The sequence below is a fragment of the Chlamydotis macqueenii genome, chromosome 18, assembly GCF_036417535.1.
Source record: "Chlamydotis macqueenii isolate bChlMac1 chromosome 18, bChlMac1.mat, whole genome shotgun sequence".
Classification (NCBI taxonomy): Eukaryota; Metazoa; Chordata; class Aves; order Otidiformes; family Otididae; genus Chlamydotis; species Chlamydotis macqueenii.
The window spans coordinates 2,859,274-2,928,995 of record NC_141573.1 but is presented as its reverse complement, the minus strand read 5'-3'; the positions used below and the strand labels follow the sequence as shown (position 1 = coordinate 2,928,995).

Here is a 69,722-nt window from a genome sequence, read left to right as displayed (position 1 = left end):
GGGCTCTGAGCAACCTGATCTGGTTGGAGATGTCCCTGCTCCTTGCAGGGTTGGACTTGGATGGGCTTTAGGGGTCCCTTCCAACTCAAACCCTTCTGGGATTCTATGACTGTGCCTCTCAAGCGTGCAAGTGGGGAAGAAGGAGGCTGCGGATGGACGTGCGCTGCTGGGGAGAAAACTACCTTGCCTTTGGGTCAGGGTCCTCTGGGTGGGAAGGAGAAGACTTTTGACCGTTGCATGGAGCCAGCAAGCTCCAAGCAAGGTCATGGTCTATGCCTGGTGCCTATCCCTCGGTGGAGAGCTGTTGTTTTGTTCTTTTGATAATGTGCTTAGCGCTTTGGGTCATGTAGATAGCAGTGACCGATGCAAGAGAGGCGGTGCCCCAGAACCCTTTGGCACTGGGCAGAGCTCTCCCGCTGCCTGAGAAACCTGTTGGCTCAGCGACTTGCTTTCCTATCCGCCTGAAATTAAATATTTATATAATGAGTGGTTTTGTTACCTGAGCAATAAGGAAAAATGAGGGAGGCTAGGCTGAACTAATTTTATTTGATTCTGTGGGAAACTGGTAGTTGTATATCTTGTTTTGTTTTGTTTTGTTTTTAATATTTTCTAATCAGGTAGCGCTTTTAGAGATTGCATCGCTGCAGGTTGGGCCTGCTTGGGCTGTTGAGCAACTGTGGCAGGAGCACTCATGAGTGGAGTGTGACGAACCAGAAATAATGAGGAGTTTCCCAGGAAAGCATCCGGGACCACAGAGGGGAAGGCTGGCCCGGCAGCTGGCGAGATCGCCCGGTGACGCGTGTCCAACTTTACATGGGTGAGCCACGGCGTCGTGTTCTGCTTCAGTACCCCACCCTCAGAGTGGAAGGAAGCTCCGTGCCAGATGTATTAGCAGTCCCCAGCCCAAGGGCTCCTCAGTGTCTGCAGGACCCTCTGCATCCTATGGGGGTTAGAAGACCGGACAGGCTGCTCAGCACAACAGCGGGGCCGCGGAGGCGACGGAGGGGACGTTACTGTGAGGCTGTTCTGCAGATCTCAGGGGTTTCATAGGGAAATCTGTGAGGGCAAAGGGGTGCCTGGGACAAAGGTGCTGTACCCCCATATCAGAAGATCCTGAAAGACAGCATCCAAAATAACAGCAGGCTTGCTGTGCTCTTCCCAGGTGCCCAAGGGCCAGGGACATCTCTGTGCCGGGGCTTGGGAACGTACAGGCGTGGGACTGCCCTGCAGTGGGAAGCGTTTTTCTGAAAGCTTGTGGTGAACTTTTAAAGGATATTTCAGCTTTGAAACCTGTATATTATATAGTAAAATTGTCACGTTGTTAGCATCACTTTCAACTAGTAGCAGTCATTAGATCCCGAGTCTGTTGCCAGCGGCAGTGCGGGTGATGTACCTCGTTTGCTGCAACGGTAAAGGAGGATCCAGGTGTCCCCCCGCCCCGTGCTGAGCTTCCCAAATCGCCCCTTTGCTTACGAGGAGGCAAAATCCCTGCAAAAACTGGGCTGCCACCGCATCAGGAGACCGCCAACCACCGCATCCAGGTGCGGCTGCCTTGGAACGCGTTGAAAAGCCCACCCTCAACCCATTTCTCCTCCTCTGCTTTTTTCCCAGTGCATTCCCCCCACCCCAGCCTGAGCTACTGGTGCCGGTTTGCAGGGGATGGCCGCCCTCTGCTACTGGCTGGGTGGCCGGTGCCACGTCCCGTCCTCCTCCCACCAACGTGCTTTGTTCGCTGTGCTGGGTTTTGCTCCCCTGCTTACTCCTGTTTCTTGTACCAAGGGATAAACCCTCCTCTGCGCTGCGTCCCGCACGCGTCGCCAGCGGTGTGGGGTATTGCGTTGAGCCCGTCTGTGCTCAGCACCTGCCAGCGGGTCCTGGCGAGGAACGCATCAGCTCATCCGTGTCGCCAGCCCCGAATTACAGCGATTCCTCTTCCCCCACGGGAGATGCCTTCCTCAGCTGAAATGACTGCCAGATTTTCCCTGCGTGACAGAAGGTGGACTTTTTTTTTTTTTTTGGCACTGAAAAGCAGCTCCTGAAGTGGATTTAATTCATCCTAGTGCCAGAAAAGGGGAGGAGGAGATACGAACACAGCTGCTTTTTTTCCTGGGCTCAGCTTAAAGTTTCTGCTTTGATTTTTGTTTTTTGGTCGTTTTTTTTTTTAATTTTTGTAGGGCTTTTATTGCTGTGGCAGGGATACCAGGGTGGAACATCTGATCACTGGGATAAACACATCCCAAAATAAAGGGCTTGCACATCCTGTTTTTAAAGCTGGTCTTGCAAAATGGGTGAAAGCTTTTTTATTTAGCTAGCTTTTCAGTGTCTGTAAATGGCTTAAACTTTTTACAGCTACAGTTAGTGACAGTATCTATAACTGATATTGCACATATGAAATGAGGAAGAATAAATAAATACGTTACGTAAAACGCAATGGCTCAGCTATGTTCCCCGGTGTTATGCTGGGAAAAACTTCTGACTACCACACCCGAGAGCTCCTACAGTTATTCCAGGGAGAACAGTTCACAAATAACTCAGGAAAACTTGTACACTAGGACTTCATCTTCCTGGGATGCATCCTGAAATGGACAGGGGACTGGCCTGGGATGTGAGACTGGGTGAGTTTTGTGTCTTCCCAGCTTCAGTGAGGTGCTCCGGACGCCTGGGTCAGGGCCTGGGTCACCACTGGTACCCGTTGAGGTCACTGGGAAGAATACAACTACTGCGGTGGAGCCAGCATTCCTGAGGGTCACCAGGTCAGGATGTTCACGGTATCTTGCAGGACCAGAGCAGCCTTCCCAGACTCACGGGGCTCCCCAAGGGCACTCCTGCACCGCAGCATCCCTGCTCACAAAAATCACTTTGTCTTTTGAGGTGCTCCACCTGCAGCCGTGCTGGAGAAGAGCAATTTATCCATGCTTTCTCCTGAGGTTTCTTAAACAAACAAATCCCACACACGCGTTTTTAAAATGGTTTTATTAGCCTCTTTGAGCTAATTTCTAGAGACCCAACCTCAGACCAAATCCATGCACATTCACTGCCTGGGGCCAAGGCTCAGTTTGCCCCGGGAGGGACACATCCCTGTGGCAACCAGCCTTGAGCTGGTGTGGGTTTAGCTCGTAACTCTGGGTGAGTGCACAGACCTCGATGGTCTCACTCCTGCAGCGATCAGCCTGTGCTGGGAGCTGTCAAGGACCATGCATGTTACCCCTCCCGTGTGCATGGCCGAGGGAGAAGATGTTGTCACCCAACTCAACGTCCCACCCAGCGACAGCGGAGCCATCAGAGCTCATCCCTACATACCAGGAAAGGAGAACTCGCTGTGAAACGTTCTGCTTTGCAGCCCTTTGCCTTGGGTTAATGAAGAGCGGCCGGAGAAGGGAACAGGCACCATGCCATGGTGTACCGGAGAATTACATCTTCTTTGGCTGCATGGTGAGTTCCTTCTGCTTTTGAGAGGGAGAAACTGTGGGGGGCCACATCAGCCACTGTTCGTGGGCTTCTTTGGGGGCAGAGTGCCACTTGCTGTAAGGTTGTGGAGGCAAGAGAGTCCCTGGCCACATATTGAGCCATGGTTAGCCCGGTACCCATCCTGCTGCAACCAGGAGGAAGCCCCAGAAGGTAAACGCTAATTCGTGCTGCGTATGGTCCCTATTAGACCCTGCGCTGAGCAGTCAGTAACTCAGGGGTCACGTGTGGGTTTTACTGCCTGTGAAAGTGGGGAACAGTCCAAATCTACCCATAAAATATCAAGGCCGGGTGCTTCATTACTGCGGGGAGTTAGGAGCGCTTCCGAGGGCAGGCGTGTGTGGGGCTGGTAACGAGCTCTCCCTCGGCGCAGGCAGAGCGGTGAACGCGTGTGAGAACTGGAGGCTGAAGGCAGCAGCTGTGCGAGGTGAAGAGGAGGGTGTTTGCAGCTGGGGGTACCGGGGTGCAAGGGACCTGCGGCAGAAGGATGCAAGCTGGAGGCTACGGATGGCTGCAGGGAGAGGAGAGGATGGCAAATCCCTCCTGACTGCATCGAAGAGGTTGAAGTGGACCCTGAAGAATCCCACCAGCAGGTTCCCGGTAATGCCGTGCACAAGATTGACTTAAAGCCAGCTGGAGGGGGTGGGTTCTGTGGCTTGTTTTTCAGTCTCACCCAAACACTTCTCCTTCCCAGATCCCAAATGATGATGCTGTGCTGAAGCCAAACACGACACGACAGGAGCCAAACCATGACATTAAACTCAGGGACCTGCAAAGGTGGAGAGTTAAATTGCACTTGGGACTTGTTTTCCAGGCAAGTTTGCTGGACGTTGCTTTAGCCTCACCCTCTCTGTTTACTGCAGGGCACAAGTGGCCTCAAAATCGGCCCATTTGCTTCTTGTGGCTTCTGACGTCAGCCTGGCAGAAAGGCTGGAGCGTTGGACCTGTGGCTGTGTTTTTTTTCCAATGGATTTGGGAGATGAGTGACTAATGCCATGGTAAACAGGCAGGGCTGAGTGTGCCGCGCTGCTCAGCATCCCACTGCTGGCAGCATCCGTGGTGGGACAGACTGGTGGCAGCTGGTGGCCTGTTCTTGGTTTGGGAACAGATTAAAATAATGACCTGAGGAGCAAGCGAGGCACTGTTGGTGGGCCTTACTGCATTCCTGTCTCCTTGTGCTGCAAAGATGATGGAGCAGGGATGTGTCCCCAGCTCCTTGCTCAGCACCCCTTGCTCAGCTGTCCCCTTCTCAGGTCCCAGATGATGCTGCGACCCCTGTGCTGCAAGGACTTGTTCCTTGCAAGGTGCAGCACAGAGAAGCTAAACCCCCCTTCTCCAATGCCTGTCCTGGCTGCAAACATGGGGACGCCAGCACAAGCACGCGGGAAATCTGCAGGAAAGCATCCCAGATGTGTAGGTGTTGCAGAGGACGGAAAAAGACAGAAACTGTGATTGTTCCTGCTGCTTGTAGCTGGAGGTGGCTGAAGGGACAAATCCTGTCACTGTGGGAAAACTCAAGTCTGAGCTTCGTGGCTTCACCACATCGGGATGTTGAACTTCAGTCTAATGTCTACGTAATGAGAAGGGAACGGCAAGAAGCTGTTGTGAGAGCTTTGTGAAGGCTAAACACAACCCTACCTTCCCCCTGCAGCAGACAACCTGAGCTGCTCGTGGCTCTTGTCCTACCCCAGGACATGACCCTAGGGAGGCAGAAAGCCCCAGCCAGCCAAGCCGCTGCCTGGAACTTATTGCTTTGGATGATTACTTATTTATTTGTTTTTACACCCATCTTCCCGCAGAATTAAGGGCAGTGATGGGAAGAGCCCTGTAACACTGCTTGCAGGGTCTTAAAATGCTTTATGCTCATTGCAGTTCTCATCCTTACAGCAGCTTTGGGAGGAGAGACAACATTCAAACGTCGGTGTTACAGCACCCTGCACTCAACGCTGCAGAAAAAGCAATCCTTGGTGGTGCTGCCTCTGGATGGAAAATGCGGATATATGTGAGTTGCACAGATCCAATGTCATTGCAGTGAGCTCAGGAAGGTGCAATTATTCTTATTTTTATGCTTATATGTGATTTAGAGTGACTAATTGCTGAGAATTCCTCTCTCCTCCTGATTGTGCTTTGAAATCATTCCTTTTGCAGACAATAGTGGTGGCTGCTGCCAAAGGCAGTAGGAGATAAAAGCAACTCTGATTACCTCCGAACGGCCCCACACGTGTTCCTTGCCCAGAGCAACAGCCACGGTTTGCACCGGAATGATGCAGCCACTAGTCATTTAATCTTCCATCCAAGGATCTGAAATTGCTTCCCAATGAGCCGTTGGCTGAAGGATCCCCGCATACCCCTGCTCAGATGGGCAGGAAGACGTGGGAGTTGTGAAACAGCCCAGCTTTGTAGCACTGAGAGGGAAACTGCAGCTGGAAGGGAGAAGCAGGTCAAGCTCTCTGTTTTGAGGATGTTTTGGACATATCATGGTGATGCCATGGCCTCCTGCTCTGAGCTGGGTGCTGTCAGGAGGTAGTTTAAAGGCTGCTGGGTGGCTTTCTATGTGGCTTTGCAGAGAAGTTAAATACCCTCAGAGAAATGGCACCATCTGGGGCTTTTGCAGACCTAATTCCCAAATATCAGCTTCCCTTCTGCAGTCATAGCCGCTGCCACGGAGCCGAGAGACCCACAGGGACAACCAGTGCCGTGGGGCAGCACCCACCACCAGAGCCCTGGCAGCAGCTGGAGTACGGCGCCGTGGGCTTCACCACCTCTGCAGCAAACACGCGTGGGCTGGGGGAGCAGCGCCTGGCCAGGCTGTCACGGGGCGGCTCCGGGGGTTCGTGACATGGTGCCCCTCCAGTGACTGGGAGACTCAGGGGTCTCCAGTCATCAAAGCCCTTCACACCCAAAAAAACACAGGCAAAGCCTCTTCAGCCACGTTGTCCACCAGTGTCCCCAGCCTGGCCGGAGCCCGTGCCGCTGCCGTGCTGCTGACCTGACCAGGTGGAGATGTCAAGGGAAGTAATATTTTGGTTTTGACTTTGTCACGCAGCTCTCAACCATAGTTACCTTCTCATCTCTGGCGGACAAAGAGGGGACCACCACATTAGCTCTGTGTCACCAAGGAGAACTTAAATATTGTGATTAAAAAATTCCAGTCTCGCATCGTCTACTCAGGCATGCAGGAAGAAATCTTTGCAATTAAATTCCCTGGACGCTGGCAGGAGGGCAGAAGTTCCTCCTTTTTTTTTTTTTTTTTTTTCCATGACTACGTTCTTCTGTGATTTTAGAGCAGAAGGGAAAAAAAAAAGTCTATTTTTTTTTTCAATTATGCTAAGCCTGGTTTTACTTTCTGATTGCCAAAGCATGATAAATAGAATGGAGATCACTAGAGACTTTCAAAGATTTGCTTTCAGATTTTATTTTTCCTGAGCCTCATTAAGCTTGGAGGTTTTATCCACACTGCGTTCTTACAGGAGAGCAGCATTGCCGTGTATTAATAGCCATATTTTTTCATTTGAAATTAAAATCAGATAGATGCTTCTCATGCTTTGCTTTCAAGTCCTATTTTAAAAAATATTGATCATGTGTGTGATGTTTTTCTTTTCCACTGACCCTGCTGGCTCTGCAAAGGACGGTCACTAATGAAATGCTTTCAGTCCTGCGTCTCTGTGCATTACTGAATGCAGCTTTGTGGATTTAGGGACAGATTTTAGGAGGAATAATGTAGAGATAAAAGAAAAAGGTGGTTTCCAATGGAAAGACAGGCAACAAAAATAAGGTTTAAAAGCGGGATCTTTACAATCAGAGGGTACAGAGCAGTGTAGACGTGATAAGATAGCCCGTGATGTGCCGAGGCACATCTTTCAGGAGGTAAATGGTGCTGAAAGATCTTGTCCTCCGTGACTTCAGGAGAAATGGCCCCAAACCATCTCATGGCTGAGAGCCCCCAGGCCCAGCCTGCTCTCTGGGAGAGGTTTGGAGGAGGGATGGCAGGGGCTGGGCCCGAGGACATCGTGGGGGACACAGCCAAAAGCCGCCCTAACATACCTGATGGTGTTTCTTTTGCCGGAGCCAAGAGAACTGACCCACCTTCTGGGTTTGCCAGGGGCACGTCTTCCTCTTTCCATGCCCCTCCACGCCCCCAGAGGTCTTGGGGTGGCTTGAAGATGTGACAAGAAGGTCTCTTTGTGCCACCTGCCCGGTGCAGGGAACAGCTTCCTCGTGCACATCTGGACAGTGTGACAGTGCAGGAGCTGGCAGTGTCCTTCAACTTCCTGGGAAAGGTGCTGGAGATGGAAGGCCCAAGGCAAGTTTCTCTGCTGATGCTCTGCCTTGTTATCATAGGAGTGGGAAGCACGGGTGTACAGAGTGGGGTGAGGACAGACCATGCTGTTGGGACCACTGCACCAACCCCAGCCATGCTGGGACCACCATGACCCAGAGCGAAGGTGAAAGCTCGTTGTGCTCGGAGCCGCCCAGACCCATCTCCAAGGGTGGTCCTGGTACTGTCCTTCTCCAGATGTGACCCCAGGAGCTTTGCTTGAACTGCAAAGCAGCTCCTTTGGAAGGGTTTCCTGTAGTTCCTCCAGACCCACTCACCAAGCGCTAATAATAGCTAACTGCCTTTCTATTTATAAATGAGAACAGCAGCGAGGAGCTCGGCTCGCACGGCCGGGGCTGCCACGGCCCTGGTGCTCCCAAACCATGGCTCTCGCCCTCTTCGCCCCCTGCCACTCGGCTCCGCTGTCCTGCCAGCGCCCTGGCAGCCCTACCATCGGGCGTGGGAAAGCGCATTTCCCAGGGCTTTTTTTTCTGTTTGCTGACAAGAGAATATTTGTTTTTTAAAAAGAAGGATTGTTTTTGTAGCAGCTCCTGCCCCACTTTGTAAAACAAACATTTCCCAAGCCTTGCTGTTTCAGACGATGTTATTGTTACTGGACTGTCAGGGGGAATATCAGAAACAGTAGTTCTCACTGGAGCCTGGGGATTTTGCGCTGCCCATCTCCCGGCAGTCCGACGGGAGGCAGAGGACCGATGGACGCCTTCGCCCTCTCACTGTCTCTGTTACACGCTGGATGCCGGATTTTATGAAAACGCTCTGATCTGTTCTGACAAATCCTCTGTTTCTAAGTCGATAATAACCAGAAAATCTTCCCAAACAAATCCGGGTTTCGGATCTGTGCCCGCACTTGTCATTCCTTTCATACCAGTTAACTGCTCCTTCTTGCCCCGAGTCGGGGGCATCCCCAGCCCCTCGAAGGAGAAAGGGGGCACAGATTTACGGCTTCTGAGGTCAGCATGGGACTGGGTGGGGTTTTACAACTCAGAAATGAGAGCCTGATTTGGCAGCGTTAACGCCCAAGTGAGCAGGAGCCCTCTCCTCGCCTGAGCAGGGATTACAGGTTGCAGACAGCCGGAACCCCCAGCTGCGGTGGGAGCCGCTGCGACGCCTGGTCATCGTAGCAGTAGTGCAGCGAAGCTGGCACGTGGATGTCATCTGGAGAAAAGAAGAGGAATATATCAAAGGTCCCTGCTGCTGGGGGCTGCTGCCTTCCTGCGGACACCAGCCATGTCCGCGGCATCTGTGGTCCAGCTTGCTGACCTCCTTCTTCCATCCGCAAACCCTCGGCATGCGTCCAAAGGCGTTGGATGGCCAGAGAGCACAGCAAGGCTCTCGCTCACAAGCGAGGCACCGGAGCCACTTTCAGCACAGGGCAGCTGGGTCTGGGGGGGCTGAGCCCCTCTCCCAGTGGCTGGGGCCTTCGCCTGGGAACCGGGGCTTTCCCTTGGATGGATGCCTTGTGCAGAAAATTGGAAATGTTCTGACAAAATATTAAGAAGAAACTCTGAGCTGTTGGGTTTTTGGTTGTGGTTGTTTTGTTTTGTTTTTGAGTGATACAGCGTTTATGAATTGTCCTCGGATTCAGCCCGATCCATCACCATCCTCTTCACCTCCTGTGTTTCTGTCTCTGGAGTCTCCGGTCCCACGCAGTGAGCGCTCCTCCCTTGCTAATGCTCGCAACCCACGGCCCTGGGATGAGAGCATCACCAGCTGCTGGCTGGGAAATTAAGGTGTAAGTTGGTCTTACATGAGCCTAAATCTCTCCCAGGCTGTGTGTGATTTGGGCCTTCATCGCCCTCATTTCTCATGAACGCTGTCTCGCTAATCCAGCAATACACGGCGGGAGCCACGCTCCTTTGGGGTTGGGGAAGTGTTTGAGTGACAAAGCCATCCCGAAGCAGGCAGCCTGGGGTGTTCTGTCTGCCCGGAGCGTCGTGCTGGGCTGGGAGCGTGCCCTGGCAGTCACTGGGACACCCTCGAAGGTTATTTGCCATTACGTAGCCCTTTCTCAGGCTGAGGTTCCTGTGATCCCAGCAGGTATTTTGGTCATGTAAGGACTTTGCCTTTTGCTGCAGGAATGGGGCTCACCTCGACCCCACACCCCTGTCCTTGCCTCCCTTCGTGCGCTGCGGCACGGGGGGCTTAGTCCCAACGACCCCGTCCTGTCCTACCTCAGCCTGCAAAGCGTCAATGGAGAGTGATGGCCTTGACGGCAGAGCTGGACCACACACGGAAAGCGAGGGATGCACCGTGCACCCCGATGCAGAGGGACCTGGGGCTGGTCCAGCACTTTAAGAGATGGGAGCAGGAGAACTGGGCTGAAAAAAAAAAAAAAAAAAAGAAAAATTAAAAAAAAAGCAGATGCAAACCTGGCGCTGCCGGGTTGCTGGGATGGCAGGGATGTCCCGGCCGTGTTCGTAGGGGTGCGAGTCCCGGCCGTGCACCGCTGCGGTGTCACCAGGAGGTGGCACAGCACGAACGGGGATGCTGCGGGGGCGGGCGCGCATCCGGGCCCGGCGGGCTGGGTCCTGCGGAACCCTCACACCCCCCCCCCGCAAAAGGGGAGAGAGGGGATTCACTAGGACAGTTCCAGGAAAGAGAAGAAAAGTCTCGCATCTCCTTTCTCGGAAGCCCATTGTGCAAAATCCTTCCAAATGGGAGGGGTGAAAAAAAAAAAAAAAGGCACAAGCCCCACATTTTATTCTGAGAGAACAGGAAAAAATGAGCACGCTTCCCCCTTCCTTTGAAAATATGCAGCTGTCAGGACATCCACTGCCTTCTGTCCCCAAGGTCTTTCTTACAAACAGAGCCTCCGCTGACTCCTGTTCCTCTGCCTGGTGCCCTCGTTCACTGCGCTAACATCCCATCTGTCAGTGCGCTCCGTAAGGAAACTTCATTTATGGCTTATTAATACACTCTGTTTTGCACAGGTTTTTCCTGCGAAAGCAGACTCACCAGTAGTGCAACAGCTGCAGGTCTCTCAGCCCTTGGCCCCTGAGCATCCCACCTGAGCATCCCAGGTCTCGATTGGCTGCTTCCCAATGGGGTCAAATGCGTTTCCCCGCAGTTTACTCCATCTTCACTTTCGGGAGCACTCTTTAGGCACCTGTGTCTGAGGTGATACAGCTGGAAATGGCAAACCAGTGTGTTTTTTCTAAACATTGGCAATTTTCCCTTTCTTGCAAAGGCAGAGCAGAGGATGCAGAATCAAGAGATCAGCCGTTTCAGACCAGATGGAAGATTTGCTTTCAGTGAAACACTGACCTACAGCTCTTCTGCTAGAAACATTGCGCTTCAAGTGAAATAGAGACAATAATTTTCTTGAACGGGTGATTTTGACATACGTGTCCCTGGCTGCTCCCTGGCTTGGGGGTCCCCAAGCCTGAGGGGTTTTAGCAGCTCCCCTTGGGTGGCTTTTTCTTGCATGAATTTGTCTGGGTGCTTTTTAAAGCCAGCTCAACTTTTAGCTTTCACTCATGGGTGTAGCTGACTCTGCGGCACACCCTCTGATCCCACCCTGGAAGGTTCAGCATGGGACACCCCCACGGAGGGCAGATGTGGGGGGACATGGGGATGCTGCTCTCTGTCTCTCCCACTCAGAGAATCCCCATCTGTTTGCCCCTGTAACTGCCACAGCCACTCTTCCAGAAAAGCCCCAGGATGGTAGACAGCTGTTCTGTAAAACCCAATAAATCAGATGTAGAAGATGTTGTGCAATTGTTTGCTCACCGGAGCCCGTTTCTCGCTTTTCAGTCCCTTGCGAGAGGCAATTACAAACCCTCACGTGAAATGCGGCATAGCCCTGCTACACGATGTTAGCAGCAGTCTTCTGTCCTATCCTGAGAGCGGAAAAAAACCAGTGGTTTCAAGGCCAGTTATTTTTCAACTTAAAGCAAAAAAAAAAAAATCTTGCTTCTTTTTGTTGTTCTTTCTGAATTCCTACTTAGCATCCTGAAAACTCTTTAGAGGATTTGCATTTAGAACATGAAATGAATTTCTCACAGCGAGGCCAAAGAAAACCAAGGTGCGTGGGTGGAGGAAGCTGTGGCCCATGCCAGCAGCCAGCGCCAGCAAGTAGATGTCCTCAGCTGCATAAGGTGAGCCGAGCACTGCCTCAAATCCTCCTCGTGTCCTATGGCACTTGCTTTAAAGTCATAGAATCACGGAACAGTTTGGGTGGGAAGTGACCATTAAAGGCCCTCTAGTCCAACCCCCCTGCAAGGAGCAGGGACATCTCCAACTGGATCATGGTGCTCAGAGCCCTGGCCAATCTGGCCTTGACTGTTTCCAGGGATAAAGTCAGATAATAAAGGTTTGCTGGGACTGGGAACATAGGGAACATTTCCAGTGCAGTCATTGCCTCTTAGTCCGTCTGTGGACACAGTACTTAAATAGCTGAGGGAACCTAAAAAAAGGCTGTTTACAACTCAATCCTGACAGTACTACCTCCCTTCACGGCAGGGAATTGCCACTACTAGTTACCTCCTTGGAGACCTGCTGGGCCTGATGTGTGGTTGTTGGAGACTGGGATCCCACCAGGGTCTGGGGCAGGTGGTGGTGGGCAAAAATATCTTCCTTCATGTGCCTGGATGGGAAGGAAGATGTCTTAGGTCATCTTGGTAGGTTTTGTGGTTGGAGGAGCTGATGGCTGGACTAGCTTTTGGCTTTCAAGGCTGTGGGACACGGAGCAAGAAGACTGTTGCAAAGAAGAAAGTTGCTTGAAGCGACGGTCAGGTTGTGTGGCCACCTGCAAGATAGCTGATGGTTTACAGGCATTATAGGTTCCTATAATTGCACCCATTTACCTGGGAGAGACACAGTGGTTGATGGCAGTGACAATTCTTCCAGCAAACCCATGATATTTTACTGCCACAATGACACAGAAGAAGCTATTTCAGCATGCCTCAAGGATGCCTGTGGCACTGACACCCATCAGTCATCTCTGACCCAACCCAAGACCTCTCCAGGGACATTCATCACTGGACTAGATGAATTCTGATATTTTCAAATAGCCCAAATTCATGCAGAAGAACGTAAGGACCTGCAGGAGGGATATATTCAGTCCCCACACCGCTGGCATCCACAGTGACCACAGCCACATAGATGTATTTCTAGCTCAGCTGCTGCACAGCCCATGTCCTCCCTTACCTGTCCCTGAAACACCAGCTGATGTCTGTGCCAGGACGAAGGTGCACGGGGACAAAGCGGATACCTCCATTGTGCCTAGAACACAAGTTCATGAACTTCTGTTATCATTCAGGCGTGATCTAATTGAAACATCGTGACTTACACAATCATCTCTTTCTCCATCCCCCTCTTCCACTCTTTTGAAAAACGTTTCCTGCGTTTTCCAGCTGGACAAGCTATCCTTCTGCCTGCTTTGAAGTAAACATTTTGTTGGGTTTGGCTGCTATCACAGCCACACATTGTGTTCTGCCTGATATTTTATCCATCTGCTGCTAAAGGGCTAGAGAGTATTTCGAGCTGAGAGTCTCAGAAGGGTTTTGAGGTGCTGAGTAGAAACAAGGAGTACCAACGCAGGAGAAAAATCTTCTTCTCAGTTTTCATGTGTGTAGCAGTTCAAGCTGAAACGCCTTAAAAATTAAATGCCGATAGATGCTCGTTACGACATCGCGGTACTCACGTGCTGCAAAGCGGAGCGCATACGCTGGTTCGCATTAGCGGAGGACGCAATCCGCCCCGCTCACCCCCTCCGCGGTTCACATGCCGAGCTGTAATCCAACGCTGATTTCCTCTTCTGTCTCAAGCGAATGGAAAAAGAGAATTGGACTGCACTCCCACGCCGTCGAGGTTGCCAACATCTGCCTTGCCTCATTTCTTCTGCTTGCAGAACATCTGGCTCTGCTCTGGGACAGTGGTGTTGCAGGGGAACGGGCTGTGCTCGCTGCGATGAAGCCTCTCGCGGGTCTGTGGGTCGGAGATGCTCGCTGCCCTCGCGGCACGGAGACCGCATGTTCGCGGTGCCTTTCTTTCCAGAGCACACACAAAGAACTTTGTTTGATGCTGGTTCCATCTCTTGTTCTTTTTTTTTTCCCCTGGGTTGCTCTGAAGAAAGGATGTTTTTAGTTCAGTTGAGCTGTGAGACCTGGAGGTACCCACCCAGGAGAGAACACGTGTGGCTACAGCAGTACAGCTGTGAATGGGGGATGCAGGAGGGGCCACACAGGGCTGGGGTAAACGCTGCCTTCACCCCACGGGGTTTATGCAGGCAGGACATCATCATGTAGGCCACCACAGGCACCAGCCCTTTGCTTAACATCGCTTGGCTTTCCCGTCCGACTCCGCAGAAGTTTGTCTCATAGCTGTTTCGAAGCTTGCATCACTGCTTTTTGTGAAGTTCCTCGAAATTCTCAGAAATATCCATTTTGTTGTTGTTGCTTACTTGCACTTAAGAGGAGTTGCTTAACGAGCGTTTGAACTAGAAAACATTCGTACCTCTATCGCAGATGCAAGAGGATGAGGAGATCCGAAAAGCCCTGTCATTCCTGTCCATTTTTCAAACACATTTTTGCTCCCCAAAAACCTCACAGAGTGAAACACCATCCCTGAGCTCCCAAAAACTTGAGCACGCATGTGCCTTGCTTCCCTGGTCCCCAGCACTCCAAAACCGCCGGCTGGCACCGTTTCTCTCACCCAACCTGGAAGGCGAGGGCTGCTATTTGCTGCGGCTCCGGGGTGCCCGTTTGGGGCAGGGTGCTCGGGGGTTGGCGCTGGGGGCGGCGGGTGGTGAATGGCCCTTTGTGCGCTGTGCTACATAAAGAGGGCATTGTTAGAGCTAATAAATAAAAATCTCCCTGTTAATAAGACCAAGTTATCGGGGTCGTTACTGCGGGGAACGCGCAGCATCCGCAACAGGGAGCTGCCTCAGCCGCTCTGCGCTGGGAGGATGGACGCAGCCTGCGGCACGGCCAACGCAGTGGTCCAGGCTCGTCAGCAAAGACACGGCGTGCGTGAAGGGCTCATGCTGTGCTGGAAAAAGAAGGAGAATAACCGAAGTGTTAGGCCAGTTTTGGAGCCGGGTTGCGTGCTCCGGGCTGCCGTCGGCCCCCTCGCACAAGGAGCAGGTAGAGCGACTGCAGCTGCTGCCGGGGGGTGGGTTTCCCTTTGGCTCAGGGCAGGGGAGAGGAGAGAGGCGGAGGTGACCTCCGAGGGGAATATTTGAGAGGCTGGTTCATTTCCAGGAGATCTCTCTTTTGTTCTTTTTCTTTTTTTTTTTTCTTTTAAACAGAAAAGCTAAGTCCTTGTGAACTTTTTGAGAACTTTTGTTCATTCCCTCTTGCCAGCTAAGCTCCGCTTTGTGCTGGTGACAGAAGCTCTTTCTCCAAGCGCTGGCCAGGGGCCAGGACCTGGAGATCTCGACTGTGCTGGTGATGCCACAAGCCTCTGTCCCCCTTCCCTCTGGGCAGAGGCAAAGCCCCAGCTCCAAGCGGCTCACCTTCTAGGGACTCTCTGTGGGGCTTTTTCCCTCTCCTCCTTGTGATGGAGATGATGGAGCCAGCTCTGCTTGCTTTGTCTTCTCCTGCAATGGAAAGTCTCAAATATCGTGGAGAATAACCTGTCAAACCTGTGGCAGAGGAGGGTGAAGCAGGCTGGTGGTGGTTACTTAGAAGAAACAACTGTGCCAGTGCTGTTGGAAGGAACAGCCAAGGCAGGAGATGCTCCTTGCCCCAGAGAAGGAAATGCAATTGCCACAAAAAGATCTCACACCTCAGTCCTGCTGTTTGCTTTCTTTTTTCCCTGTAGCCCAGCGCACTCCTCTTCCCCTCTCCCGCTCCCAGAGATGCTCGCTCTGGGACAGGACTTGTTTGCTGGGGCTTTTATCACTGTTTGCATCTTTGCATCATTCAAAGGCCTCCAAAGGGACCTGGTCCCCTCGTGCTATGTGGTGGAAAAGAGATTTCCCAGTTAAAGAAGCAAGGATCTGTGTGTAAGAGCAGATACAGAGGTCAGAGGAAGGGGAAACCAGCGTACCTTACAAGTCCGCTCTCACCAGCAGCATCTCCAGAGGTGCAAACCACGAAATGCTGATCAAAAAACCCAGCAGGAACGGATTGGGTAAACTGTCATGATATCAGGAGGCTCATGCCCTGAGCTCTCCACCGCCGCTGATATCCCCAGGGCACTCAGTAAAGCTCTTCCCGTTTCCTGGGGCTGAGTGTGTGAACAGGCGACCGAAACGTTTGGTGATTTCACTTACCCACTTCCCAGGGTGGGGAGTAGAAACAGAGCTATTGTGCAACCAGGAGGGAAATAATCATGATCTGTCTAAATATGTGTCCTCCAACTGCCAAAATATGTTCTGGAGCTGAGTGGGGACCGTACACAAGCAGTGATTGCAACACAGCCAGCATTGCAGATTATATAAAGAGAATTTGATTTAATATTTTCTGAGAGAGTTTTAACCTTTACAAATGAGCTGGGCACGAGGATAACGTGCCCAAGTTGTCAGGAGGAAAATCATAGAATAGTTTGCATTAGAAGGGACCTTTACAGCCCATCCAGTCCAACCCTGCAAGGAGCAGGGACATGTCCAACCAGATCAGGTTGCTCAGAGCCCCGTCCAACCTGGCCTTGGATGTCTCCAGGGATGGGGCATCCATCACCTCTCTGGGCAACCTGGGCCTGTGCTCCACCTGGCCACCACCCTCATCATAAAACATGTTTTCCTTATATCCAGTCCGAATCTGCTTCCTTCTATTCTAAAACCATCACCTCTTGTATCCTATCACAACAGGCCCTGATGAAGAGTTTCTCCCCATCTTTCTTATCAGCCCCCTTGAGGTACTGGAAGGGCACCATAAGGTCTCCCGGGAGTCTCCAATTCTCCAGGCTGAACAGCCCAGGCTGGTTCCCAGAATGAGGAGTGATGACGACTCGCCCCAGCACGAAGGGAGGGCAGGGGTGAGTGTGCTCCTTGAGCCAGGCTGCTGGAGACAGTGAGCATGAGGGACTACAACCACCTGGCCCTGGGCTCTCTGCAGCCACCTCTGTCCTCAGGAGGAGTTTGAGCTGCTCAGCTCTTCCTGATGGTCCACAGCAATGACGACATATAAGGGCGTAACCGCGGTTTCTATAGAGACATTTATTGGATGGGTATAAAAAATAGAGTGTAAATTTTGGTCAGATATATTTAAACGCGTAGTAGGCAAATAGTCCCACACATTGGTGGGAGAAGAGCCCAGAAGGTCGGCAGCATGTCCAGATCCCCTGGTGCACCCAGATCCACACAGCAGAACAGAGCCTCGATCCCCAGAGATGGGTTATGACCCTTCTTTCTGCAAACCTTTCTGTCCCTGTGCTGCACGCAGCTCTGCTCGGCAAGAGCTCTCACCAGTGCGGGCACTATTCCATCCACCAGCCATTGGAAACGCAACTTGGGGTAGGGCTCAGCGTAGACACCTGCAGAGTCCAGGTGAAATGTCTTCTGCACTGGAGAGGAGCCCTCAGTCAAGGCTTACTGGAAAGGCAGAGCTGATAATTGTAGTAAATATGTGCAGCGTCACTTCACTTCGGTTCGTACTGAGTGACGCATAAACGAGCATCTTAGATCTTCAACAGTCCTCCTGCTGAAGTTGTTTCCATTCAAAAGTCCCATCCAACGTCAGATCAAAATTATCCTTTTCCTGCTCTCGGCAGAGTTCCAAAAACACCTGAAATAGGCAAGATAAAACTCGGATTATGTCTCTGACTTTCATTAGACACTGCGATGCTTCTTCACAGGAGGTACAGCTCTGCAAGCCCTATGAGAGGAATGTGAAGTAGCTTTATGTGAGAAGCATCTACACAGTAGTACACTCCTATGCTCTCTGGTGTAACCTCCTGAGAGGCACCAGCTGCCCATAGGTGTACTGTAGAGTAGGTTTTGCCCATCAATGGGTTGACATAAACATTCCTCATCTTTGCCATCAGCCTCGTGCAAGCAGCAATAACCTGCTGCTCCAAGAGCAACCACAGAGGCTGGGCATGACCATCTGCCAAAGGCATCCATCCCTTGGATGTGCCATGTGCCCCTCTCAGGTGAGTGGACACAGGCAGCAACACTTTGCCTAGGCTTGTTCCCCACCATGTTAAATCCCAGCAGTGAAAAAAAAACAAACCCATTTTCACCACTTTCCTAGTAGAGGACCCCTCGCCCACCACCCCCAGGTAGTTTTTTGGCAGAACAGCCTTCTGCCACAGCGCTGGCCCAGGTCTTGCTGTGGCTTTTGTTCCTGCTCACGCCTTTACAGCATGTCTAGCTTTGAAATCACCTGCCTGAGACAAAGTGTTCAAAGAGAAGCTGTACTCCTCGAGGTTGAAGTTTCGTTTGGCTGTGGAGAAAAGGAAAGAGTAGAAAATCAGCAGTCTGTGTTCCGCCTTTTCAAAAAGACATCTACTTTTGCTCTTACCTTCCTCCAGCTTGGAGAAAGACTGAGACAGGGGCAGTGCATCTTCCATGGGAACCTTGTAGACTAGCAAAGAGGGCAACCTTGAAGAAAAAGAAGAAAAGGCGATTCTTGCTCTGTATTGAGGTTCTGGAATCAAAACTTTATGTCACGCTATGAGCTGGAGGTATGGACATTTTGCTGCAGGGATCACAGCAGGGTTGGATGTGGTGACATTATCAAATCAGATCCCCATACAGGGACTCAGAGGTGTTAATCCATCTCCAGCTGAGATCCTGTGTCTGGCCGTCACACTGGGCAGATTTTTAGGGATGAGGTAGTGTTGAAACCATCGTTCGTTCCATATTTTATACTTACCGCTCCTGACGGGCTGCACCTGGGAAAATCCTCAAAATCTCAGCATGGAGAAGATCAGTGTGCTCTGGATCCTTGACCTTAATTTCCAGTAGATAGCCTTTGCCAAACTTGTTCTTCAGGTACTGAATGGAGCCAATGCACCTGTAAGAGAGGGAGAGAAAAAAAAAAAAATCAGTGTGAAACCACTGGTGTCCCACCATCTGCTCCTTCCCAAATTGCACCATTGGTGAAACCACGGAGAGCACTTCATAAAGCCCATGGTGATGGGCTCAGGTAGGTGAGGCTGGAGAAGTCCCATGGGCTGTTTCTCAGCCAAGCCGCGTGCTGGCTGTCCTGCTGCCCACCGTAGCTGCCCGGACACCATGATGGCCACGCGGTCGCACACCGCCTCAGCCTCCTCCATGTAGTGCGTCGTCAGGATGGCTCCCGTCCCCTTGGTTTTCAAGGCAGCATGAATCATCTTCCTGAGGATCAGAGGAAGAAAAAAGAAAAAAGCTAACACTCCCCGGAAATATCAGGCACTTTCTTATACCTTTGTCCCTCCAAATGCCTCTCCCCTAAAACAAGTGTAAAAACTTTACATCCAGCAACTTTAGAGTGATGTGCACATGCTAATGGAATAATGACAAAAAGAATATTTTTTGACTCAGGTCCATTTATGGGTTCTTCCAAATCCCATGCGTGGCTGTCTTAAAGGTTGCAAAAAGGATGGATTCACAGCTAAAGGCTTTTTCTCTCTCCTTCCTCATGCTTTAGCTAGAGAGAACCAGGAAAACAGAGTTTCCAGTAAAACCATTGGTACATGATCAGCAGTACTAAATGCAGATGGGGCAAAACACTCCTTACCTAGCCTTAGGTTTCTACTCTTGGCTTCCAATTCCTTTACCGCCGCGGTGGCACCGCGCCTGAGGTCCTACTCACCAGATGCAGCGCTGCCCACGGAGGTCCACGCAGGTCGATGGCTCATCCAGGAGCAGGACCGCGGGGTTGCCCAGCATGCACATAGCAAAGCACAGCTACGACAGGGAAAGGGGCTTGAGTAAATTCTTTTTCATTCCCTGGCCCTCCGTCCACAAAGAGTTGCAGACAACATCACTTCATTTCCTCCTGACTGGTAGGAAATGTGGTTTTTGGAAAAGGCTACTTTCCATCTCCCCACCACAGGAGACAACGCGATGCTCTCTGAGGATTTTTGCTTTATGCTATAAGCATTGCAGTGCTCATTACAGGTAAAATAAAACACACCTTTCTGGCTATCCCAGCAGATAATTTCCTGGTTTTCTTTTTTAAATAGTCTTGAAGCTGCAGAGCATTCACTATTCTGTGGGGAAAGGGAACAAGCAGAAAAAGAACATTTTTGTTATTCCCAACTCAATACAGTCATCAAGGATTCCTGACATGATAAGAAAAAGCAACTTTCTTCCCCTTACTCTTGACTCCTGCTTGTTTTCATCAAACATTTATTGTGATATTAAAATGTGAGTGAACATCTGAAGAAAAGTGTGCCGAATAAGCCACAAGCTCATTTCTAATCCAGTCATTAATGTCAACAGTATTATAAATCAATTCCACCTTGCTGGTGTCAGCTGAGCAGGCAGTACTTCAGCACCCTTTCTTGTAGTGCCGAACTATAACATCAGAGATTTTAGAAATGCTTCCTGAAGATAAAATACTTAAAAGGACATTAGCGGTAACTTTATCCCCACTAAGTGCACTTAGGTAAATTGGAGATTTTCTTAACCCACTCGCTTAATCAGAGCATTTAGCACAAAACCACTTTTGCAGCTCCATTTCCTGAGTTTATTTCAAGGTTGTCTCTGGCTCACAGTCAACGTTGGCTTTCTGGTCCCCTCCTCGTACCCCAGGACTACGGGATAAAACACAACCCTCCATCCGTACCGGTTGACAGCAGCAGCCGTATCCTCCTTGCACACCCCTTTCACAGCCGCGTAGACCCGCAGGTGCTCGTGCACGGTGAGGTCCGGCCAGAACGGGTCCTCCTGCGGGCAGTACCCCAGGAAGACGGGCTCGTGGTCCTGGAGGTGAGAGGTTGCTTCATCTCTCCTCTTCATCAGCACCTGCACAACCAGGCCAATCGTTTCGCTCTGAAATAGCCTCGCTCAGATACAAGGGTAGGGTTCAGAGGAAGACAATGGGCTTCACTGCAGTTTAGGCAGGGAAACCCAAAGAGCAAGCGAGTGATTTTGCAACCCTCACTTACATGGTTTCTAAATGTAAACATGGCCAATTAGAGTAGATGCAACTGCTTTTTGCAGTTAGATGTAGCTCACAGTATTTTTTATTAACACAATATTTAATTTAACAGCACAGTGAATTCAGTTAAAACCTTGATCACTAATAATGCTTCGAAAAAAAAAGTTACAGCTTAGTTTAGATGCAAGTTTTGCACTTGCACTTTTATCACGGATCTATCCCTTTTCTCCAGACACCTCCTACCTGCCCAGCAGTTAGTGTCGTCTCTCCAGTTATCATTTTGATTGTTGTGCTTTTACCAGCTCCGTTGGGCCCCAGAAGTCCTAATACTTCACCTGGAATAAATACATATAATTCATTAGTAATTCTCCCCATTCAACAAATATATCAGGAACAGTCCCACAAGAGAAAAAAAATATAAAAGAGAGCATGCTAACATCAATGGTCATGTAAAAGCATAGAACCACAGAGTGGTTTGGGTTGGAAGGAACCTTGAAGATCGTTTCGTTCCAACTCCCCTGCCCTGGGCAGTGATGCCTTCCACTGGACCAGGGAGCTCAAAGTAAAAATAAACAGCATAAATACATGCTCTGACAGCCCATAACGTTTCAACTTTAACTGATGCTGTGAGTCTGAGCATTGCTCCCAGGTCTCTCAGAAGCCACAGCTGAAGTGGATCGTGGAGAGAGGGGGCTACGTTATTTTAGATAACAGAAAGTCAAAGGTAATTAATAGGATGCATCCACATCACATCGTTCACTAACACATCAGCCAGAGACAGAACATGCCTTAACTGCAGAGGAAACATATGTGACCTTTATGTTCTTGGCTCAGATACTGAGAATCTGCAGAGAATTCACTCCCTGGGTATAATCGGGGGTCCAGGTCTAGGTGAACAGTTCCAGTTCTCACCTTTTTTAACACAAAAGGAAACATTTTTGGTCACCATTTTCTTCTTCTTCTTAAAAACTGAACCAGCTTGCTTTATTTTATATTCCTTGCACAGATTGCTGACAACAACAATTGATTTCTGAAAGCAAGGAGGAAGAAAGATTGGTCTATTATATCGGAAAGCATTAATCCCTCTGTAATATTTTTTCATTTAAAAAGGTAGAAAGCCTTCTAAAGATCTTTGAATTTGTTTATAGTTCACTGAGAATATGAGGTGCAGTAGGACACTTCATTGCCCACGTTCCTCTTAACAGCTTTTTTTCTCTGTCCTGGTGGGACTCACACTGTATGTTTGGGAGTTTGATTTTCCCAGTGAGAATAACACAGCCAGAGCACTGGCCTGAGCTTATTGAGACTTGGTGGTTTTTTTTTTTTTACCAGTGGGCTTCTTAATGGTGTAAAAAGAGAAGGGCAACACTTAGCTGTACCTCCTCCTGACTTGGAGCCACCATGGCATTTCTCACTGCTGCTCTTTCAGCTTTAACGTCTTCATCTTCCTCTCCGAGCTCCTCGAGGTGCTGGTGGCTGCTTTCTCTTCTTGGGGAAATCCTACAAACCCACCAGATTCGTCTTAGCATTTCCTTCTTTACCCTTGTTCTCCACTAACGCATTTTGGACAGACCAAGAGTGAATGTCCCTCTCGTTCAATGTTTCTTGTATTTTAATTTTTTTTTTTAAATAAAATATTTACAATCTTTCTATGTTGTACGAAGAACCAGGCTGGTACATCCACACAGCACAGGCAACACCACGTGGAGGTACTAACAAGCCTGAGAGCTGTTTTATATTATCATAGCATCGTAGTATTTAAGGGGATGTTTTAGTTATAAAAAATCATCAGTATTAAAAAAGAATATTTAAAAATAGGGACACAAAGGCAACGATGTCTGACCAAAATGCTGTCTTCAAGAAAAAGCAATGTGGTAGGAGCTTAGATGTTGCACGTGTCTGTGGTGCATGTGTGTTTATACAAACCTAAATATTGGGTCCATTCTCAGAACTGCTCTTCTGTGTTTTATCTCCAAATATCGAAGAAGAAAAATGAAAACCACAGAATGGATATAAGGCTGAAAAAAAAAAAAAGAGTTTCCCTCATTAATAGTCTTGCCTTTCGTCCTCCTACAGCTGAAAATGAAGAGATGGTGGCAGTGTTAAAAAATACGTGGGGGGAAAAACACAGTATGCGAAAATAAAGTTAATTAATATCTAAACTCAGGGTAATCCTGAAGGCTATGAACTCTACTGTCACTTACCAATACTGCAGAAAATACCAATTCATAAAGTAACAGAGCAGTACTGAGTGATCTGGATTTACTTCATTTTTTTTCTTCCCCTTCAAAGGAGCAAGGTTGTTTTTGCACAGGGGGGTAATCTGTCATCCGGCCCCACTGAAACCCTACTTCTGCGTGAAATGAGCTCAGAGCTCTTGCCTGCTTCCTCACAGCTCAGGACAGGGTTTAGGAGACACACATCCCTAAATAAAAGTAATGTTAAATGTTTTCTTACTGCAAAGACAGCTATTAGTACATCATGGCTTAAAGTCACACCAACTGCCTCTGTGTCTTCTAGAAAATGCTGTAAGAATAAGAAAAAACGCACAGTGAAGACCTGTAATTCTTCAGTATAATGCTGGCTAACTTCGCAAAGTTTAAGAGCAAATAACAAATACTTTAAAAATGTACAAAACCTTCTGATTTACCCAAAATATTCACCATACGGATGAAAAAATACAGATGTTTGACTTTGGGCACCCCAGTCCTGCACCAGAAAATGTCATGGCACTCAGTACGTGTACCAGACACCGCTTCAGGGGGTAATGGTCTGTCGCAGGGAACATCTGGTCTCCTCTCTTTTGGGGCCTCAGTGGAGGGGAGGTGGAGGTGAGTGGGACAGGACAGAGGAGGAGTCTCTTCTATTTGTACTTCACTCCTAGGTAATTTATGGCTCATAACTGGTCTGGCACACAGTTGGAGGGTTTTGTTAAATTCTTAGCTGATTTTCCACGATCACCCTCAGCTGACACGGAATGAAGTGCCTTGTGAGCATTCTTAATTCTCACTCGGTTTCCACACAAAGTCAGATGCATAACTTCAAATTTTCTCTTATGATTGTCCAAGCCAAGCTGCTTGACTGCATGGAAAGAATTAAGAGTGCTTACCTAATCTACAGTCACAGCTCAACTGCAGGAAAAGTAGCCCCTAGCCCTAATGAACAGCTGGGAAAATTAGATCTGATCCAAAATGGTCATCTGAAGATGCGCTCTGGCCATTTGGAAAATCCCACTCACAAGAGGAAACTAATGAGCCTTCCCAGACTGCAGGGTGCGGTTGTCACCAGGCTTTGCTCACAAGGACGCAGAGCTGTGGTTATTGTGGGGTGCCTCTTCCCGCCCAGTGCCACCACTTACTTCCTCGCAGTTGGTTATTAGAACCAGCAGTGGGTACATGGGAATCAGGAGAGACAGAACGTAGAGCGAGACACTGCTATTGATTAAGAAATCCACGACTTTGCCGATGATATGAGAAACAAAGGGTACCTAAAAATAAAACAAGAGGGTGACTTAGCTGATGGGAAGGCTTATGGTCCTCACTGGTCTTAAAAAATGTGTGGGTCTACCTTTTCAGTTCCCTGCTGAATTTCTAAAAGTGGACAAGAAATATAAAGATGAGAAACAGTGAGGGCTCAAGGAGGTTCTCAGCTGTGTCTACCTGAGGGTGGGCTACTGGTTTGGATCAGCCAGGGAAACTTCTTCCCAGGCACAGGGCTGCTTCAGGCAGAACAACGAAATGTGGGATCCCGTTTTGTTCTTTCCCATCCCGGCTCATGTCAAATAACCCATCTCCTTCCAGGTCAGGCTCAGGCTACCTGCATCTAACCTGATGGCTCATTTCTTAATACCTTACATCTCTTGGATGTGAGGTGTCAAGCAGAGCAATAAATAACTTTCTTGCCTCTGTTCCTGCACCAGCTCAATGTAGATCCAAGATTTTCCCCAAGCCACAGCAGGATTGTGGAAACAGAACATGGTGACACAAATTTAATATAGAATTAACTGCTATAAACCACATGTCTGTACTTATGTTCTACATCTATACTCGGTCTTTTGACCTCTACTTCATCCTTAAGATCTCAAAATACATTTCTGTAAAGCCTACAGCACATAATCTAGCTGTATGCTTACCACTATCAGGATAAAAGACCAAAGATCATATTTCCTTCCTTTGCAAAAGATGAAGGAGATCAAATAGATGAAGAGAATGAGAGAAATTCCATAACCAAAACCACCCATGATCTACAGAAAAAAAAAAAAAAAAAGAAGCTTTCATTGTAAAAAATTGAGTAATGTAATCTAAACAACCAGAAACCTATATATAGCAATGTGGTTCAGTTTATGTAATCCTACATTAAGATTAGGACATTCAGAAATTACCACAATTTTACTGCTAAGTGTAAAGGGGTTTATCACGGCAAGATTTATTGCTTTTTATTTCCAGCTGGGGAAACCCAGGCGATAGGAGATGAAACAGTAAGCACCCAGGGACCCAGAGGTGTGCCAGCACTGCCTGCACCCACGGTGTCTCAGCTACCCACCTGTGCTCAAAACGTGACGTCAATCCCACCCTAGCAAACCAGTGATCACCAGAACGAGACCTACCAGCAAGAAGGTGCTGTTGATGCTCCAGCAAATCTTGTTGTTCATTGTGAACTGAAGCCCCAACATCGAGAAGAGAAGGAGCCAGCACAGCGGGATGTCCACCAGTGCCTGGCCGCACCAGTATGCCGAGGGAAAGAGCCCCGAGATCCACAGCTGGGCATGAGCCCCCACCTGGGAAGGCACAATGCAAAGGGTAATTTATTGTTGGTGCCTGTTTGGCCAACTGCACCCATGGGAACAGCTCCAGGAAATTAAACGGTATCAAAAAGCTGTTACCATTGCGATACTGGGGTAAAATTTCACCTCTTTTTTTTTTTGTCTTTTAGCATTTTGTGCTGGCTGCAAAGCTGCTCATGGCAATACAGAGAAAAATGCCTCAAGCTGTCCATCATATTCCAACATCCTTGTGGCAATGCAGTTGTAGTCCCTTCTGCCCACCCCAATTCTGCTCCATTTCAAGGAATTTACCTTGTAATCCTGCACGTAGCCCATTGCAAAGTGAGGAAGAAAACCAGGGAATAAGAACACCGTATAATATAGGTAAAAAGAAAGAAAATAATTCCAGAATAGTGGATCATCTGTCTGAAAAAGAAGAGCAAAGCATTTGTAGAAAACATCCACAATGTAGTGGCTAGGTGCCACAATTCATCTTATCGCATTTCTCCTGAAGTGTATGAACACAAAGTGGGGTATGAAACCAAATATTGGCAGGAGAAAGGTTTTCCCCAAACCGTAGCCCTGCAAAGTGCTTGCCACTGGTGAGGAGAGGTGGGTGGTGCAGGTCCCACTCCTCTATCCCAGAGCTGTGGTGAGCTAGCTCTTCTGTCAATTGATGGGTCACAGCTAGAATAAAGTTCCATAGAAACTAAGGAACCACCTGAAGAAACTCTCACAGCCACCTTCTCTATTCAGCAGTCCTTGAGACCCACAAGGGAAAAATTAACTTTGGTTTTGCTGAAGTCAAACACGATGGTTCCAGAGCTACCACCGAGGAAGATGGGTTTACAGGTACGGAAAGCCCCATATGGCTTCCAATTAAAACTTGATGGCTTATTAAGACCTTAAGCAGATTTAAGAACTATTCTTGACACCTCCTGGTTGCCGGGCTCTAACACTTACAGAGGAAAATGGATTACTCCAGATCCGAATGTGCACGGTGGAATTGAGGGCTCTCAGCAGAGCGTTGCTAATGACATTCACAAGCACTGGGAAGCAGTTGATGACCTCCATGTGGCATAACACGGTAAACCTGTAGCTCTTCAAAGAGCAAGAAAACAAGATGAAAACTTGGCTTTTCTTATCTGCAGTAGAAAAGGAACATAACGGGACAACCCAGGCGTGAAATAATTTTGTTTGTGCCTTGTTTGCTAAAAAACAAACCATGACGTATTGGAAGTTTATATAGCTGTGCTACAAAAATGTTGAGTTTGAGGTTGAGGGAAATAAGATCTCTTCTAGCATGTAGTTTACTGGCTAAAACACTTTTGAGTCTTTGTACCTGTGGGCCTTATTCAATAGGACCATCCTACAGGTAGAGCTGATGGAGGCATCTTGCTTAATTATTCAATTGTTGGGAAGAAATGGGAGGAGAAGAAAAAAAATAAATCCTCACCTGACCTTTGCGAGACACTTTTATAGCCCCATTGTGTTTTAGCTCTTCTGTGATGTTTTCCTCACTTGTTATTTCCACTGTGAGATCTTGGCTCTCAAGTGAGTGGATGAAATCTTCAATGCCTGTGCCTGGTGTGAAAACCAAAAGCAGAGGAATCATAACACTGAAAAACAAGACAGTCTTGGATGGTTTGGGTTTGTTTTTTTTTTAAATCCATGTCCACCAAACAAAAACAGAGAAACAACTGTGGATGTCAGACTGCACATATGTGGTGGATTGTTGCACTTTAATTTCTGTGAAATTAATGGATTTCAGCCTCACTGACTGAATTTTTGCATTGTCTTTTTTTTTTCCCCTTGCCTTTACCAAGTTGCTTCAAAAGGTATTTTCCTTTGTAATGGTCTGATGAAGCCAGCATAGCATAAAACCAAATAACATGAAACAGCATCCACTCATAGGAATGCTGAAGGTCAGACTCTGGAAGCAGACCATGAATTTGACTCAGCATTAGTGAGCCCTTCCTGGAGTATGGTGCCTGGTTTGAGAATCCTACGCTCTGAAAATGCAGAAATTGTTTGGATAGAGGTCTGGATTTGGGACAGGCAAAGAACTGGTCCCTTCTAATCCCATCTGCTCTAATATCCCTTTTCACATCAGTGCATCAGGATCTCCCCAGCTGCTGAAGCCAAAGTAGGCTTCATTCACAACCCCTTAAAAATGGCAGTTCCCTTGCTTGTCTGTCTCCAAAACTTTCATCACTCCTTAGATGTCCTCCATCCTACAACCATCTGCTCTTCTACATTTTTTTTTTGCTTTGCAACAGCAAAAAGCCCCAGAACAGGAAGGGATGACGAAAGGCTCCTTGTCCTCACCCGTGTTGTTGTGGACCAGGAGACTGGTCATCTCCGAGTGAGCCCTCCTCCCAAGGGGCAAGAAGTACCGTGTAGATGAGAGCTCCCAAGCATTCCGGCTCTGCCAGGCAGCAATCAGGGACAGTTGCAAAACGAGAGGAAGCAGAAAAACCACACCGAGCATCAAACTAGATTAAAAAAGAAAAAAAAAAAACAACACTCTGAAAACAGATACTCAGCAGAACATATTTGCTTATTTGGAATAGTGCACTATATTCAGGCTACCCAATGCTTTTCCTGTTAAAAATATTTGGCAATTTTATTTCCAGAAATCTCAAACCTTGATCATTCACAAACGCACTCAAAACTTAGCAGGGAGAGGACCTCAGATCTGGAGTGCTCAGCTTTCCAGGGCATGAAATGCCTTTCAGACTTCCTTATGATACAAGTTTTTCACAAATCAGCACCTCCCTTTTGTTTCTTGTGCCCCACCAAGAAATGCCAGTGTGCCAGACTGAAGAACAATGGGGTCAAATGGGTTCAGATGCTGGCAACATGAGAGAAATTTTTAAAAATTAAAGAGGAAGTCTGAAAGCAGTATTTCCCCCTCCTCTCTCTGTACACACTAGTTTATTTTAAAACTTCCTTCTCCAACTGAAATAAAAGTGTTTCTAAATTATTCTTTTCTTCAGAAAGAAAATGAGTTTCCCTTGCGTAAATCGTTCAGTACAGAAATGAAAATGCACGAAAGGGAGATTTTATCTTGCTGGCACTGGAAAGGCAGACGCTTTCCTTTCCTCTGAGTGCAGATCATGAAGATCATAGCCAGAACTTAATGTCAAATTAATCCAAATGTTCATCAAAACAGGGGTGTAACAATTGTCCCCCCTGCTGTGACCGTGCCCAGATCCAGATCTGCAGGAGAGAACCACTTTGGTACTTACATCGACCACAGTCTTTTCACTGAACTCTTAAGCTTCAGGAAGTGCAGCCATGCCATGGCAGTGACCTGCTGTCTCCAGAGACCCAAGCCGCTGACTGTCGCCTTCCCAGTGTCCGAGAGCAGCAGGGAGCCTGGGTCCATCTCATCGGGGCATCGTGGTCCTGCATCTGCCCACTCCTGCCCAAGGACGTGTTCATCTGCAGAGAATTTTCCATGTGCTCATTTTTGTCTGAGACCAGCTTCCGCATTGTAATGTGTGAAAAATTAAGAGCCACCCAGTAATCAACTGTTGGAGGCATGCCCAGGGGTTATTGCAAAGCAGCCCTTCTCTTTGGCTGGGGATTGTGTATTTGCAGTCATGGTTGTACCTTCTTGATCCACTGTGGCTTCTTGCTCCAGTCTCAGGAAGACGTCCTCCAAGGTTGTCATGCTGACTCCGTAATTTATAATTCCCCGGTTGGAGCAGCTGTCGAGGCCACTGAACAGATCTGCAGGACAGAGATAGTACAAGTGCCTTCAAGGTTTAAGACATAACCATGTATCTCCAGACCAGACTTTGTTTAAGCTGAGTCAACCTGACTGGAGCATCTCCAGTCACGGGGAAAATGATAAAGCAGAAAGCTGCCGGGTGCAAAGGGCCTGGAGGAACACAAGACCACTAGATCCATAGCTCATTGAAGATGTTTTTCTGTTTGGCACCAACATTTCAGGCTGTGCATCCTCTGAGGCAGTGGGGCTGTCAGACCGAATGTGACCAACACGGTGAGTGAGTGTCTGCATGGTGCCACTGCAGGTATGGAGCAGTACCAGTTGCACGGAGTTCTCTCTTCTCACTACCTTTTCTTTTAATAGAAAGAAAAATCAACTCCCAGTAACACATGTAGCCTAGTTTAGCCTAAAAGGTTTTTCATTACAACAGTAGAAAAGCATTTGTTGTACATTTTGATCTTAAATGCTAATATTGGGGGGAAAAACAAAATGCAGCTGTTCTGAAATTCTTAAGTGACTCCTGTAGGACATCTCCCTCTTCATTCCTCTTTCTCCACATTTGTGATTATTTTTCCTCTATAGACAATTCTCAATTATTTTAATATAAGTTACCTGGGAATTTATTCACGTTTTCTAGAGGCAGTTTGTATCTCAGCTCATATTGACTGTGTCCAGAGAATATGACATTGGGGATGTACTGTTTAACCAGAGATGTCACGTTCTCTAAGTCACAAGACTCATTGACATGGATCCTGTTCAGTGGAAAAAACCAGATGGTTAGTTTAAAAAAAAACAAAACAAAACCAACAAAACCAAACCACAGAAACCCCATTGTATTTGTTATACCAGATGGCAAGAAAACTCCAGCATTCTTAATTAATTCCTTACTCTGGAGTAAAGTGATGCTTCAGTTAATTTAACTGAATATTAATTCACTTCATTTTCCTGTTTTGACAACATCTTCTCTAGGGTTGCCCTCTTACAGTCACTCTGGTGGCTTCTCGTACTGCATGTTCCCATATACCAGCTGTTGAGGCTGAAGTAGATACCTTAAATGATAGCCAATCCCCCACTTTTTCTTCAAGAACAGGGAAGAACCAACACACTTTAGCCTCCCATGCGAGATAAAAGCCTTGCGGTCTAAAGAAAGAAAAAGCCAAAGGAATTTATATTGTGGAGCAGTGGTTCAAATTTATTTTTTTTGCAACTGAACCTCACATGGACTTTCTGCTCCAGGGTGATTTTGTAGAGATGCTATGGGCTGAGCCTGCGCTTACCTGCGAGGATATCTGCCTCGTCCATGAACTGGGTACTGAAGAGGATCACCCGCCCAGCTCTGCGCTCCTTGAGAAGGCTCCACACTTGGTGCCTGGAAAGAGGATCCAGCCCAGCTGTCGGCTCATCCAGCAACAGAACCTGCAGAAAGGATGAAGTCAGACATTACTTGTCATCAGAGCGATTGCATGTGTTTTGGGTTTGGTGTTGCCCTGGAAGCCTCAGGACCTGAAGGCAAGAGACCCAGGCCACCTTTTATGCATCGGCAACTATTCTGGGAATTGTGCAGAGGTCAGGGAATTATCTTCTTGCTTTAAAACTAGAGTAGCAAGATGGGTTATGAGTTTAACAAAATTGAATTATTACATTTATTAATTTTAAAAATTATGAGCTCTTTGAGCTCTGAAATCATGCGTGAACTTGTAGCCAAGTACGTGAATAAGGTCTTAGTTATGTTGGACCTGAATATTCTCTGTATTGCAGAGCCGTGCCTGCTGCTTTACCTGGGGGTTTCCAAGCATGGCTATTCCAATGGACAACTTCCGTTTTTGCCCACTACTCAGTTTCTCAGCTTGAGTGTCTTGAACATTACTGATATCCAGCAGTTCCAAAACGTTTTGCACCTAGAACAGCACAAGGATGTCCATTCCCAGCACCAGTTGTCCTTCCATCCTTTATTAGCCGTGAAGGAGATCTGTCTGGGACTGAAGGCACAGTTTCTAAGAGCATGTACTGAGGTCTAGCTCCTGCCCACACTGACCCACTACCAGCAGAAGCAGCCACTGCAGGGTCTGGTACATCCTCTCATCTCCTTGGGTTGAGCAGAGGAATCACTGTGGTTGCACCAAGCCCACAAGCTTGCCTACTAACCTGGTCAAAGCTGGACACCAGCTTCATTTTTTCAGAGGACACAGCCAGGAGGACCCTTTGAGCTTCCCAGTGCAAGAGGAGCCTCCAGTGAAACGCGGGGTTTGCCTACAGCCTTGTGTTTCTGCGCAGCGAGGTGTTTCAGGGGGATACGCACTTACCTCTTGCTCTACCTCTTTGGACTTGATGCCTTTGATTTCTGCAAAAGTTTTCAAGTTTTCTTTCACCGTTAAGACTTCAAACTGTGTGTTGGATTGTGGGCAAATGCCGACCATCTCTCGAATCTCTTCCCTATCTCCTATTTCAGAGAGCTTGTAGTTGTATATGGTTGCAGAGCCTGTTTACAAGAATAGATGTGGTGAGGTGGAACAGACTGGTCTTTAAAGCTTTTGAATCAAGCCCACCCCATCCCATCTCACCCTTTGCCATCCTACCTTCAGAAGGCAAAGTAAATCCACCGAGTATGTTTAACAGCGTTGTCTTTCCAGCCCCACTGTGGCCCAGTAAGGCAGTGATCTGACCCTCATAAATACTTAAAGATAAACCTAGAATGAAACCAACATCAAGTTTGGGAAGAAATGAAGTTTGACTTGCATCCACTCATTGTCAAAGGCAAGACAAGTCAAGAAGTATAAGAACTAAGTACTAATAATTAGTCAAAAGTGCATTAAGCAAACTGGGGCAAAGTTCTGCCAACCTGGAACTAAAGGCATAAGAAGCTGTTCTGTATTTAGCAGGACAGACAGACATCTCTTCTCTTTACTCTTATTAAAAATATAAAATCAATAAAAATTGAGAAAAATAGTGATGAGTTGCATCAATTAATATTGTACATAATTTTTCAAGCAATGCAAGTGTTGTTTTATTTCTTTGACTGACTGAAATATTTGCATGACCATTTCCCCTCATGTCTAACAGGAATCAAGATCACAGCTTTCATACCTCTTAAAGCTTCTGTCTTCTTGTCTTTCTTTTTATACACTTTTTTAACATTGTTGAGCCTAAAAGGAAGGTAAGGAAGATGTTATTTCAGGATTCATGCTTCCCTGATGCCTTTTTTTCATTTTTATGGGCCTTAATTTAAAATGACAGAAATAGCATGAAAAGGAAGAGGTACTGGGAAGCGACCCTGAGATTCAGCACGGTTGGACTTGCTCGGCACACAGGGAAGAACATCACTACCTGGCACTGAGTAGGGGAGCACCACGCCTTGTGAAGACAAGGTCAAATCCATTGCAGCAGATGGCTGCTTTACAAGGGCTGCCCTTCGCATTCTCCTTGTTGTCCCTAATGGACATTTAACAAAATCCACAGCAAACTCCCTTGTTTTTTTAAAAACCTGTATTTATCCAAATTTCACCATTAGCAACCAGTCAGAATTATCCGTTTATCTCATCTGCATCTCGTCTCTAATTTTATCCTGTAAATTAAAGTGTTTTGCAAGAGCCTCATGAACACACAAACTGCCTGGGTAAGTCAAAACAAAGCTGATGGCGGAAGCGGTGGTCTGTGGGAGCATCAGACCCAAGCTACCCATTGTCAGCTTATCATCTTAACCTGATGGCCTTCTTCCCCATGAATTCGGGGGCCACTGGCTCTGTGTCATCACCAAGGAGCTGCTCAGGGCTCGCTGCAGTTCCGGGCACCTCCCTGGTCAAGCCTTTCCTGCTCCGCACCCAGTACGACGGCTTCAGGCAGAAAAAAGGGGGATCTGGGATGCCGTATTTGCCTGACAGGAAAGCGAAGAAAATAACCTGTCATTAACCAAAGCCACAACCAAGACATCACCCTAGACTGAACATGTAGAAGGCTCTAAAAAGTACTTGGTTGCCTCAAAATTGGTACTTTGTCCAGTTAAAAAAAGGGCTTAGTGGTGGGGTAGATGAGACAAGAAAGTTGGCTTCAGGGCTATATCTAACGTATTCAATATTTTACTTAATGAATTAAAATGTTGTCCCACACATTATTACACTATTTTCTCATAAACAGTTCAACAGCAGTATAATTAGAAAGAAAGAAAGAAACACTAAATAATTCGTTGTCTTTGATTTGGGAATTACTAGAGTGTGCCCAGGACAGAAAAGTCACTCAGTGGTATAGTACATTTTTTTAGTCCAAAAGCTGTTTTGTTTGACTCAGACAGCGGAGTAGCACATCATTTCCTTAAAGAGCTATTACACTCAGTCTGTATAAATCAAAAGCATAGAAGAAAAAAGTATGATCGTAAGCGTAAATCATACCTACCTGCCAGAACTTTGTCGAAATACACAGCTAATAGCATGTACAAGACCGAGTCAAAAGCCAGCATCATGTAAGTCAAAAATAAAAAGTACGATTCCTCCATAAGGTTAGAAAAAGAGAAACCCACTCCGTATTTTTCTAAATGGAAAATCTGAAACAAAGGACAAGAAAGAATAGTTTTCAGGCTGGAGAACTATGCATGTGCCATCAAACCATGGATGCAATTGACTATGTTAACCCAGAAACCGTCTGCAGCGCTGACCAATTCTTCTTCCTTTCTTTCTAGTGAGGAAGGGAAAGAAACTTACTCCAGGCAGAGATCTTCTGTTTTCATTCAGAATGTTCCAGAACAATCCAGAAGCAGAGTTTTATAGAAAGTCATTCAAGAAGCAGGATATTGGCACCCTCAATGTGACAGAGTCACGACAAAGACTGTATAATTTCACACAGTGAATGATTTAACCATATGGTGAACCAGCAGTAAGTTCTGTTTCTTTTTCTGCCGGTGCAGAAATCTCCTCCCCCAGACAGATTTTTTATTTATATATCAGGAACTAAAATATTAAATAACTGGAGCTGGAAAGCATTGCTCAGAGCCGTAGAGATATGACTGACAGAAAAGTGGGAAACTGCACAGAATTCTCCAAAGAGGGCATAGAGGATGGATGACCACAGAAAAAAAACCCCTCAAATTGTATTTTCATAGTTTCAGTTGCCAGGAAGAGTCGCTGCAGTGAGAGGGGAATTACCAGGAGGGCAAAGAGCTGACATCCCCGAGTCAACTCCCATCTGCCCAGGGTCCAGCCCCGGCAGATAATGGTGCCATTGTGTGCGGTGATGGGCACGCTGGGACTTCCTCGGGTTCATGTGGATGCTAAGAAGTGCACAATGGCAGATTATTTGTGAGAGGGGCTGTGGTTTTCCTTGCATTCATCGGCTCTTTAAACGGGGGAATAGGACGGGGGCATTAGTGTATAGCAGGGTCTTTTATTGCCGCTGTCTGTGACAAAATGTGCTCTGTCCCTGTCCGGACAGGGCCCAGGACAGCAAGCTGCTGGGGAGGTTCAGCTGCAGAGATGATGCCCCATACCTTTGCAATGCCAGCATTAAATGCAAAAGGACAGAAGAGACCGAGAAACCACTCCAACGGTTCTGGAAGATTTTCGATCAGCACTACGAGGCTCAGGCATCCAAAGAGAAAGCTGATGAGGAACCCCATGGAACTGGCAAGTTTGGAGGTCCTTAAGAGGGAGCAGAGCATGAAAACCAGGTGGATCTGTAAGAACAGAAGTTTCCTTCAATCACCAAAGGAAATAAACAAAAGGAAATAAATACGTTTAACAGTAGCACTTCCATTTGCCCGGCAAACAGGTCTCTGGTGAGCTGGGTCCATGTAATAAAATACACTGAAGTCCTTCATAGTGGGTTGATCTGGGTTTTAAACCAGATCTTTTGTAGCCAACCTACTAGCTGTCACACCTTCAGGCTGTAATTCAAATCACTGCTGCTGATTCAGAGGATCTACTAATTTCCACTACTATGACCATGCAAAAGACACCATCCAGAGCACTGCACAAAAAGCTCTGGAGTAATGCTTAGAATCATAGAACGGTTAGAGTTGGAAGGGACCTTCAAAGGTCATCTAGTCCAACCCTCCCCTGCAAGGAGCAGGGACATCTCCAACCAGATAAGGTTGCTCAGAGCCCCGTCCAACCTGGCCTTGAACGTTTCCAGGGATGGGGCTTCCACCACCTCTCTGGGCAACCCTGCTTGGGTTCATCAACACAGTGATACATCACTGTGCAGGCAGAAAATTTGGCTTCTAAACCTGACTTACACATGCGAGGCCGTAGAGGAAAAACAGCAGTAAGACAGCAGGAAAGCTGCTGAGGTTGAAAGCTTCCTGCACCATGAGAGCTGTCAGCAGGCAGGAGAGGACCATCACGTAAACGGCGTACAGCAGGCTCCAGGAGAGCCTGAGGACAGAAAGGTGGCATCACACTTTTGTTTGATTAAGAACTGTTGTTACAACTTCATCTGCATGGCAGAACCATTTTAAATTAAACTATTAAATATTTCCCAGGGTCAACTCATTCTTATCCTCTGCAGAACAGAGAGCAGGACCCATCTTAGGAGAAAATGCCCGAGGAAGAAGAATATATTGCTGCCACATTCAACCCTTCTGGTTTGAGCTTAGAGTACAGAAGAAAACTTATGAAAACTTAACTGACTGCACAAGTGTCCAGGAGTATACTGATTTTTTTTTGCGAACAGATGCTTTAATCAAAAAGGAACTCACCAAAATGCAATATCCTGCAGCCCCATTGTCTTCATCAATACCTTGAGCAGCTTCTTTTCTTTTACAACACTCATCGTTAAGAAATACATGAAGGGAGAGAAACACATCACGATAGTAATCATGGAATAACTGTACTCTAAAGAAATTGAGGAGATGGTGCGCCGGGACTTCATACGGACACCAGCAATGGATTTCATTTCTTCCCAAACAGAATGATTTGCCACAACCTAAAGGAATTCAAGGTCAACATCTCAGTATTTAATTATTTTCTACAGCAAGATGTTGTTGTATAAGGAACCTTCTGATTCATCAGCCCTAGATTTTCTTCATAATGCATCTTTACAGAAAACATCAACAAGTGATGCAATAAAGCCCTGTGGGAAGGGCTCACTGTGTGTGCCTGCACCTCAGCTGGACTCCTCTTGTTGTCTACGAAGAGAGAGGAACTCTTCATCTCACCCAGAGGTAAGGATCCAGGCACACAAACGTCTCTCACTCCCCAAGGTCCCGTTTCCCTCCCAGGGTGTGAAAGCTGCCTGGACAGGTGGAATGACCCCTCCCTGGTTTACTTTTGAGGAACAATTTGGGAAGAAAGGACAAGAAATAACAGACCTGCCTACTTTGAAGCCAAGTCATCCAGCGGGTGTGCATACCACCCCAGTGTCCTGCAAGAATAACCTTTTCTGTGAAACCTGAGAAATACTCTAAAGCAAATAGTGGTATCACGCTTGGCTCCCAGCCTTTACCAGGAATCACCATTTTGAAGGGAAATAAAAGTACAAATCTTCAAAATTAAATTGAAAGCAGTCATTTTCTGCAGGAACTGCCAATGGCATTCAGATTCTCACTGTTGCTGCCACTAGTACTCAGGCAGCTGAGTATTTTAAAAATGTTTGTTTTTCTGGAGAATTTTCTGACAAGCCTGTCCCTTGCTATTGCCATAGAACAATTTATCTTTCCTATACCAAGTTTAAAAATAAAAGGACGCCTGCGTCGGTTCATGGATCCGATTTACCTCTATAATAGCAGCATCGATGCTGGACTGCAGGGAGAGGAAGCCCTTGTACCAGTAACTGGGGCTGGAGCAGTAGTGCGACGAGAAGTTGTAGCAGTTGTCTGCAGGGACAGAAGATTAAGGGCATCACAGGTAAGAGCAGTGAAACACAATTGGTTTTCACTACAAAAGCTAATGGCAAGCGTGCATATGTATTATGGAAAACCCTCCAAACGGACAGTGGCCCACCGACCAAGAAAAAAAATTAACAATTTGTTAAATCACTTAACATATGTGGATTATTCAAACAAAATGGTGCCTATCTATGCCAGGCAATCACCCACCCATAAATTCTTGTTTTGCATTACCTATGTGTCCAAAGTTGTCACTTGGAATAATCACATTCTTATGAGGAAACCTGAGATGATAGGAGAAGTTGTCCTTAAATACAACCCCTATAATTTCATCATTCAAAATCCAGGCTTCCTCCAGGGCTCTCTCGTTGTCCAGTGCTTCTAGTTTTATACCTGTGGTTGGCAAGAAAAACACGGCAGTGAGTTTCTCTGTGTCTGGAAATGTGTGCTCAGCCACTGGCTGTATATTCTGCTTTTTTTTTTTTTTTTTTTAGCATTGCAACTCCTCCTTTCCACTTCTCCTCACTGTACACACTTCATACTTCACCAGTTGAGAAGTGTACCTCAAAAGAATGAACTAATGAGTTAATAGTTTTATTCTACAAAAGCAGAGCTTTACAGAAGTGCACACTGACCTCACTAACAGTTTAAATATTATAGAAGAAATATTTTTGAGAATGGAGGATTTGGGGTAACGGTCTTAAAGGTCTTTTCCAACCTGAATGATTCTATGTTTCTATTATTTTCTCTGCTGACCAAAGATACTGGAGAACAACTAAAACACAATACATGTATGACAGGTTAAATAATGACCAAGGTAAATATTTAAAGGGCAAAGCACACCTGTCATTACAGAATTTAAGGCCACTTTATTCATTATCTGCCTTGTGGTCGCGGTGACGGGTGTAAAAGCGATGGTGACCCCAGTTGCATTGTAGGCGGGATCGTCTAACTGCCCGAGGTAGCCGTAAGGCACTTCGGGGTAGCGGAAGTTCATTGTGGACATGCCCACGAAGAGCATCAGCGGAAGAAAGAGCAGAGACAGCACCCACTCCTAGGTAAGGGGGAGAGAGGAGAAGAGAATTTAATAATGTAATAGTAAAAGAGCATAATCTCTGTGGGATTAAAATATAAACAAGAGTCACACAGTCACACAGGTTTCTTAGCTATTGACTAACTAACAAGGTCTTTGCATATGTGCACATCACCTCAGTAAATTACTCTGCCAAGAGCCCATCTGGGCTCTTTTATGTCACACAAAAGACAGAAATAATATCAGTTAAAAAATAAAGCCACATAAAGTGTTCATTACCGGTCACGCTTTTCAGGTACTTTAACTTTTAATTTGACAAAAAGAAATTGGGATATAGGGGCAGGCAGGGACTGGTCATTCTCAATGGTTAGCTACTCATTTTTTTCTTGTTTCTTTTGGTTTTTTTAGCTTACCCGAAAGCTCTGCGTCTTCATCCTCCACTTGATAAGTACATTTTTCCACAAGAGGGTTTTAGTTTGCTGGAATACACTCGTATTTCTCTGAAGCGTCTTCATGTTAGGACCTACAAACACTTTTTTTTAAATTACTTTCAAATACAATGAAAGCCAGAACAGCCGTGACTGCTTTTATTCACACAGTTCTTGCACATGTGCACAGCAATAGTTTCTCTTCCTTTTTTCTACAACAGAGAGGTGAAGCTGCTCAGACCTCCTGTGTCGAGCACAAGCCAGCCCTGCAGCTTGGCTTCCATCAGTGAGGGACCAAGAGACCACACTGTCCTCAACACGCTCCCACCTAATTGGCTTGGGTGGCCTTAATATCCAAAAAAATAATGACACCAACATGGTCAATTAAAATCACCAGAATCTTTTTGCGTGTAAATTTAATGTGCTATAGGCTTCACACCAAGAAGTGTTGAGCAACTGCTGGCTGTGGTGTGAGCTGAGCTCATACAGGAAGCGGCGTTGACTGAAGGCAACTCAGAGCTACAAGAGAACAAATTATTGGAAGTGCCTTCAGAAAGCTGTCGTTGTCGGGGATATTCATGGAAAAATGAGGCAGAAACAGATAGCCATGAACAGGTGTTGGTGCACTACTCCGAAAGATGTGGCAGCATCCATAAAAAAATGTGGTCAAAACACAGCAAGGATTTGTAGCCTGGATTAACACTGGTGGGTGAAACTTAGAGAAGCAGGCACAAAGCGGGCTGTCAGAGTAACGTTTGCAGATGAGATATGTCCATATTAACATCAGTAAAATAATAATGAATAACTCCTATGAGCAAAAAAGACTAAGTACCCAAAGGCAAAAGGGTGATGCTCAGATAGCAAAACTACTCTGCTGTCATGGATGTAGCTAAAATATGTTCCAAACAAGATCTTCACCTGCTCTAAGTGAAGTCTCAGGTAGAAATACCAGAGCATTTATAGATGTAATCCTTTCAAATCTTCCTGTCATACAGGAGGAGGATTTATGTTGCCCTGTTCCCTTTGGGAAGTGATACCTCACAGTGCTGACAGGCAAGACGAAGTTTATCTTCTTCCAAATATTTACGTTCATAGTTTTTCCCTCCCTTATTATTCTCCACTTGACCCATACGAATATTCAGATTCCAGGCACATTAGGGCCAGATTTTTAGTTTCCCCTCCACGTGCCAATCAAGTCAGCCCAACCCTGTGCAGCACCCCGAGTTGCCCAGGTTTTCAGCGGGGTCTGGGTCTCGATGGCGGGGTTACCTTAGGCGGGCATCGGTACTGACCCTGAACTTTCAGCTCATGATCTCTAGACTCCCTTGAGGAAATCGTGACATTAAAATTGCAGTTGCTTCATCACTTTTTTCACCTAACAGAAGCAAGGTGAGATTCATCTCCACCCTAAACTGAGCCCCATTTTTGTGTTATTTCATATCAAAGTAAGGTTAAAAAGGCTCTGTTGCCTTTAAATAGTCACTAAGCTTAATCACAAGCTTAACTCAGCCTGTTATGAAGATGCCCAGTGTCCCACCTATTCTCACCCAGCATTATTGACGATGTTATTAATTGCTGGATGTTTTCATACCTTTTACGTAAGAATTTGTATTTATTTTAAGAAGAAAGTTTAAGCCTTACCTTAATGGGAAGGTTTGAAAGGAACCCAGAGCTTGTCCTTTGCAGTGTGCCTGTAAAAGCAGAGATGCTGAGCCTGCCTGGGATCTTTTGCCGATTGTCGCAGCGGCTCTCGGTGCTCCTTCGTCCACGCGCTTGTTTTTTCATTCGGGCGCTTCTGCCAAAAAGCATTCCTCACACCATCACTTCTCTTTTCCCTGGCTTCCTTCCCTCTTCCTCCTTGGCAGATCTTCAGATTTATTTATGTTATAAAAAGCAAACAGAGCTTATTGTTGTTGAGTTGCTAGAGTGGATTCTCCGAAAAGTTACTCAGGAAATTCTTGAGTTTTGGCCAAGAGAAGAAAAATGACCCCAACAGCAAACCACACAAAAATCCTTTCTCTGGCAAACTCTGTTGTGTTTCCCAGCGCAGCAAAAGAGGCTGAAGTCAACAGCAGTATCACGGCACGCTGCTGAAGGCGGAGGAGCAAACAGCGACTCTCGCTCATCTCCCAACGGCAAAGGTTGTGTTTGCAAAGTTTGGCGCCACCAGCCCCGGTGTAGGAAGAACAGAGAAACACTGCCTCCTGGATAGCAACAGCTCTTCTGATTGAAAAAACATATTGTAAACGTTAAAATGAATTTCTCTTGACTAACAGCTGCTTCTAAAGGGAGTGGGTTTGGTTGCATCTCCAGGCTGAGCGCGCAGCTGAGGAGCACACCTGTCCCCTCTCCCCCATCGCAGCATGGCTGAGGGTCTGGCAACCAGATGGGACAGAGGCTGGGCTTGCAAACCTGGCGGAGCTGGATCTGCTTCCCTTTGCTCTGCCTAGCAGGAAAAACTCCCCTAAGATTTAAATAATGTTCAGATGTTTCAGAGCTGGGCAGACCTCAGAGGCGTCCTAACTCAGGACATAGAATCAAGTTAAGAGCTGTCCCCAGTGCATCTTTCAGGTGTACAAACCTTCTCCTCCCCTTTCAGCCTCCCCCTGCAAAGGGAAAAAACAACCCTTAGGTGGAGAAGTGGATATGTGAGGTCCCAGAGAGCGAATCTCAAGCAAAGACACCTCCCTGCCCACCTCCTAGACAGAGGCACTGATGGTTGGAGATCCGCATGGAAAGCGGCTCTCTGGGTGCGTTGGGTGGCTTCTTTGGGGGCTTTTCCTGGCAGGAACAGCCCATCACTGAGCCGCAGCAGCCACCTGCTTCTGCCTGCCTGCCCACATCCCTGCCTGCATTGCCTAGACACACACCTCTTGTATGAGGACAGGCTGAGAGAGTTGGGGCTGTTCAGCCTGGAGAAGAGGAGGCTCCGGGGAGACCTGAGAGCGGCTCCCAGTGCCTAAAGGGGGCCTGCAAGAAAGATGGGGAGAGGCTGTTCAGTAGGGCCTGTTGCAATAGGACAAGGAGTAATGGTTTTAAAATAGAGGGGGGTAGATTTAGATTGGATATTAGCAAAAATTTTTCTACAATGTGAGTTGTAGAACACTGGAACAGGTTGCCCAGAGAGGTGGTGGAAGCCCCATCCCTGGAAACGTTCAAGGCCAGGCTGGATGAGGTTCTGAGCAACCTGATCTAGTCGGGGATGTCCCTGCTCCTTGCAGGGGGGTTGGACTAGATGACCTTGGAAGGTCCCTTCCAACCCTAACCATTCTATGATTCTATGATTCTATCTGTGCCCGCGTAATCCACCTGCATCTTCCTTGCCTGCATCACCTGTACCTGCATCGCCAGCATCACCTGCGTGAACCAGAGGAGATCATGGCGTGGACAAGGGTCTTGCTGCTGTGCCTGTCCCACAGGACGGCACTGCCGCTCCCTCTCTGTGGGTCCCCAGCCTTTCCCACAGGCTGGGGGTTCTTGGGGACAGGGCAACAGGATACCAGGGGAAACACTTCACTCCCTGAATGTGGGGAGTTTCTATTTTGTTTAACCTTTTTTATTTATTATTTAAAGCTAGCCCTGGCAGGCAGATGTCTAAGGAGAGATGTTGATCTGCTCAGACAGGGTGCTGGTGCTTGCCCACATGTCCCCACCAGTGCCCCCATCCCTCCCAAGCACCCGCAGAAGGTGAGTGCTAGTAAGGAGCCCATCGTCCCAACCACCAAAACAAGTCAGATACAGGTGCTGTGGCCAGAAAACCCCTCCAACATACTGCCCTGCTCCAGCTTTACTTTGGGTCCAGATAATAGTAATTGTTTGGGGTTGGTTTGGTTTTTTTTAAGATGGTGATCTAAGAGCTGCCAGTTTTCATTATACTTTTCCATGGACTGCTGAGTCCTTTCCTCTCTCTGTGTCCCCAGTAGTGGGGGACCAGAGATGGACCAAGGTGGCCTGAGGTGGAACACACAGCAACAGCAACTTTTTGGGTCAAAGCACAGCCCTGAGCCCCTCCACCAGAAAACGCCACCCTCCCTGGCCGCGTGACGCTAAAACAGAAGGATGCTTCTCAGAGCTGAGAAAGCCAAAGCTCTGGTGTCCTTCTGCCATGGATGAGTGGGGGTTTGAAAGCCTTCTCTGAATTCCTCTCCAGTGACCAAGCCACAGCGCCTGCCTTGGGAGCAGCAACACATTCTGGCAGGGTTATTCCTCAGCACTATAAAATTTTTGTGAGTCATTCTGAGCAGGGGTATGGATGAATGGCAGGCATCAATTTGTCAAAGGATAAAGGCTTTATTTATTAAAATAAGAATACTTTTTTTTTTTTCTTTGTGAGGCAGAAAATTTGCAGGGCTGTATGTGATGTGACACGGATAGCCAAGTCCTAGGACTGCTAACGCTGATGAAATCCACAGAACATTTTCCTTTGTGGCTCCAAGGGCTCAGGGGTGAAGTGGTCTCCGCTCCACAGACCCGTTGGACGCCACGTCTGGGTTGTGCTCCTCCAGGTCCCGGGTGAGGTCTACAAACACCTGCAACGCAACACAGCAGAAATGACCCCTTTATTGCCAAGGTCTGCTGGTATCTACACTGGTCATAGGCTATTTCTTCTTTTTATATGGGCAGTTTCTAGCTTGTAACTTCAACATACCTGTTGCAAAGTGTGCAATGACAAGCTGTATTCCTCAAGCCTGAAATTCCGTTTAGCTGTGGAAGGATGGAGAAGGCATCCTTCAAAAACAAATCCATACGAACCATTTGAAAGCAATCTTACCAAATTGATTGTTTCCTTTTACCTGCTTCTAGCTTGGAGAAAGACTGGGACAGAGGTAGCGCATCTTCCATTGGTATCTTGTAGATGAGCAAAGAAGAAGTCCTGAAAAAGTAATTAAAAACCAAATTCATCATTTTGTGACTCAACACCAAGGCTTAGGGGTGCTGGTAGGGTTACTGTCCTCCCAGGTAAATTATTGAGCGAGATCAGGAGGAGCAATAGAGCATTCCAGCACAAGTCTGCGCTGGCTGTGCAGCCCATGGGGTAGTGACCTTTCTTGGCGAGCTGCATGAGGGAAGAGGCGCAGAATTTCGGCATGGAGAACATCGCTTTGTCCCACATCTGTCATTTTAACTTCTAGGTGGTAACTCATGCCAAACTTGCTTTTCAGATCCTCAAGGGAACCAATGTACCTGCAGAGGAGGGAAACAGTGCTCAAACCATCACAAGCAGCCAATGAAGCAATTGGTGGATACAAGCAGTAGAGGTACATCCTCTTATTCATCAGCAGTTTATACTGTGCTGCTAAAACAACCTGCGTCCTCACAAAACTATCTTCATCACACACTCAGGACAAAACAAACCAACATTTTCTATTAGCTTAAGGAGGAAAAATAAACAAAACCCCAAATCCAGACTGAAAATGAGACGGCATCCCGGTGAGCGATGTGACCCTGGTGCCCACCGTAGCTGCCCCGACACCAGGATGGCCACCCGGTCGCACATCGCCGCTGCCTCCTCCAGGTACTGCGTGCTGAGGACGGCTGCCCGCTCCTTGCCTTTCATGGCGGTCTGAATCACTTTCCTGGGAACAGAGGGATTGCTGTTACTTCCCAGGAATAGCCAAAGAAAATCTGGTTTGTGTCTCCCTCCCAAAAAATCAACTGAAATAAGATTATTAAAAAGGATTACTATTTAAAAGACTTCAGTTATCTTGCTGGAAGATGATGTGTGGCTGCCAATGCTATGTTGCAATTTGTCATGTCAACATCCCTCCAAATTTTACATTTTTGTTGTAAATTGTTAATGGAAAGTTAGAGCAAGTTCTAGGGCTGAGTGATGAAAAAACCTTGTTTTTCCCTCGTGCTCTGAGGTGAGGGAAACAGGAATTTTTGTATTTTCTACCGAATGCATGGCTTCAGCTGAAGTCTCCTCAGATTTTTTTTTTTGTGCACTACCATTAAGATTACATTTGATAGCTATTAGGAGCTTACCGTCTGCTGAGTGTGGAGTTTAGTGAGTGGTACCCCATCCCCTGTCCATTAGGAAAAAGGGAAAACGCAGAACCTCTTGTCCTGCCCAACAGTTACCACAGTTGTGAGGGTAAGACCCACCCTGTTAAATCCATTATACCCTTCTTAGGTCTAAGACGGGGCTACTCACCACATACGACACTGCCCTTTCAGGTCCATGCCCACTGACGGCTCATCCCAAAGCATTACCATCGGATCTCCCAGGACACTCAGTGCAAAACACAGCTGAAACGGGAAAGACACCGCGATCAGGTCAGGTCTGCTTATACTGTACCTACAAAACTGGTGAGTTGTCCTGCTACATCTTCATCCCTGTGAATACTTTAGAAGCTGAAGATCTCCATTCCAAAATGCAGGAGGAACGAGGATTAAAAAAAAAAAAAAACATTTCAGGTTTTTAGCTAAATGTTTCTTAGTTAACATTTTAATCTCCCCAAATCACCTTTCCCCAAAACTCCCACGCCTCCTGAAGATCTGAAAGTGGTTTTCCATCCCGTTTACTGGCAGATGTAGGTGGTGGGGCGTGAAGAGGTGATTACCTTGGAAATCCCATTTGTGGTTAGCGTTTATTAAACACGCAAAGCGGGAGAGTGGGAAAAGAGGAGAGGGGGGGATCCTGCCAGGCTAGATTCAAAAGCTGTTGAAAATAAATTATGCCAGGAACTCATTCCATGTTATCTGCTGTTATCTGTTATTCCATGTTAGAAGGATGTAACTCCCTTTGAAACCATAAGGATCTTTCATGACAACACTGAAATTGCAGAAGTTTTTTTCTACTTGAATTTTAGATTTTACTCCAAGAAGAAAATTTCTACGATGTGAAACAAAAAAAAAAAAAAACACTTTTACAACATCAAGGACCATATTCTGCTGTCACTGACACTAGGGCAAGGAACTCAACACATCCTGGAGCTTGAATGAAGGTTTTCTGTGCACCACGTTCGAGGAAGAAAGCGCAGGAAATGCTCAGACACCAAACACAAGCCTGACACGTACCTTTCTGGCTTCTCCAGCAGGTAACCTCCTAGCTGGGGTTTTCAAATGCTTCTGGAGATCCAAGGCCTTCGCTATGCTGTGGGGAATGGAAAGGAAAAATACTGAGGTGACACCATCTCTGCTAACGCTGCGGTCAGGGGTACTTGGGAACCAGAGACTAAGTATACTTGTTTGGACTGATACGCATCACCTTGGCTTACCTGGGGATTTTACTCCTAGCTTGGATCGTAAGTTAAGGAATTTTTGCAGAAACTCGAGAGAGTAAGCTCAGCTAATGAGAGAAGTGAGTTACTCACGTAACTGACCACGAACTGGAGCAAGTTTATTTTTTTTTCTGAAGTTTTCAAGATAAACTAGGGCTAATACCTCCATAGACAAGGGATTGAGTAGCGTATAAAGCAGCAGACCTCATCAGAAGGAGATCCCGTTTCTCCAAGGCAAGGAAGCATTGGAGGTGCTGTCTCTTAGTCACACTAGCCAGGTGCGCTAGCAGCTGGACCTTTCCCTGTCCTACACTTCTGGAGAGAGGAAGAACCGAAAGAAAATAATTTGGCTTTGTACCGGCTGATGGTAACAGCTGCATCTTCTTTCCTCATCCCTCTCACGGCAGCATACACCTCCAGATGCTGGTGCACCGTGAGGCCTGGCCAGAGCGGGTCCTGCTGCGGGCAGTGGCCCAGGTGTTGCGGGCTGCCCTGCCCTGGCGAGGGGGGAGCCGCGTCGTGGCCCTTGAGCAGCACCTGCACAAACACACACGCCTCCATAGCGTAGCACGTTAATTAAACAGGGCAATATCTTCTCCTGCGTTGTGAGGAACCTCATTAGAACACGGGACAGGAAGTCCAGCGTCATTGGAGTGATCATGTCCATCCACCACAGCTTCTGCTCACCTGAACCCGGGACAGTGCTTTCACAAAGCCTAACGGTGTTTACTACCACAGAACTTTGGGTAATAGTTCCAACACGAGACTGTCTTTTCCTGGTAATGCTTTTCCATTTCAAACATTCAGTCCCAAATCTGTAATGGCAATGGTATTTCCCCTCCCCCAGCACATGTCATTAATCATCCTGCACATAATTAAGTGATGGATTGTTACTTGCCCAACCCTGTTCACATTCGTTTTCAATTTCCTGGTTTTGCAAGGCTGTTTATGAAAAGTGTTATTTTTTTTTTATTTTTTAAGATGTCAACATTTTTTACAGGGCTTGTGAAATTTCACGACGGGTTTCAAATGCACAACAAGGGTTTTGTGTAGCTCAAACCCTTAAATCTGTAACATTGATTTTGATGAAAACTAGAATGTGCTTGGAGTAAATCGACACTTTCTTCTTACATCTGTAAATATCCAGGGTTGTACGTGCATAAACTCCCTGACGCAAGGGCTGCACTGCCAGCTTGCCTGGTCATATCCTTAATTTATCAAGGCACCAAGGTCACCCCCCAGCTTCTCCAAAGGAATCACCTACCTCCCCGGCAGTCACCAGTATGTCTCCGGAAATCATGTTTATAGTTGTGCTTTTTCCAGCTCCGTTGGGTCCTAACAGACCTAATACTTCTCCTGGAACAAGTATGCAAGAACTGTTAATAATAATAATTATTGTTAATAAGGACTTCTTCCCTGTGTGCTAGGCAATATCTCTAAGCACAGTAAGAGAAAGGCTTGTTTATTAAGTTATCCCCATAAATTAAAACCATGAACGCAGAAGCCCAGGTGCATTGGGTCTGGTTGAACACAAGAAAGTTCTAACAAAAATATGCTCTCCAAATGTGACCTTCACATTAGATTTTAGTCATTTACAGGGCGTGTAGCAAGATACTTGAACCTTTTTTAACACTGAGAGAGAGGTTTTTGACAGCAACTTTCTTCTTTTTCTTAAAGATGGAACTGGCTTTCTTGTCTTCATATTCCTTGCGCAAACTGTTGACCACAATAACTGTCTCCTGTGAAGAGATGAAGTGGGAAATAAAAGCTTTCCTCCTGTCCCAGGAGACAGCTCATCTGTTCTTACCATTAAGTGTGACTCTTCTACAGAGAAAATTTCTAAACTAGAAAGCCAGGAAACAGAGCAACAGAGAAAAAAGAGCAGAATGGGAATAAAAATGTAGTGCCAGCTAAATTCCCTCTGCTGCCAGGGGGACCATGGGCTGGATGCAGAGATGTGCTCTTGGACACCAGGTCAGTAAAAAATAAGTGCGTGAGCTGAGAAAGCAGAGACAGACCTGAAGACACAGAATGAAAAAGAAAACGAGTTTCACCTCCTCCTGCTGCAGGGAGGCCATCGCGCTCCTCACCCGCTCCCTCTCCGCCTGGACTTCTGGGGGCTCCTCCCCAGGGGGGTCCCTGTTCTGGCGGGCGACCGCTCTCCTCTGCTGGATCCTACAAGCGAAGAAGGAGAGATGGTGTCACCAGGAATCACTTCCGAAAAGTCTCGGATTTACGAGTTTGTTCCCAGGGTAGCGCCAATGCAGTGCCCTGCAAAATTTATTTGAGTTCAGGGAGTTGTTACACAGAAAGTGTTTGCTCAAATATTTATCACAGGGGGAGAAAAAAAAAATCCCACTGGCATGCATGAGAAAATAAAGGCCAGCTTTAGCTTTTCTTTCATCGCTAAGTAGTGAGTGGTCCCCTGCTTGACACATCCCAGGGATCTCTTCAAGGCGAATTAAAATATCCAGGGCAGGTTTTCAAAGCCATTTGGGCATTTAACTCCCACCTGGGTCACGTTTGTTAATGTTTGACAATGGAAGATTTTCTACAAATCTTTTCCCACATGGTGGTCAGTCGCATGCGGCTGGCAAGAGATAAGCAGAGAGCAGGCAGCAGACAGCTCCAGTCTGATGAAGTTTCAGGGGAAGCCTCCATCCTGATCCATTTGAAAAGGAGTTAAAAGGTTGGATTTAAATTTCTAACTCTTAATTTAGCCAGCTGTAAGGAAATGTCCTGAAACCTCAACTACGAAGCTTAATAATAACAATAATAAAAAAGCTTAAATCACATTTATTATTCTCTCTAGGATATTGTAGTCCAACTCAACTTCTATTGCAACACACTGGGTGGGAATTTGCCTCCAGACACATTCAAGGAAACTCCAGTAAGTAAAGTCGGAAACTGTATTGACCCAAAGGAATAAAAAAAATCCCTCTCTTCATTCTCAATTTCCTCCTCTCCAGATAAACTGGTTAAAAATAAAAATACAAGCTTTATCCACACTTAGCAAAACGTTTTTAAGTTGACTCCTCCTCTCCTCCTGTGGTCAGGGGTGAGCCAGGAGGGTCCTGCCTGAGCACAAGCCCACCCTGCAGAGTGGGATAACTGTGGCTCGCCAGGCTCCCCGGCACCCAGCTGCCCAGGACACACCTGAAAACAGGATCAAGTCTCGTGACCACTTCTCCATATCTCATCTCCAAACAGCGCAGAAGAAGAGCAAAAATCACACAATGGATGTAAGGCTGAAAAGCAAGAATGAATTGGGTTTGTATGGAGACAAGGTAACACCACACCCAATTGACTTGAATTATAAGGGGACACAAGGACCTGTGTCATTTACTTCAGCTACTGAAAAGGTCCAAAAGAAGAAGTTAAATTGATGCTCAGCATACATTTCCATCTCATATGCCGTTCATTTGCAAAATGAACATACATAAAACTTCATACTGCAGTTTTAGCTCAGATGATCTGCACCCCAGCAGACATCCTACAGCATCAGAGAGCACATCTTCCTTTTGCAGAAGCAGCATTGGACTAATTATTTGTTTAATAATACCTCTGCCTTATACATCAGCTCCACTTAATCCTCCCACCATTTTTGCACACATGGTAGAGCATCCAAGGGTCACATAAGAGAAGTCCATGATTACTTGGACGTCCCTCCCCTGCAAACATTTAGTGTGAAACTTTGACCACATAACCCGTGCTGTATTTATATTGAGAGTTATACAAGCCCAGTGCAAGTCCATCGCATTAGAACAGTCATCCTTTCCAAAACAACCACCATCACATTGCTCCTTACTGCAAAGACAGCTACGAAGACGTGATTCCACGACTCAAGACCAATAGTGTGAAAGACTAAGAAATGCTACAAGAAAAAAAAAAAAAAAAATTAAAATCAGTCAATTAGAAAAATTCCTTAGCACGGTGTGCCCCAGTGCAGGGCCGGTGCAAGCGTGGGAGGTAGGGATGCTAAGCTTTCCTGCAGGATGGGATTAAGGAGCTTTGATCCGTACATTTTTTTTTTGGTTCATACTGCCTCAAAGAGCTGCAGCTTCCTTGGCAGCAGCTAGTTCAGAGGTGCCTCAAATCAGCTAGGTTAGCTCGACCTTTTCTATCATGGCTTCTCTCTTCCCAGTCTTTTCACCTCCTTCTGTCAGGGCACTTCATCCCTCCAGACCTTCCCACTTCACCATGCTACCTTGGCTGCCAAAATATTGTCTTTTGTAACTAAACAAACTCAAAATATCCCCATCAAACAGAGGATTAACAAGTCAAATCTTGGTCCTTTCTCTGACTCCCCAGCCTGGACCTTTTCTTCTCCTGTTGTCTTTTCTCAGTCTTGTCTTTTTGACAGTTGGCAATTTGAGGCAGGGAATTTGGAAAGCGCCTCTTGCTTTCCCAGATTGCACTATTAGGACCACTAATGGATTTAGGAGTTTACTTACGGGTGTAGAGAAGATAAGCCAGCCCACCAGTGGAAACACAGGAATCAAAGTAGAGGAGATGAAGTAAAATGCATTGTGGAAGTCGTTGAACATATAGAGAGTGAAATTTACCTGGAATAAAGCAGGAAAAAGTCTTCCTAATATTAATGTATTGTTGCTAAAAACTAGGTTATTTGTCACTGATTTGGGTTATTCTGCTGAACGCCAGTATATTTGAAGTGAAACCTCAAGTGGCAAGAGGTGTGAACCAGACACTTCAGAGCAAAGATTCACTTCACTCACCAGAACGAAGACAGAAGACCAAATGTAACGATTGCTCCGTCTTGTGCGAAATTTGAAGGCAATTAGATAGACGAGGAGGACAAGAGAGGTTCCATAACCAATGACGCAAATGATCTAGAGAGAGAGAGAGATGTCAGTGACAAGGAGATGGACATGGGTACATGAAAATCTGCCTAGAGCCATCCGTTTCAACTAAAACACTTAATGCAGAAACTCACTGCGAAATGAGGGAGGGGGATTTCTGGCTGCCTGTTTTCCCGTATGCAAAGAGCTCACCAGGGGCAGGACGGTGCCGGGCTGCAAGGGGCAGACGCGGTTGAAGAGCAGCACGACCCCGAACATGAGGCACAGAAGGGTCCAGAAGAGCGGGATGTCCACCAGCGCCTGCCCACACCAGTACGCCGAGGGGAAGAGCCCCGCGAGCCGCAGCTGGGCACGAGCCTGGAGCTGTGAAAGCAAATGGGAAAAGGGATTTGATCCAACAGAACCCAAAACATCATTCCCACTCCTCCTCCTCCTCTTCCTTCACCATTACCCTCGCTTCTCCCTTCCCTGGCTGAGCCTTCCTCTCCCTTCCAAGCACTTACAATTCTCTCTTGGTTTTGCTGTTGTTTAAAAATACATCATTTTTAAAAAGAAAAAAAAATAATAATCTTCCTGACCCCAAAATCTTTATTAGCACCCAAATTGTTCTGAGCCCAATTGTACCAAAGCCCTGAGATGCAGGGTAACGCGCTTTGGTACAACATATTCATGTGGCGGTATTTCTTCTAGCATCCTACCCAGAAACGCACTTCCAGCGCATGCTTTTTTACCTTGTAATCCTCCATGCTGCTCACTGCAAAATGAGGAGGCAAACCAGAAGCCAAAATCAGCATGTAGCTGAGGCAGATGAAAAAAATATCACTCTTTACTTCTGGGCTTCGTATCTGCGGAAGAGAAATTAAGAAGTCATCAGTAATCAAGAACTGCCCAGGGAAATTCTGGTTAGCTCGAAGCTCATGGGGTGGTTAAACAGGCAAGTGAGCTATAATACTCGTGGTAAGTTATTTGTGTTTAAGAACATAAAACAAAGTAATAAAAAAAATCATTTAGCGTCTTAAAATTTGCAAAAAGTATTGGAATTACTGTAAATTGTTGAGGACAGAGACCAACTTTTTGGTGCTGATTCTTGCCAAATGGACACCAAATAAAGGTGGGGTTTGCAAGTATTACTGTTGTATTCCTTCCATCCTGCCACACAGCACAAGCTTAAACATCTTACGGCACTGAAACCCTAAAGAGGTCTTAAACACCACAGAAGAAATTCCCATTAAATAGCTCCCGTATTGACCACTGAGCAATGTCCCCAGGAACCGGCCAGCAGCTGGACCACTGACCCCAGCCCTGGGAGGCTGCTTATCCAACGAGGCTGGTCCAGTCTTTATGGCTTCAGCAAGCCTATGTCAATAAATTTTCACCAGGAAAGGCAGGGCACTCACAGTGTAGAAGGGCTCGCTCCAGACGCGGATGCGTGCGGTGGAATTGAACAGCCTCAGGAAGGTGTTGCTGAGAATATTCACAAGCAGGGGGAAGCAGTTGATGGGTTCCGCACTGCACATGACCGTGAATCGGTAGCTCTGAAGATGTAAAATAAATAAAAGAAGGAAAATAACAACAAAAAAAAAAAAGACAGACGTTAACTTCATGCCAGTGAGAAGTGTGAGGAGCTGACTGCAGTGAGGGCTTTAGAGAAAAGCCATGAGAAATGCAATCATTATTATTATTTAATATGTCAATATGTCAAATATTCTCCTTTTTGCTGGTGTGTGCCTCATTTAAACACATTTCAGAAAATCCTGCTGATATACAAGATGAAAGAAGAAGAAATATCATTCACCTTGCCTTCCAGGGATATTTTTATAGCTCCATTATGGAATGGAATGCTTGTGATGTTTTTCTCAAGAGTTATTTCTGGGATTATATTTTGAGCCTTCAAAGCAGCAATGAAATCCTCAATTTCTGATCCTGAAATCAAGTCAAGAACAGGGATTAGAGTAATTGAAGTTTTTTTTCTTTAAATACAAACTGTTTAATATAGACAAGTTCCCACTTGCAAAGCAGAGATACGTTAAAAAACCCAAACGTTCAGAATCTAAGCAAACTTAGAGTTTCTTTATTTTTTTCTATTTTAATTAAACTGGTTAAACACAATGTGTTTCCACACTTGGTTTGTTTATTGCTTTCTTCTTTTTTCTTTTTTTTTTTTTTTAAAAAAAAAAAAGTGCCTGGTTCACTACTCTCTTAAATATCAGCTACTCAGTTATGACCAAAACTAGATTTGCTTTTGCTCATAAGAAAACACCTCCCAAAGCCACAAATATATAAAGGAACGTACAGAAAGAGTAAGGCAAGGTTGGTCTACCAACTCTAAAAGGACTCAGAGTGGTGCAGAAAGCGAATCAACATCACATGTTCTTCTTCACCTGTATCGTTGAGGATGAGAAGGTTTGATGACTTATTTTGAATTTTCTCTTCAGTGGGAAGAAAATATGAGCTAGCTGTGATTTCCCAGTTACTGGTGCTCTCCCACAGTTGAAGTCCAGTGAAAATCATAAGCATTGGAAGGATAAATATTCCAAAGAACAGCAATCTAGATGGAAAAACAGACTGTAAGTAAGTCCAGGGGAACTCCACCTTTAACTAATTGTGTGATTTATGTTGAGAAAGCCAAGGGGAAATTTAAGACACAAGCAATTCAGAGCTCTATCAGTAAATTCTGACTGCCCTTATTACTGAGGCTTTTAAACATTTCCCACCTAATTCTTAGATTCCAAACATCTCAACCAGTATTTAAGCCTCCCCTCAGTCACTCGAGGGAATGATCAAATCCTTTTGGAAGGCACCAAGTCAGCATGAGGGCTGTAGAGTAGGCAAGAGCTCCCGTACTTACATGGACCTGAGAAACTTTCCTTCGTGCTTTAGTTTTAAGAAGCGAACTCTCATCACAGCACGCACTTGCTGCCTCCAGAGCGCCATCCCACTCACTGCCGCACTCCCCTGCTCGGAAAACACCAGCTGGCTTTGGTCCCTCTCCTCGAGGTCTGTGTCTTCTGCGTTCACCACAAGAAACAACATTATCCACAAAGAGCGTTCAAAGGACATGTTTTAAGCGCAATCAACAAGGATCTTCTCTTCTGGCCTTGTGAAGTGCCTTCTGGCTAGTTTATCTCCTCCCACCTCCTGGTCTGGGCAGTATACCCTTCAAAGGCAAATACCCTTCCATCAGTCTAAATTCGTGTGCTTAAAAGGCTGTGGGAATTCAAGACTGAGTAATCTAGAGTTGTCCAATAAGATATCCTTCACTAAAGAAAAGCTGAATACAACTGCTATTCTTGACCTACCAAAACCTACCAAAATTCACACTTAACAGAAACTCATTAGATAGTCAATTAAACATATGCATATATGGAACCTTAGTCATGCCACACTTGCAAATTGTAGTAAATGCTTTACCTTCTTGATTGACAGCTTCCTCACCCTCCAGCTTCAGGAAAACATCTCTCAGGGTTGTCCTGCTAACCTCATAATTAACAACCCCCTGCAAAAGACTGCTCTCGAGGTGGCTGAACAGATCTGCATGACAGAAACAGCCAGACTCAGCCCAGCAACCAAGACTGATGTTGAGCAGAAACTGAGACTGGCAATGACTGGCGTTGTATGTTCTAGCATTCACAACATTAATCTCCATAACTTAAAAGCCATGGCAAAATTATTGCGCTCTTTAGAGTTAAGTAATAGAAAATTCAGAGTTCTTGATGACCACTGGTCATCTTGGAGAGAGAAATCTCATCCTGAAACCACAGAAGAGTCAGTGGATTTTAGTTTGTAGATAAGTTGGTGAATTTTCTTTTGCTCATCTGTATTATTAATATTGGCATGTCTATTAGAGGCTTGCTTTAAGGCTGATGTTTATGCAGCTCTGGGCTTCCTAATCCCATGCCCCATGGACCAGGGAATATAGTTAGTCCACCAACAGTAACTTTGCTTTCTGCTTTTCCCCACCGCTCGGTTTCCCTTTACAGCCCTGGCACAGCGACAGGTGTTTCTTACCTGGGAAGCTGTCTGTGTTTTCCAGAGGCAGCATGTAACACAGCTCATCCCGCTTCTGTCCCTTCAGCACGGCATCGGGGACGTACTGTCTGACCAGGGATGACGTACGCTCAGGGTCACACAGGTCATTTATGCTCATCCTGTTTGTATTAAAAAGCAATTGGTATAATATTACATGAGGGAAATTTAAAAAAAAAAAAGCATGCATCATTTATTTAAAATACAATGCCAACTGTCATTCTTCAAGCCACAAGGAAACCTCCAAAACTGGGCAGCATTTCAGTGGGAATTTTTATAGACGACATCTGAAGTGCCCCTGGTTTTGCCATGCATGCAAGAAATAGTTGAGGTTAAGAACAACGATCCTGGCCAATACTGCTAAACCAAGAACACAGAAATTAAAATCCAAAGAAAAGCAACTTTACATTGAAGCCATCGTACGTCACTTTGGCACCACAGGCGTGTGGACATAGCAATTCATCTTACTCCGGTCCCTTTTGGCTGTGAAGGAGGTTGGAAAGTCATTTTAGCTACACGGTCAGAGCTTTCAGGATTGGGTTCCAACGAAAAGCAGCTTGCTATCCAAAACAAAATATTCTTGGCAGCCTCAAAAGTCTTTTAAAATGAATTGTCAAGATTTCTATTACAGTATAGAAAGTCTGCAGAGATACAGACTCTACAAGAAATACTAACATCAACCAGACGCTTTTCATAAAAAGAGTGATGACCAAGAAGAAACGGATTTACCTTAAGTGATAGCCAATTCCCCATTTTCTCTTCAAGTACAGGGATGAGCCAACACACTGTAATCTCCCGTTGGAGAGAAAAGCTTTCCGATCTAAGGAGGTACGAATATGAAGGATTTAGGGGGATTTACAACAGCGCAGTAGGCTGACCTCGCTCTGCTCCTTCTGAACTCAACAGACATTTTTGTAATGAAGTTGAGAGGAGTAAAATCAGGCCAGTGCTGAAGGTGTTTTTCTTTTTGAACTGCTGTCTTTCTTCTAAACAAAAAAGTTAATTTTTAAATTATGTATTCTTGCGGGTTTGTGGAAAACTTCCCATGCAGCCCAGGAAAAATAAGGAAATAGGAAAAATATTACTTCAAACAATACCACTGATTTGTGTGGGTGCTGCTAGTGGTACGTCCAGATAAGATGCAATTGCTTCATCCTGAAGCAGAGCACGAGCAAGGTCTTGGAAGGACACGTCCATCCAGTTTTAGCCTTTGCTCAGCCTAGTTTGGGTAATCACTTTCAGACAAAATGTGCCCAGCGAGCACAGAGAGCATCATGACAGGGTCCATACATGGGCTCTGCAACAGGAAACTCTCATTTTCAAGCGGCATTTAATCACAGTGTGAAAATCTGGCTCACCAGCATGAGCATCAGCCTCCTCCATGGACTGGGTCGTGAAGACCGTCACGCGTCCAGCCTGACGTTCCTTCAGAAGGCTCCACACGTGGTGCCTGGAGCAGGGATCCAACCCAGCCGTTGGCTCATCTAAAAGTAATACCTGCAAAGGAGAACAAGATCAGACCTTCACGTTTCCCAGCGGCATTTCTGTGTTTGCATTGCTTCATTTCACGCTTTTAACAATCTCACTGTAAGAATAAAATGCATCCTTAAATGTCAGCCATTCTTATTGCTCTTCATTCTATTATAATATATAATATATTACCTATCAATAATATAAATTACATATATTTGTATATATTATATATATATATATATATAAAATAAAGCATGTTTCTCATTGACCTAGATTCCTCGACCGTTCCAGCAGTCAAGTGAATTCGGCGGTCAGCAGACTTGGTGTGCCAGGGGAAAAGTACAACTCGCCTGCATGCCAAGTCAAAAATGCAAAACTCTGTGCTAAACCAGTACGCGTTGCACTTGTGCATAAACGTGACCAGTTCCTACCTGGGGATTCCCTAAAATTGCAATTCCAAGAGACAATTTTCTTTTTTGCCCCCCACTCAGAGTATCGGCACGGATGTCCTGAAGGTCAGTGAGGTCCAGCACTGTGAGAACTTTCTGCACCTTGGCAATATACAAAAACAAGAGCCAGATTTCCAAAGCACTGCTCGGATTTTAATTCATACATGACTACACACAGTACAGAAGAGTAAAACTCCAAGATTTTGAAAGTTATCTACTTTAAATGGATTTGCTTAGAGGTAAGTACCGCAAATCTGAATTCTAACACTTAGGGCATGAGGATAAGAACGAATTGAAAAAAATACTTCTCCCCTAAATGGAGGTTGTTCTCATTTCCACAGAACAAGATGCTGGTGATAATCTTTTATAAATAAAGGAGGCGCAAACTGCCCAAGATGTTGCAAAGCAGAGGTCAGACAAGGACATACCAACCTCTTGCTCTACTTCCTTCCACTGAATCCCCTTGACGTGAGCGAAAGTTTTCAGGTTTTCCTTCACTGTTAGGGCTTCAAAATGCAAATTAAACTGAGGGCAAATCCCAACCATTGCCTGAATTCCTTCCATATCCTGCACTTCAGACACCTTGTAGTTGTATATCGTCGCAGAACCTGCACACAGGAACGAATGAAACAAATTCCAGACTGCACAGTATTTCCCAGTTGTGAGGGGAAGCGGACTGCTGTGTGGTCAATACCTTTGACATTAATCCAGCATTGTGGATGTTTCTCAATTGTTTAAATAAATAAATAAATAAATAAATGAAGGCAAAATAACTTTGTGTTGTCCAAAGTCATGATACCACTCAAAAATATTTCGGAGCACCCAATCTCTCCCTTAAGAACTAAAATATATTTCCTATAAGTGTGCAGCTCATGGAAGACATGAGGCCATCCAGATGGAGAAAAAACCGTCTGCGTACGCTCGCACGCGTGAGCGTGCCCACAAGGGATGCGTTAGCCCTGAGCGCGTGTCAAAGGAGCAACCTGCTCTGACACGTCAGATTGAATGACGGAGGGAAAACTTGGGTTTTTTGCATCTTTACCCCCTTAGACTCAAAAAACCAAACAGCTTCTCCTCTTCAGCAACCAGGCCCATCATCTTACCTGCTGAAGGCTTGGAAAATCCACTGAGCACATTTAAGAGAGCAGTTTTTCCAGATCCACTGTGGCCAAGTAATGCAGTGATCTGGCCTTCATATATATTTAAGGACAAACCTAGAACAGCAACGGGATAACATCAGGGCAGAAGTTTGTGAGAAACAGACTTGTACCTTTAGCTTGTTGCCAGCTATGCCAGGAGTGACATTTCTTGTGAAGTCGAGAGGCAAAAACACAAATCCAAAAGCGTGGGTTGCATCTTCAGAAGTTAGGATTAAACTTAGTAAGGAACTTCCAGTCGTGTCTTGATTGGATTGAGAGAATAAGTGTATTAACTTCAATATTTAAAGAATTTTGACTTCTGTTCTCTATGAGGTTCATAACCTTTTATTTTAGCATGGCTCAAAAGAGAGTCCACAGAAAAAGGAGAGCCCATGGCCTTTCCAACACGTGAGATTTCAAGAGTTATTTCAAAGCAGCCAGACTGTGCTACCTCATTTCGTTTATAAGAAAAAAACCCAAAATAACAAAACAAAGAACCAAACCCAACAAACTTATTCTGTATTTCTATGGGTGGTTTGGATTGTTTGGTTTTTTATTTTTACCTATAAACCTTTGAGACCGTATTGATATTTTCATTGTCACTTGGAGTTCCTGTCAAACAAAGGCATTTAACAAATACCTCATGGCTCTGCCAGCTACTTGCATCCCTGCGTTTGGCAGATGTGCCAGTGCTGGGAGAAGACCGCTCAGCCAGCGACAGCGGACTTGGCTCTAGCCAGCCACCAAAAAAATAAGTTTTGTTTGCCCAGAAGAGTTTACATTTTGAGAGGAAGGTCTGAGAGGTGATTTTTCTAGTTCATGGCTGTAAAATCCACAGCTTTTAAGGACACTTCTGCTGTTGCAAAAAATAATAAATAGTAATTTTCCTGGAGTGAATGGGAAGATAACAACCTGGTAGGAATTTGCCAGTAATTACCCTAGCAGAAATAACCATTGCATCATGCATTTTAACAGTGCTGGAGGCAGAATTGAGTACATCCAGTACATTCCAAATCAGTTTGGGTTCATACTGAGTGAAAAATGAAATTAAAAATTCCAAAACCTCTCTTACCCTTTAAAGCTTCGGTTCTCTTGTCCTTCTTCTTGTATATTTTTTTAACATTGTTTAGTCTAAAGGAAAGGTAAGCAAACCATTACTATTTAATCTCACAATTTTGGCACGCTTCCTTTGTCTCAAAGTAACCTTTAAATACAACTGGAAGAATATTTCTCAGCCTCCTCCTCGAACCTGCCCCACTCATCACCGTCGGATGTTAGGGTGATTCCATCTGAAGGAATTGCTTTATATAATTTGTTTTTTGTTTGCTTAAAAGCAGAATTAACTAATGTACTTTTCTAAAAGATGTTTGAAAGGTTTCAAAGTCAAACTCAACGAACACTTAGTGAATGAAGTGGAAGGCCTTAGGGAATGAGATAACACATGGTTATACAATAAAAGCTAGGAGGTAGCTGTTATTTCAGCAGATTTATATTTGCTTTCTAGTAATAAGCGATGGGCAGCAGCAGCGACAGGCCAGACTAGCCCCCTAAGGATGCCAGTAACGGTATCTTATGCAGCACACTCCATCAGCGTTGTTCTTAAAGACGACGGTGAAGGGGAACAGACTCACTGCTGTTGCTCTGCAAAGAGGAAACGGTGGGGCAGCAAGTCGGTCCCTGGCACAGAGGAGGTCTCACGTCCAATAAATGTTCAAATCCAGCTCTAGAGCAGAATGAAACACTGGACAAACCTCCCCCTTCACGTGTTTGCCTTTAACCTCATCTGTACCTGTTAGATGGCTCAGTCTAACACCCGCTAGTGCAATACGGCTACGCTCCCTAGAGTCAAATACAACGTGCAGTGTTATATTTTTCACCCCTGCAGGAGTCTTTACCTGATAGCTTCCTTCCCATCGAAGCCTGGAGGCATCGGCTCGCTGTTATTGCTGAGGATAGGGTCGTGGCTGCTCTCGCCGCCAGCTTGCACCCCCACGTACCTGCTTCTGGGCTTGAACCAGTACGATGGTCTCAGGAAGTATGAAGGTGGATATGGTACTCCGTACTTGCCTAATCCAGAAACAGAGCAGGTGAAATATCAGCCAAAATCTGCTATGTGCCCACTCAACTTTGGCAAAGGCCATGTCCAGCCCTGTCCTCCTCTATAGCTGCATGATAAAGACTTTCAACAGCATAAACGGATTGGCAAGTTCTGCAATTAAAGTTGGCCACTCATCCGTATCTGTTGATGCAGGTGGGGAACCATCACAGCAAAGACCTCACTGACAACCTCTTTGGCCCAGAAGGTATAGGAAAATCAGGTCAAGTCCTACAACATCCTTTTAAACCCAGCGCTAGGGCTCTTGGAGTAGGATCTCAGTGCCTTGCTACAGAGTTTAACATTCCTTTTGGATTCCAATTGCATTCCAGTTATTTTTGAGGCAGGGTCAAATTAGGTAGCTACATGCACGCAGCCTCTGGCAAAACAGGATTCTTCCCAATCATTTTTTCCCAAACAAAACAGCAAATGTAGTTTTCAGCCCCTCACATAACGCGACACGGCTCATTGCTGTTAAGATGCCGTTCCACAACCTGACCAACTCACTACCAGGACGCCTTTTTTTTTGGTTGCTCCATGCAGATTACAGCTTCCTCAGCTCTATCCCACCGCTTCTTTAGCGCCTGTCCCCCTGTGAGGGGAGAGGACTACAGAAGAAAAACACAAGGAAATTTGTATTCTTTCTCTCACATTTCTACTCACCAGGCAAGACCTTATCAAAGTAGATGGCCAACAGGAAATACAAGACACTGTCAAGGGTCAGTATGAGGTACAGGTTAAGGAAAGGGTACAATGCTGGTCCATATTTTTCTGCTTTTAGCATCTGGGGGGGGAGGAAAAAGCACAAGTCAAATACAACACTTCCTTTAGCCAGAAATACTACGTGCAAGCCACTGCACAAGCCACAAGCCACAAGCCACAAGAATCGTGACCGTTTTCACCAGAAACCTATGCCCACTCCTGATCACAATGCTGTTTCTATTATGATTGCAAGTATTGGAAGTGCTTCTGTAAGCTGAATTCAAAATTGTGCAGACGTTACTACACCAGAATGGTGACGCACGCAGTATTTGCTGAGGCAGCACTTCAAGACCTCATGGCTCTTGCAGATCTTGGTACCCACCAGACGCATCCCACTGCTGTGATAATTTCCCAGAGATTGAAATTTAGTGTATATACAGAGCTGGTAAAATTTGTGATGCTGTTGAGTATTTGTTAGGAATTAGCATGTAATTCCTGGAGTTAAATTTTCTTTTTTACAAAGCATTTAGGGCCGAGGGGCATGACTGGGTCAGTTTGGCAATGCAAAATATGTATGGCAGCTACTGTTTTCTGCCCAAAGCCCACAGCATTTTTGCTGTGGGCTGAACTTCTGCGATGTGCCAGCTTTATCTTGAACATACCTTTGAGATACCAGCTGTAAAGGCAAAAGGACTGAAGAGATTAAAAACCCATTCCAAAGACGGTGGTAGTATGTCAAACCATGTAAAAAAGCCCAGCAATCCAAAGATGATGTGAAGGACAAATCCCACAAAACTGGCAATATTTGACCTCTTTAGCAATGAGCTGAGCATGAAAGAGAAGTGAATCTGCAGCAGAGAAAAACAGTAATTAGCACGATGCATTTCTGCCAGCAATTAAGGAAAGAAAACAGCATGAAAATCCAACATCAGAGACCCAGGTGAGCTTCAGCTGTCCCCTACGGACACACGTGGCACATTACAAGGCTTGTGCCATTTAGCTCCGATATTCAGGGTGGGTGTGTGGGGGCAGACAGATCAGACCCCTCTCTGCCTCCCCAGGAGGCTGGATGCAGGAGGCAGCCCCAGCCTTCCCATTCATGCTGGCTTTAGCATCTCTCTTTACTCTGATTTCAAGTCAGACTCACCCAAAATGTAATAGGAGTGATACCTTAGCCTACAAATTATAATAATAAATCCCAGTGGTGGAATTTTTTTCTACTTTCTCATACAATACCTAGCCTCTGTAGTCTTTGAGTTTCAGACGTTTTGATTATGAAATGGAAAATGTTGTGCATCATCTAAGAACACAAAAGCAGACTTACACATGCTATGCCATAAAAGAAGTAAAAAAAATATATTTCAAAGAAGCTGTAGTCATAGATGACTTCTCTAATCATGATCAGCGCCAGCAGACTTGCCATTATCGCAACGTAAACGGTGTACAGCAAGCTCCAGGATAACCTACAAGGGAAGGCACAGTTATTTTTGCCTCTGCACATGACGGCACATGCCCAGTACAAGACACACTCTCTTTAATTCAAATACTTTGTAATTCCCAACCACACTTCCGTTTGCAGTTTCCAGACTGGAAAGGTGCAGATGTCACTGTCTGGCACCTGCCCAAATCTCTGCAGATGCAACGATGCCAGCAACAGGCTGTCCAGCCAGGAACACCTATTCTTCTGCTTTTCCTAATGGTGTGAAATACTCATGCTCAGAAGGCTTTGGAAGCCTGTTTTGACGGACCCTATAACCCCCTACACTTCATCACTTGCAATTTTATCCATAATTTGTTGATTTTTTTTTTCTTTTTGCATTCAAACAGTGTATCCACCCATTTCCTGGAGGTAGGCGACACCTCAACACTAAGAACCTTGCTGCACACATCTCTGCTACATGAAGAGTGCTCTTTCTCTTTTTTTGGGGGGGAGAAGAGCAGAGCTGGGCATAACAAACAACAAAAAAACATCCTGTATCAGAGCAACGTGCTTGGAAATGGAGGTCCTCCAGCGAACAGTACATTACAGACAAAAGCAGCAAAGGTTTGGCTTCAACAACACGCAAAACTTGGCTCCAGAGAGCCCAGATGCGTGGTTAGGCAATGGCTGGTGGGGTCTGGGGAACCACTGCTTCTCAGCTGAGTGGTGGTACCAGACCCACATCCGTCCTGCAAGCTAGCATTCATCTTACATACATAATACAATTCCTGTAATTACAGTTTATTTCTATAAGACTTACCAGAACGCGATGTCTTGCAAACCCATTGCTCTCATTAATACCTTGAGCTTCTTTTTCTCTCTTATAACTTTCACTGATAAAAAGTACATATATGGGGAGAAGCACAATATAACATAAAAAATGAACCAAATATAAACCAGTTTGTACATAGGTTTGATCGAGGGTGATTTCAGACGGACGCCGCTAATGGACTTCATCTCTTCCCAAACAGAATGGTTTGTTTTCATCTAAATAAAAGAAATTAGGCATTAACTTGATTTTCTGTAATGAAACAGCCAACATCAGAACAAAAAGGTTTTCATAAGCATTACAATTATTCATTTGTCAATATCAATGTTACGTTTATAAGTGTCAAATAACCTCAATATCCAGTATCTTTTTGTATTGCCATGTAATAAACACTAATGTTGCCTTAAGCCATGAAAATGATCTACCATTCTTAACTTTTGAATCATGCTATATATTTAAAAAGTTAATGATCACAGAATATGAACTGGTTCGGGTCTTTTTTTTTTGTTTGTTTGGTTTGTCCATTTTTTGAATTTACAGATAACTCTGGAAAGAACAGGAAATATATTTTCTGTCATGATCATACGCACTTCTATGACTGCGGCATCGATGCTGGACTGCACTGACAGGAAACCTCCATACCAGTACAAAGGGATTTTGCAGCTACTTGATGAAAAATTGGAGCAGATTTCTGTGGGAAGCAAGAAAAAAAATAATAATTGTATCAATACATTTCCATATATATGCATATATATATATATGCTTATGTGAAGAGTTGAAAATGTATTTGACTTAACAGAGGAAATCAGGATTTAGTTTATTCAGCCTTTTTCCTGGAGCAGCCATTTTTCTCCCAGAATAACGCGGTGCTGGGAGTTGGTGGCTTTGGTTCCATGGGCCACTTGAAGTGGCATCAACAATGACCTCACAGCACGGAAGAGCCGGCCACGCTCAGCTCTCCTACCTTGGCAGGAGCCCCGGCTCAAAGTGCAGCGACCGTAAACATGCCCAATGCCGAGGGCAGAAGAGGAGCACCTCTAGGAAACGCAGGGCACGCTGGATCTGGGGTCACACCAGAGAGCTACTGATGTGCGCAGACAGAATAAATCGCCTGTCCACCATTGCCGTTTTCCAAGACCAGTTCTTAGCACATTTTTGCCCATCAACTGATGAACTCACTTGGTTTTTATCTAATAATAAGCTCACTTTTTTTTTTTTTTCTGATAGTTTACTACTTTTAGTCAGTAAATGGAGGTGCATTTGGTCAAAGAAGTAGTAACGTGGACAAATCTGTGTGCAGGTTTGTGTTTTAACGTATTAACTACATCTCCATGCACTATATTTTGGAACTACCCTAGTGCACACACAATGCTTATTTTCCAGGCACGATTTGATATGGGAAGACATAGAAGTTAGAGTGACAAAAAGGATTGTGGATAGCGTGTACGTGTTCTTAAAAGCTTTCTTCTCCGACATTTGTTTCCTTCTAAGTGAATAAAACCTCAAATTCTAATTATATCTTTCTTGAAGCATTTAGCACATACAGCCTTGATCGCTTCTGAGTGGCATGGCAGCACAGAGATCCATCTAAGCATTTTTAAATGGAAAAATCAAGTTCTCTGTTTTCATTTATCTTGTTACCGATGTGTTCAAAGGCATCATTTGGAGATATCACACTGTAGCTTTGAAATCTGAGACGGTAGGAGAAGTCATCCTTAAAAACAACGCCAGTGATGTCTTCTGAAATTCCTCTTGTGTTCAGTTTTGTCTCATTTTCCACCTCTTCTACTATTATGCCTATCATGGAAAAAAAAAAAAAAAAAAAAGAAAAAAAAAAGAAGAAGAATAAAACCACCACAGTTGGAACTTTGATTTGTCACAAACAACATGAACATTGGCAGCAGCCACGGCTTGTACCCTCAAAAATTGTGTTGTCCAAATGCTTTTCTCCCCCCCAACAATGATGACTGCGTCGGGGTCAGTTCAGGCACCGCAGCTCTAAGAAGGATTTAAGAACAGCATTACCCGTCATTGCAGAATCCGAAGCCACTTTGTTCATTATTTGCCTGGTGGTGTTCGTTACAGGCGTGTACGCAAGTGTAAATCCCGTAGCGTTAAAGGCAGGATCGTCTAATCGTCCGAGGAAGTTGTAAGGGATTTCTCTCCGTGGGTAGTGGAATATCACACCCGATGATGTTTGTATTACTAAGAGCAAAACCACCGATGTAATCCATTCCTAGAGGAAAAGAAGGAAACGTAAAGGTGAGCAGCAGCACCGCGACTTGGAGGGTGGGTAGTATGGAAAGCGTCTTCAAGGATGTTTCTCATCCAGCACTCATCCGGCTTCTCTGGCCACGAACGCCTTCTTCCTGTAGTGAGGAAGAGCTATTGCACAGGTGTAATAATTTGAACATGAGGAACGTTTCAAGTGAAAAACATGTTTTCTTAGTACCAGAGCCAATGAGGTCTGCTGATAATTTCGCCCCCGTAATCGTGAACTGGACATTGTGTTCTTCTGGACAGTGCAGAAATGGGATCAACAACCAAACGCTGCAAGCCAGCTTTGTAACAAGCCCTCATTATGCCGTGATATTGTAGTATCATGGGAAGACATGTAGCTGCTGACATTTTCCAGAGAACCACATTACCAGCTGAGGCTTCTCGTATATCACCTCGCATAAAAAAATGCAACGTAAAAATATTTCACAGTGGAAATCCTAGCTTCCCTCTGGAAGAACCAATACTTGCCTGAAAACTTTCTGTCTTCATCCTCCACACCAGAAGAATGTTTTTCCATAGGAGAGCACGGGTTTGCTGAAATATTTTTGAGGCTCTCTTGAACATCCCCTGCATTTTCCCAGCTAGGATGAGGGAAAAAAAAAAAAAATTAGAATAAAACAGACCACTGGAAGTTAATATATTTGCTTGGGTAAACACCACTTCAGAGGAAACCAATAGCATGGCAAAGGTTAAGAGCTTTTCTCCATCTTACAGTTTGGAGAAACAAGGAGAAGTTCAAAGGAAATGGTCCAAGACCACGCAGGTGAACAGAGAGCTGGGTTGGACTCAGCTCCCTCTTCCATGTGCACAGATTTATCCTCCTTCATCCCAGACAGGCTTTGCAGAAAGAGGCATTCAACTGGCTATAGTTTGATTCTTCATCTACGTAAAGTTAACAGCAGAGAAGCCAGACTATCCTGTACTAAAAATGTGAGAGGATTGGATGGCATATAGAAGAAAGAAGAGAATTTTATTTTTTATGCAGTTATTCAAAACACATAAAACGCACATGATCTGCAGCAGCAAGTCCAGCTCCTGAGCGCAGTAGCTCTGGTTTACGCTTCGCACCTGAGCTGAGCCTCAGGTCCTGCATTTATTGCAGTAAATTTATGTCTCACCTTAGATGTGTGGCTTTTTTTTTTGGCAAATCACTGCTAATCTGCTCTAGACTCTGTAACCGAACCCTAAATCATCCCCACTACATACCTGCCTTCTCCCCTCGTCGTCTGCAGGGGGGAGGCAGCTGCCACGCAGGAGGCGGTGGGATGCTAGAAGTAGCCTAAAAAAGATGCTGCCACTATCTCCCTTAAGCAGACTCGTAAGAGACCAATTTGTCATGTTTTCACCCATAATACAATGAATTACAGCTCTAGTAGAGCTAGAGCAGAGCAACATTAAAAAACCACCAGTGCATTTCTTTATATCCTCCTAAATGCTGAGCAGGGAGTATTTATTGGGGGATATTTTATAGCGAATATTTATTTCAGCTCCACCTTTGGTCGTGTGGCCAAGCAGCAAATACCCCATGCAAGAACAGCAGCAATTTTGGAGTGACTGGTTTCATGACCTTCCCAGAAGGAGAGCAGGGGAGGGAAGCTCAGAACATGTTTTTGTATTTTAATCCTTTAAAATGGCTGAAACGAAAAAAAAAAAAAATAATAATAATTCAAAGCAACCTCGAAACGCATTGTGCTTTTTTCCCCTTGGACGCTGTTTCCTGATTTCACGGACTGGGCAGCTGGAGTTAATAAACGGTTCTACTACTCTGTTCCCTTCATTGTTTGTTTTTGGAAGGATTAAATATTTGTGTACTCCAGGGGCGATGGATCCAGAATCCCTGTTTGCCCTCTGCCTGTTAGCACAGGGTTTATCTCCCCGCGGCTCCGCTTTCCCTACCTGCAGCTTTCTCCCGGGCTTCCCGCTGCAGCCTGTGACGAAGGTTCAAGGCAATTAAAATGGAATTTCTAGGAAGGGCTGCTTTTTTTTTTTGCCCAGGTCTGGATCTCAGTCATTGAGAACTGAAAGCAGCAGCCCAGCCCGGGATGTCCGAGCAGTAAACAAAGGTTCACGCTGGAATATCTGGATAGCATGGAAAACGTGATGGTCTTGTAAAAATGGCATGGAATCTCTACAGATGTAACAAACACTTCATTAAAAAAAAAAAAAAAAAAAAGAGATAGAGCAAATTAAAACTGTTTTTTAAAAATTCCAATTAATTTCCTATCAGTTTTAATCTTGTTTTTGCATTTGGAGCAGGAAGCAAATAGCCCTGGAAGCTGAAACGTGAACCCAGAAAGTTAAAGAAATAATGCTGCGCGAACTTCAGGAAGAATTTCAATTTAAATGAGATATCAAAAGACACAAAACGCAAGCAGGAGAGATGTCTCTGCAAGACCTGAGATTCAAACCTGCAGATCCAGAAGAGAAAAACAAACATCAGAAGTGTACTTGGAGGTAAAGGTGCTTGAGAAGCCTTAACCCAGTGAGAGCATCACTGGTAAAACTGGGTGTCTCTGAAAGCGTTCCACTTCTGAGGGCTCAGTAAAGGCACCCAAAATTCCCGCTCTCCAGGAACGCTCCCTAGGTGCTGCGGTAACGTTTACTGAGCTGCTGTGCCTGCGGTAGCTCTGCTGCACAAAGGCTGGCCCAGGAAGGCACGTCCCCTACAACCCCTTCATTTATTTACCGGCTCAGGGATTTCCCATTTGGCGCCTCCTCAGACTTTTCCCCCCCCTCTAATAAAAACCGAACAGCATATCGTGACTAACTCCTGCGCGCTGTGACTCCCAGAAGCGGGCAGGAGCCTCTCCACGCTGCGCAGACAGCGCCATGCGCTGCATCCCGTGCTTCCCAGAGCAGCCGCCGGCTTTCCGAGAGCCAATGATTAATCCCCGCGGAGCGCAGAGGCGAACACGCTCTCTCCATACCCTCCTGTTTGCCAGTTATTGCAAACACAAAAAAACTGCAGCTGGCACCTACGCAGCTTTTACCTCCTGATAAATACCAGACAGATTTGTACGAGCTCCACTCTAACATTTTTTTTTTAAATGTTTTTTTTTTTTTTTTTCCCCTTCTCTCAACTCCAGAAAAGCAGCTCTGAGCCTGCCCTGTATCAAAGTTCAACACCTTGATTCACAAGCAGAAGTGAAATTTTGGGGTGCAGGTTTTCAGGAGCATTTCTTGGTGCCAGCAAGGCTGGAGAAGGGGGAGCGAAGGGAGCGATCGTCATCCCAACGCGCGGCTTTTCGCCTACAGCCGAAGGATGTTGGCAGCGAGAGGCAGAATCCACACGCACCCAGAAATGTGGAAACGTTTTGATGCAAAGCTCAATGTCTGTGAGAGAACAGAGCTGGAATGCGCAGCTCCTATACATTCAGCATAACACCATGTTACAATAGCGTGGAAAAGGATGATCATCAAACAACCCCTGCATGGAAATGCTCTAGGTATAATTTTTCACTTAGCAAAAGAGAAATAGGAAGTTCCTTACCTGATAACGTGTTTTCCATCAGAAATAGGTCTGCTTCAGCTCTGGGATGCCTGGGCTCCTCGCCTCTTCGCAGCCCTGGAGCGGGTTCAGGGCCGCAGCCCAGCCCGATGGCCATGCCCCTCTCCAGCCTGACGTCAGAGCCCGGTCCCAGCGCTGCAAACGCTCCCAACGCTTGCGGGACGACGACCCAACCGGGGACCGATACCTACAACCAGCTGGCCTGGAGCTCAGAGATGATAACACCACGGTATTTAAGAGGACGCGTGTGCCGCGAGCGATGCAACAGCGTGTTTCTACCAGGTTTAAAAGTCCCGGGGAGAGCCGCAGGAGGAAAGCTGCACGCCTTGAGACGGGGTACACGCGAGCTCCCGAGCGGTGGCAGAGCAACCTCGTCCCTGCCCGAGCTTCTCTGGAGGGAAAACTTCACCGCCTTCTCCCTCCCTCTCAGAGCCTGAGTCAGCGAGAACTCCTTCCTCCACCAAGGCGAATCCTGCATCCGAGGACCAACAAGATTTTTAGTTCTTGTTTCTTTTAACTTTTGTTTTTAATTTTTTTCTTTTGACTTTCCACTCCTTTTAATTGCTTTTCCAGCAGCTGTCACACAGCTGGAATCAGGATGGAGTTTGTTCATTGTTTTGGGTTTTTTTTGTTTTTTTTTTTTAAATATAGGTTTCCAATGGATCTGCATTCAAAACAGGGAGGTGAGGAAATCAGATAAGCCAGGAAATCCAAATGAGTTGGAAGGGTGTACAGCCTCACGATAACTCAAGTAGTTAAAGGAATTTGGCTGTTCTGGAATTTCAACAGCTTGAGGACTCTGCATCTGATTTGCGGAGCTGACTGAAAACACACAAGCTGTCTGGTTGTTGCTTAACAAAAGGCTGTAGCTCTTCTGCAGCTGCCCATTTACTCATTTTCAGGGAATGAGCTCGTTTAGAAGAGCAGAGAGCTTTCCTGCATCCCTTCCCATTGGGCAACACGGGAGAAACGGGGAAGGCTACTTGTAACTCCAAAAAAAGCACAGGGGAGATGCACCCCAATACAAAACCCGTGCGGTTCTGACACTGCCCCGTGCTGTGGCGTGCTGGCCTTACCTGCCACGGCACGGAGCCCTGGTGTACCTGCAGGTCATCCGCAGAAAACGCAGTGTAACACAAAAATGACACCTGCCCCAAGCGCTCCTTGGGGTTTCCCATCCCGTGTACTGGGTGCTGCTCCTGGTT

At 45.9% G+C, this 69,722-nt stretch overlaps 2 protein-coding genes across 5 annotated transcripts; both read right to left on the bottom strand.

The window, feature by feature from the left end:
• Positions 1–16,887: 16,887 nt before the first annotated feature.
• On the bottom strand, positions 16,888–40,534 carry LOC104481105 (ATP-binding cassette sub-family A member 10-like). Of its 2 annotated transcripts, XM_086762198.1 has the most exons (39): positions 40,195–40,532; positions 38,539–38,648; positions 37,936–38,146; positions 37,327–37,485; positions 36,980–37,080; positions 35,965–36,191; positions 35,503–35,641; positions 34,756–34,941; positions 33,669–33,816; positions 32,982–33,153; positions 32,367–32,425; positions 31,859–31,969; positions 31,586–31,761; positions 31,061–31,180; positions 30,560–30,698; positions 30,332–30,422; positions 29,895–30,034; positions 29,162–29,281; positions 28,795–28,990; positions 27,872–28,038; positions 27,000–27,127; positions 26,507–26,644; positions 25,856–25,969; positions 25,388–25,558; positions 24,914–25,024; positions 24,140–24,268; positions 23,239–23,307; positions 22,708–22,799; positions 22,161–22,281; positions 21,694–21,811; positions 21,025–21,116; positions 20,467–20,645; positions 19,813–19,888; positions 19,489–19,583; positions 18,912–19,031; positions 18,568–18,708; positions 18,214–18,293; positions 18,080–18,135; positions 16,888–17,475 (listed from the first exon to the last, which is right to left on the bottom strand). In XM_086762198.1, the coding sequence occupies exons 2-39, from the start codon at positions 38,638–38,640 to the stop codon at positions 17,377–17,379; spliced, it is 4,893 nt and encodes a 1,630-aa protein (XP_086618324.1). In that variant the 5' UTR covers positions 38,641–38,648; positions 40,195–40,532; the 3' UTR covers positions 16,888–17,376. The 2 variants fall into 2 exon arrangements, 1 of the variants encoding a protein (XP_086618324.1); XR_015260544.1 differs by lacking the exons at positions 16,888–17,475; positions 18,080–18,135; positions 18,214–18,293; positions 18,568–18,708 and having other exon boundaries at positions 18,903–19,027; positions 19,414–19,583; positions 40,195–40,534.
• A 2,295-nt stretch (positions 40,535–42,829) lies between these two features.
• On the bottom strand, positions 42,830–69,139 carry LOC104481104 (ATP-binding cassette sub-family A member 9). 3 transcript variants are annotated; one of them, XM_086762187.1, is made up of 39 exons: positions 68,500–69,139; positions 65,478–65,590; positions 64,755–64,965; positions 64,371–64,526; positions 63,320–63,420; positions 62,721–62,947; positions 61,805–61,943; positions 61,143–61,328; positions 60,442–60,562; positions 59,579–59,750; positions 58,756–58,814; positions 57,648–57,758; positions 56,977–57,152; positions 56,527–56,646; positions 55,981–56,119; positions 55,352–55,442; positions 54,605–54,744; positions 54,008–54,127; positions 53,445–53,604; positions 52,978–53,144; positions 52,392–52,519; positions 51,994–52,131; positions 51,328–51,441; positions 50,789–50,959; positions 50,513–50,626; positions 50,231–50,341; positions 49,585–49,650; positions 48,933–49,024; positions 47,831–47,951; positions 47,398–47,515; positions 47,041–47,132; positions 46,135–46,313; positions 45,574–45,649; positions 44,708–44,802; positions 44,010–44,129; positions 43,597–43,737; positions 43,347–43,426; positions 43,202–43,257; positions 42,830–43,082 (listed from the first exon to the last, which is right to left on the bottom strand). In XM_086762187.1, exons 1-39 carry the CDS (start codon positions 68,612–68,614, stop codon positions 42,993–42,995), a joined length of 4,926 nt encoding a protein of 1,641 aa, XP_086618313.1. In that variant the 5' UTR covers positions 68,615–69,139; the 3' UTR covers positions 42,830–42,992. The 3 variants fall into 3 exon arrangements, with proteins under 3 accessions (XP_086618313.1, XP_086618314.1, XP_086618316.1); XM_086762188.1 differs by having other exon boundaries at positions 53,445–53,601; XM_086762190.1 differs by lacking the exons at positions 42,830–43,082; positions 43,202–43,257; positions 43,347–43,426; ... (3 more) ...; positions 45,574–45,649; positions 46,135–46,313 and adding an exon at positions 46,374–46,463.
• Between the last annotated feature and the right edge of the window lie 583 nt (positions 69,140–69,722).

What these genes read in the sequence shown, in the direction of transcription:
- LOC104481105 (XM_086762198.1), bottom strand. Translation starts at nt 38,640, where the DNA reads ATGAAGACGCTTCAGAGAAATACGAGTGTATTCCAGCAAACTAAAACC. An exon ending in CTTAAATTCTGTAATGACAG is followed by an intron (nt 37,486 to 37,935) that starts GTGTGCTTTGCC and finishes TGCCAACCACAG; the next exon opens with GTATAAAACTAGAAGCACTG. An exon ending in AGCCACAGTGGATCAAGAAG is followed by an intron (nt 28,991 to 29,161) that starts GTACAACCATGA and finishes AATTCTCTGCAG; the next exon opens with ATGAACACGTCCTTGGGCAG.
- LOC104481104 (XM_086762187.1), bottom strand. Translation starts at nt 68,614, where the DNA reads ATGGCCATCGGGCTGGGCTGCGGCCCTGAACCCGCTCCAGGGCTGCGA. An exon ending in GATGGGAAGGAAGCTATCAG is followed by an intron (nt 58,815 to 59,578) that starts GTAAAGACTCCT and finishes CCTTTCCTTTAG; the next exon opens with ACTAAACAATGTTAAAAAAA. An exon ending in CCTCCCTGCAGCAGGAGGAG is followed by an intron (nt 47,516 to 47,830) that starts GTGAAACTCGTT and finishes ATCTCTTCACAG; the next exon opens with GAGACAGTTATTGTGGTCAA.